At 41.4% G+C, this 72089-nt stretch overlaps 3 long non-coding RNA genes across 3 annotated transcripts; 1 reads left to right on the top strand and 2 right to left on the bottom strand.

Moving 5' to 3' along the window:
• The first annotated feature begins 20757 nt into the window (after window positions 1-20757).
• Window positions 20758-24649, top strand: LOC140116699 (uncharacterized). Its single transcript, XR_011852921.1, has 3 exons — window positions 20758-20799; window positions 22613-22693; window positions 24490-24649. It is a non-coding gene; the product is annotated as an uncharacterized lncRNA (long non-coding RNA).
• A 14590-nt stretch (window positions 24650-39239) lies between these two features.
• Window positions 39240-45277, bottom strand: LOC140116697 (uncharacterized). Its single transcript, XR_011852919.1, has 3 exons — window positions 45225-45277; window positions 40889-40969; window positions 39240-39463 (listed from the first exon to the last, which is right to left on the bottom strand). It is a non-coding gene; the product is annotated as an uncharacterized lncRNA (long non-coding RNA).
• Window positions 45278-54996: 9719 nt separating this feature from the next.
• Window positions 54997-61778, bottom strand: LOC140116695 (uncharacterized). The gene is made up of 3 exons (XR_011852917.1): window positions 61733-61778; window positions 59368-59448; window positions 54997-55189 (listed from the first exon to the last, which is right to left on the bottom strand). It is a non-coding gene; the product is annotated as an uncharacterized lncRNA (long non-coding RNA).
• Between the last annotated feature and the right edge of the window lie 10311 nt (window positions 61779-72089).

Raw genomic sequence — 72089 nt, 5'->3', positions numbered from 1 at the left:
TATCTATCTCATAGAGTGTCCATGTCAATAACAGTATATAGGGCGGACATATAGACCACTAAAAGAAAGAGTGTGGGAACACATCAGCAACTTTCACGGGTGCTCCCGCGATCCCTGTCACTAAGATTTAAAGCGCCAGCGTGCCAATAATTGGCGCTGTGACCTATGCCAGATCTTCAAGCCTTCCCCGGAAGAGAAAGCTCCCCTGTGATTCCTGCGTTCCTGTGATGCCTGCTTTCCTGTGATTCCTGCGTTCCTGTGTGCCAGTACGTTTCTGTGATTCCTGCATTCCTGTGTGCCAGTCCGTTTCTGGGATTCCTGTGTGCCTGTCCGTTCCTGTGTTCTTAATACGTGTGCCAGTCCATTCCTGTGGGCGAGTCCGTTCCTGTGTGTGTTCCTGATCCGTTTGCCAGCTCCTGCGATTCCTGACGTGAGTCTTAGCGTGCCGTCCTGTGCTATTCTCCTGCATTGGCAGCCACCGCAGGCTAGTCGCACCTGTGGAACGACCTGGGGGTATCCCGCCCCAGCAAGCCCATGCCACCTTGCGGCGGGCTCTGGTGAAGAACGGGTGCCACTTAGATACTGGTCCCAGGTGTCGGCTAGTACCATCTCCCGCGGTGGTCCAGAAGGTCCACAGACTCCCAGCCCTGACAGTAAGATCCTGCCATGGACCCCGCCAAGGAGCCACGTCAGATACTGGATGAACTTTCCGGTGTAGTCACCAGGCAGTCTCAGCAGATTGCTGCCCAAGGAGAACTTTTAGGCCAAGTCACTTCCAATCTCCAACAGTTGCTTGACTCTCAGCATCAGGCCCCTGTGACTACTCCTGCGGCAGTTCCAGCGACTACCTCTGCAATTTCTTCTGTCAGCACCTAGGCTGAGTCTATCTATGTCTAATAAATACGATGGCAATCCCAAACAGTGCAGAGGATTCATCACCCTGTGCTCGCTGCATATAGAGTTAATGTCATCTCAGTTGGTCAGCGAGCGTTCCAAGGTGGCGTTCATCATCAGCCTCCTCACCAGGAAGGCCCTGGCCTGGGCTACACTGTGAGACAGGAATGATCCAGTTACGGCCACCCTTACCAATTTGCTGGCAAAGTTCTTGTGGGTGTTTGAGGGACCTGCACGAGCCTCTTCAGCGGAAACAGCACTACTGAACCTATGCCAAGGAGACTCATATGTGGGTGCATACGCTGTCCAGTTCCACACCTTGGCGTCTGAACTCAGATGGAAGGAGGCGGCCTTATGTGCGACTTTTAAGAAAGGACTGTCCTCTCGGGTAAAAGAAGCATTGGCTGCCCGTGACCTGCCGACTACCCTGAGTGGTCTTATCACCTTGGACACCCGGATAGACCTGCGGTTCTTGGAATGAGCTGAAGAGTTGCAGCACAAGCAACCTCTAGTCCGGCTTCCACGTCTGCCTCGGTTGGCTTCGGTCTTCCAGAAGCCGTTCCAGCCTCCGGTCATACAGGCTGCAGGTGAACCTATGAAGGTTGATAGAGTCCGCCTTACGCCTGGGGAACGATCCAGATGTTTCCAAGAAAACCTCTGCTTGTATTGTGCCAGTCCCAAGCACCTCATCGGGACTTGTCCAGTCCGTCCCCAACGTCTTCGAAACGCCAGCACCTAGGGCTTCTGGGAGAAGCGTCCTTAGGTGTGAATTCAGCTTCACAACACCTGACTATTCCAGTGCTCCTCGGGGTCGGTACCGGCCCTCCTGTGCATGTCTCAGCATTCCTGGACTCGGGTTCCGCGGGGAACTTTGTGGATGCAGCTCTGGTCTCGCAGCTTCACATTCTGGCGGTTCCCCTCAAGTCACCCCGGTCATTTCCTCTGTGAGCGGGCAGCTTCTTTCCGATCTGGTCCGGTACTGCACGGAACCCATCCGCCTTCAAGTTGGAGTCCTACATCAACAAAGACTGGTCTTCTTCGTCCTGCCTTGCTCCACATCAGCTCTTCTTCTGGGTCTTCCTTGGCTTCAACTTCATGCTCCGGTCCTCAATTGGAAGACTGTTGAGATCCTGCATTGGGGTCCTGAATGCCACGCTTGATGCATGGTGACACCACTTCCGGTCCTGACCTCTTCTGTGTCTGGAGGGTCTACCAGCTTGTTACCAGGACTTTACAGATGTAAAGATTTCTCTTAGAAACAAGCAGAGACTTTGCCACCGCATCGTCCCTATGATTGCCCTATGGATCTCCTTCCGTGTGCCACTCTCCCCTGAGGTCGTTTCTATCTGCTTTCTGTTCCCAAGATGGCTGCCATGTCCGAATACATCAAGGATCACCTGCAGAGGGGTTTCATACGCAAGTCCTCCTCTCCGGCTGGTGCAGTTTTCTTCTTTGCCACCAAGAAGGACAGCTCCTTACGTCCCTGTATAGACTATCGTGGGCTGAACAAGATCGTGGTTAAAAACCACAACCCCTTTCCATTGATTACGGAAGGTGACAAGTGGAAGATGGCGTTTAATACTTGTGACGGACAATTTGCATTTAGTGATGCCCTTTGGAGTGTGTAATGCCCCTGCTGTCTTTCATGAATTTGTTAATTACATTTTCCAGGACCTTCTCTATACGTGTGTCATGGTCTACCTAGATGACATCTTTCCAGACCTTGAATCCCACCAGACACACGTACATCAAGTTCTTGATCGACTTTGTGCCAATCATCTCTACGCCAAGCTGGAGAAATGCCAGTTTCACCAACACAGCCTTCCATTCCTCAGTTATATAATTTCCGACAGAGGTCTCTGGATGGACCCCGCAAAACTGTCTACAGTTCTTCAGTGGCCCCGCCCAGGGATATACAGAGGTTCCTGGGTTTTGCAAACTATTACCGGCAGTTTTTTCACATTTCTCCATATTAGTGTCTCCCATCGTGGCTTTCACCAAGAAGGGTGCCAATCCACGTGCCTGGTCTCCTACAGCTGAAGAGGCCTTCTCAAAGTTGAAGTCTGCTTTTGTCTCGGCTCCAGTACTCACCAGGCCTGATACTAATAAGCCCTTTCATCTCGAGGTGGCTCATGAATATTTTAAAGGGGAGATGTGATTGGTTGCCATGGGCAACTGGAAATATACTGACTTTCAGACACTTGATAAATCTGCCCCATTGTGTCCAATCCTTATTAGTGTACTTTAAATTTATGCAACAAAGATCTTCATGCTTGCATAAAAAAATATACTTTTTGTTGTTTTCCTACATATATGGAGAAAGGATTTTCTATCTGTTTGGAAAAATCCTGAGTATTTTGTAACCACAACATAAAACACACGCTCATTGGATTGATCTTGTAAACTAAGATTATTATTTACAAATATAAAGATTACCAGATTTGCCGAATGTGGGATGTATTGGATAGATGGTGGCGGCAAGATCCGGTAACGGTTTTTCTTCATTCCACTTTTCCAAAAATCGAGTCTTTCCTTTTATCCAAAAATCCGGTCTTTCTTTTTTTCCAAGGAACAAGATATAAAGAAATAGACGGGCATTAGAGATCAGCTATTGTAAAAAGGAGAGAGCACCTCCAAAACGGTTTAAGCGACAAGCCCAATAATACATGTGAACAGTCCTCTATTACAAGGCTACCTGCTGCAAGTTGTCGCTGGCAGAACGTTTAAAAGGAATGAAAAACACCTAAAAACTTCCTCTGCAAATGGAGAAATCCACAAGAAAAAGACATCAACCACAAAGAATAACGGAGCTCCGTAATACACAATAAGCGCTTACTGGTTTAATGCATGCGCGGTGGGATCTGCAGAACGCCGAAGGAGAAACAAACGCGTGTACTGCCGAATGGTCTGTGAGTTAAACATGAGGTTAATGCCCCCCCTCCCCCTGTGGACATACTGTCCCCCCCCTCCCCCTGTGGACATACTGTCCCCCCTCCCCCTGTGGACATTCTGTCCCCCCTCCCCCTGTGGACATTCTGTCCCCCCTCCCCCTGTGGACATTCTGTCCCCCCTCCCCCTGTGGACACACTGCCCCCCCTCTCCTGTGGACACACTGCCCCCCCTCCCTCTGTGGACACACTGCCCCCCTCCCTCTGTGGACACACTGCCCACCTCCTCCTCTCAGCGCACAAGCGTATATCTGTACACGCATGCGCTCTTCTCTCCAATAAAATTACATAAAGTCCGCACCACTGTGCGTGCGCATCTCCACCCGCGCATGCGCACTACCTAACTTCGGTGTCCATTTAAGTCATTAGCGGAGCCGGCAGGGGCGCACAGCACAGCACCCACGCCGGCTCGCAATTTATCTCCTGTAAGTATTTTTACCTTTTACCCTTATATCTACCGCAAAATCCTATTCCCCATCCCACCCCATAATAATATGTCTTCCCTCAGATCCTCTACTATTTGTCTTTGGCCCGATCCCAATTCCGGTAAGATACCTACACTTCACCTACCATACTCTCCCTCTGTACAAAACATGATTACCCTCACCCTCATTTTTCACAGTTAACCTGCAGAACCGTATTGGGACCCTTTTCATCACATCTGGGACCAATCATCTAAGAGAGTACAATAGGGTAGGGATCCACTTATTATCACTATATTTTTATCATTAATTTTATGAAATATTCATTTATTTATTTATTAATATCTGAAGAACTGATATTCTTCATTATTGTTTACTTGGTTTTATCCTTTTCTCCTTTTTTAACCAACTACCAAATACTATTAATTATGTAAACATCTATAAATTTGTCCAATCAATTTTATTTATTCACTAAACAGTTTTATATACTTGTAACCTAATACATATGCCACTACATATGGCAATTGAAGTGCGAACTCTTAGATGCTCTTCTATCCTATGAACCTCACTCATATGCTTTTGTTTTTATAATATATACAGAATTATGACCTTCTATAATTGTATTTTTTATCTGTATTCATCATTTAGTAGAATATGTATACCTATTTATCTTTGTTATAGATATTTTGTGTTTGGACCTGATAAAGGAGGCATTCCGCTTCTGAAACGCGTTGTCCATTGTAATCCTGAATTAAAATATGAACATTGAGCAGCGCGGTTCCAGCCTGTTTTTTTCCCTTCTCTAAACCCTTCTACAACATCCACTATCACCAGCAATATTGGATTGTCAGGTTACCGCAGCAGCTCCTCTTCCCAGATGCAAGTCACCTTTATATTTATACTAAGAATTGTGGCTAATTTCTACTATTGTAGCTAATTTCTACTGTTTGTTTTTAGTGCCATACATCTTGCGCTGTGTTCCATTCCTTTTTCTTTATATTTATCACCTCCTCCTGTGTACACACTGCCCCCCCTCCCCCTGTTGACACACTGCCCCCCCCTCCCCCTGTGGACACACTGCCCCCCCTCCCCCTGTGGACACACTTCCCCTCCTCCCCCTGTAGACAGACTGTCACCCTCCCCCTGTATACAGACTGTTCTCCTTCCCCCTCCAGCTACACTGCCCCCCTTCCCCCTGTGAACACACTGCCCCCTCTGTAGACAGACATCCCCCTACAGCTACACTGCCCCCCCTCCAGCCACACTGTCCCCCCTCCCCCTCCAGCCACACTGCCCCCCCTCCAGCCACAATGCCCCCCCCCCTCTGGGAAAGAAAAAACTCACCTTTCCTCGTTCCCCTGGAGCCGTGCCTGCAGCCGCCTTCTTTCTTCAGTATGTGCCTGCCGTATGCGTCAGATCTGATGACATCATCATGTGCGCCGGCTTCGGGGGAATAAGGAAAAGTGAGTTTCGGATTCTATCTCTATGCAGTGCTCCCGACAAGATCGGCGAAATGTCTGTGGCGGGCGCTGACATTGCGTGATGGAAGAAGAGGCGACCATGCCGCAGGACGGGGAGTGGGAAAGGTAAGTAAAGTTGTATTTTTTTATTATTGCTGCAATTAAGCCCTACTGAATAAATTAGCCTGGAGGCTACAGATGCTATATACTGGAGGCCCTTGAGATGCTATATACCTAGTGGTGGAGGGGGCTGGAAATTCTATATACTGGAGGGGCTGGAGATGCTATATACCAAGCGGGGGCTGGAGATGCTATATACCAAGGGGGGGGCTGGAGATGCTATATACCAAGGGGGGGCTGGAGATGCTATATACCAAGGGGGGGCTGGAGATGCTATATACCAAGGGGGGGGGGGGGCTGGAGATGCTATATATCAGGGGGGTTGGATATGCTATACACCGGGTAGTGGGAGGGCTGGAGATGCTATATACTGGGGGCTGGAGATGCTATATACTGGAGGGGTTGGAGACACTAATATACTGGGGGGGGGGGGGGTCTGGGCTGGAGCCCACCAGGAGTTTTCCGGTTTTCCGTATTTTCAGAATTGACTATTTTGGGCATAATTACTGTTTTGAATGACATTTTGAATATTTAACATTTGAAAACCCCCTGTGTATCAACCCATTTTCAGATCTGCACCCCTCAAACTATCAGAAACAGCTTTTAAGAAGATTGCTAACCCCTTGAGATCTTCATAGTAATGAAATCAAAATGAAGGTGAAATTTAGAATCAACAAATTTTCACGGTTATACCTTCATTTAGCCATAGAATTTACACATTTCCAAAAGATAAAAAGAGACCCCCCACATGTGGCCGTTACTTGTTTTCTGGGCGCACAGCGCAGTGCAGAAGGGAAGGAGCGCCCTGCAGCTGCCAGGATTTTAGTTTTTTCATTGGCCCCTTTTGTAGGCTATAAAATTTTAGCTTTTTCGTTATTGGGGCCATGTGACGGCATTTTTTTTGTGGGATGAGATGCTTTTTCCAGTGTTACCATTTTGCGGTTGTTGTTTTTTTTTGGTGTTCACCGTAAAGCCTAATAATCATGTTATCTTTATTCTATGGGTCAATACGATTACGGTGTTACCACACTTGAATATGTTTTCTTATGTTTTACTAAATTTGCCAAATAAAAACCTAACGTGGTAAAAAAATCAATCATTTGTTCACTGCCGTCTTCCAAGTGGCATAACATTGTTACTTTTTTGGCTATGGAGCTGGTTGATGGCTTGTCTTTTGCAGGACTTGTTGTACTTTGCAAGAGTATCATTCAGGAATACATATTTTTTGATCACTTTTTATTGCATTTTTTTGTGAAATCATAATTTTAATTTTTTTTAACAGCGTTCATCATGTGGGTTCAATAATTATTTTGTTTTAACCCCTTCATTACAATGTAATGAATGAGGAGGAAAATCCCCATATACTGCCATACTGTAGTATGGCAGTATATGATAGAATCGAACAGACAACCTATGGTTAAAGTACCCAAGGGAGTCTGAAAAATAGTAAAAATAAAAAAAAATGAAAAAAAAATTATAATAAAAAAAGCCAAAATATTTCAAATCACCCCCCTTTCCCTAGAGCTGAAATAAATATAAATAAACAGTAAAAATCATAAACACGTTAGGTATCGACGCGTCTGAAAATGCCTGATCTATCAAAATATATTAACGGTTTTTCAATGCGTTTAACCCCGTAACGGAAAATAGCGCCCAAAGTCGAAAATGGCACTTTTTTGCCATTTGGAAAAATATTTAAAAAATCTATAAAAAATGATCAAAAGGTCGTACAGGCCTAAAATGATATCATTGAAAATATTTCTAAATATTTCTATTTCTAAATATTTCAAATGTCGCAAGAAAATGACACCACCCACAGCTCCATACAACAAAGTATAAAAAAGTTATTAGCGCCAGAATAAAAAAATAAATAAATAAAGGTTTTAAAATTAAAAAATAAGTAAAAAAAAAAAAAAAAGGTTCTAATTTTTGTAAATGTATGAAAACATTCTAAAACCTATACAAATTTGGTATCCCCGTAATCGTACCAACCCAAAGAATAAAGTAGACATGTCATTTGGGGCGCTCAGTGAAAGCCGTAATATCCAAGCCCACAAGAAAATGGCGCTAATGCATTTTTTCACCATTTTCACTGCATTTGGATTTTTTTTCCTGCTTCCCAGTACATGGCAGGGAATATTCAATACCATCACTATGAACAGCAATTTGTTATGCAGAAAACAAGCCATCACACAGCTCTTTATGTGTAAAAATAAAAAAGTTATAGATTTTTGAAGTTGGGGAGTAAAAAATGGAAATGAAAAAACAGGAAAGGGCCCGGTCCTTAACCGGTCAATGAGCTTTAAAATCACACCATTTTCAAGTCTGCACCCCTCAAACTATCAGAAACTGCTTTTAGGAAGATTGTAAAACCCTAAAGATCTTCATAGTATTTAAAACAAAATAGAAGTCTTCAAAATGATCTAATTTTGTTGATAATGCCTTCTTCTAGTCTGAAAATTTACACATTCACAATAGATAAAAATTGTTAAGAGTAAGGAGACAATTCTGAGCGTTACTTTTAGTAAGGGCGCACCAAGAGGAATAGAAGGGAAGGAGGCTAAGCAGTAAATCCTATGGTGGGTTTGTAGAAAAATGATCAATTCTAGATTTTTGACATTTTTTTTTTGGAGTGCACTCTATACCCTAAAATGTTTAGGTTTTATTCTACAAAATTAGTAGAAAAAACTTAAATGTGGGGGAAAAAAATCTATCATTTTTGTGCCGCCATTACCCAGGCGGTATAAAACCTTTCATTTTCAGTCTTTAGAGCTGGTTGAGAGGTTTTTAAAACATTTTTTATCTTGCAGGTTCAATGATGATTTTTTTCTATTGTATGGGTAATTGGGAATACGCAGATAATATATATGTGTTTGTATGGTGATTTTCACTTTATGTTTTATGTAAATCTTATAGTTATTGGGGCTTTGGAGGCATTTTTTATTAATTTATTACTTTATTTTTTAAAAATAAACATATTTTTTTAAATGTCTCAACATGGGACATCAACAAGCTGTCGTCCATTATAATACCCTGAAAAACTGATGTATTGCAGGGTATTATCACTGTCAGCCTATGCAATCACATAAGTAGTGGATGTGAGGTCCTGGTATTTACTATGGACAGCACTGGGGTCCTAGATCAGCACCCCCTGACCCCCGAGAACGCTATGGGGGTGCCAATTGTGGGGGGGAATCCACCTGCAGCCATTTAAATACTGCTCTTGTGTTGACTGCAGTATTTAACAGATTAACACCTGTGATCAAGGCTCACTCTAAATGCAGGTGTTACATAGAGATGTCAGCTGTAAGTTACAGCTGACAACCTGTGTTTCCAGATTTCACATTAGCTCCTGTTCTGAGCTGAACCGCCATTGACTCCATTGACATACTGTAACTGCATGGAGCACTAAGGCCCCTTCCACACTAGCGTTGCATTTCACGTCAGGGTGCAATGCGTGAAAAACTGATGTTTTTGGCAGCGTTTTTGTTCCATTTTTCCTTGGAGTCATTAGCGTTTTTGCGTTTTTCACGCGCGTGTGGTTCGCGTTTTTTTGCGTTTTCGGTGCGTTTTTTCACGCACGTTTTTTAAGTAAATGGGAGACTCGAGCATTTTTCAAAGGGACCATGGTTCAGGAATAAAATGTTTTATTTAATTAAAAAAGAATGTCTTCTTTTTCAAGGGGCCTTAGGCCCCTTCCACACTAGCGTTTTTCACGTGCGAGTTCTGCGCGTGCTTTTGACGCGCAGAACTTGCATTGCACTCTGTCCCATTGTTTCCAATGGGCCTTTCCTCATTTGCTTTTTTTTTCACGCGTGTGCTTGCGTTTGTTTTGACGCGCGTCAAAATCGCAGCATGCTCTACTTTTGCGTTTCATGGGCGTTTTTCCCGCCCCATTCAAGTCTATGGAGAAGCATCAAAAATGCATTGCACTCGCAAGCATTGCGAGTGCAATGTGTTTTAAACGGATGGGTTGCTAGGTGACATGAATAATTCCCCTGATCGAGATCGAGCATTTAATTAAAAAAACACAGTGAAGAACAGTGAAGAATAGAATAAAAACAGTGAACACAGGATCATTTGACGTGAAATGCAATGCTAGTGTGGAAGGGGCCTAAGTAGTTAAGTACAGAAAATGGAGCATACCTTCCATACAGTTAAGGTCATTTCTGCTAGTTTTATTCTTATCTGAAAACACAAAATTGGATGTGATATATGGAGCATGTGTAAAAAGTACAGACCATAAAATCAGTCAAATATACTTTAATATATATTCGACACAACTATGGTAATAATAATTACCATATTATTATTATCCTGAACCTTTTTTGCATATTCCTTTCAACTTTGAACCTTTTTTTCGTCTGCATTTTTTATTGCTTGCATCTTCTGTTTTTGGCACATTCGCTTCTTCTGGTTCTTCTGGTTCTTCTGGTTCTTGTTCATCATCTCTTTTCTCATTCTCCTTATATTCCTCTAACTCATTCTCCCGCTTTTCTTCTCTTTTCCTGTTAGTCAATGTAAATTTAATAACTAGTTATGGCAATTGGCTTTTATGTTCAATAAATGACACCATATATTATTGATCAAATTCCGATACTTATGTAGCCGGTATGTTGATCTATCAGAGTTTTTTTTCAAGCTGGACCCCTATTGCTTCCATTTCTATTTAGGTGGTTGTATGTTAATCAATGTATATGATGTCTTTGTATAGGCTGTAATAGGATATAAAAAACATAGTAAATCTGCATTGTCAAGTTGCACTAAAAATAGTCCGTATGTTTAATTCCTTTTTCTTAGTATGCTATTTGGGATTTTCAAAAAATCAATTTTTATTAATTCATAACAAAAAATAAATGACATATCCAAAGCCAGCAACCACTGTGTTCCAATGGGGCTATTTAACATTGTGAACTGTTTTCGATAAAAGTAATCTTAATACGAACTTAAAAGTAGTCTTAATCGGAATCTTTGGAATCTTATTAAAATTAATTTCTACAATTTTTGGACTGTATGTTTGATTTCCTAAAGAAAAGCATTTTGATTTCAGTTGTGGATTTTTGACTATATATTACTACGTAACCCCAGCCTAATGAAAATCAGCATTTTTTTGGGGCAATCTCAGGGACTGTGCTTAATGTGTTGGAGTCCATCCTATGCAACTCTAATAGTCTATGTAGTTTAGGGCTGCACAGTTTCCCATACAGCGGTACATCCAATAATTGGCTGTAGAGAGGATTGCAGCACTTCCACTTAAATGGGGCTGTTGTGCAACTCAGTGTTTAGACGGCAGCAGGGAAGATTGCTCTGCGCTAAACCCACAGTGTGATGACTGCATAAAGGAATAGCCCAGCTGTCAGGTTACTCACATTCACAATGTGATTGAATATGCTAGAAATATGACATGTCTTTATGAGATGCTATATGTGTGTATATGGTGTGTATATGCTGTACATATATATATATATATATATATATATATATATATAAGTGTAAAAATGTGTGTGATTGTAACTCATGTGTTTGAGTATTAAAGAATGTATATTTTTTTAAGGAGAAAGGGGGGATCCATTCAGAAGTCTGCTATGAGGCCTGCCTCTCCCCCGGATAGGTTCACTGTGTCATTTTACAGAATGAATACAGGCGGTCCCCTACTTAAGAACACTCGACTTACATACAACCCCTAGTTACAAACGGACCACTGGATATTGGTAATTTATTGTACTTTAGTCCTAGGCTACAATAAACAGCTATAACAGTTATCACAGGTGTCTGTAATGAAGCTTTATTGTTAATCCTGGTTCTTATGACAACCCAACATTTTTAAAATCCAATTGTCACGGAGACCAAAAAAGTTCTGGCTGGGATTACAATGATAAAATATACAGTTCCGACTTACATACAAATTCAACTTAAGAACAAACCTAAAGACCCTATCTTGTAAGTAACCCGGGGACTGCCTGTACTTACTCATTTTCGGAGATGGAAAGAGTCACCAATCCAAGGAATATTAAAAGGAACACTGATTCCTTCAAGAAAGCCATTTTATGTTTCTTTCTGAAAAAATATTTAAAATGATACTTAATTCTACTGTCTTATAGTAAAATATCACACACACAAACTATGATCTCTGGAGCTGCAGCTTCTGTTCTGCTGTTGTCAGGTAATGTCCCTGCAGCAAATTTCTGGTCACTCTGAACTACATTGGAGCAGATTCCTCAATTTTTTTATGTCATAATTGTGTTGTAATTTGCATCAAAAATATTTTAAAATGCCACAATCATCAAAGGACACTTTTATGATTAGAACGATAAAAGGGTCTTGGTCTTGAAAATGGGGAGTGGCTTTATGGGAAAAGAGGCGTGCACCAAAAATGATGCTCATGTGCCAGAATTTTGGTACAGTTTTCTGCCTTACAGTAAGCCAGCTAATAGAAGCTTCAAATATATTCAAGTCTTTTCATGAGGGAAATTCAGACTGTTTTGCCAGATCCTGCATTTATTTATTTTAATTTTTGTTGAGCAATGCTTAATAATCCTATAATTATTTAGTTAAATCAACAGAAAAATATTTTTATCTTACATTTTTTTCTAACATATTTGTCATATACAATTATCCTTTAAAATCACACTGTACATATTGGGGCAGATTTGTCAAGCTGTCTGAAAGTCAGAATATTCCTAGTTCCCCATGGCAACCAATCACAGCTCAGCTTTCATTTTACCAGTGCTCATGAATATTTTAAAGGGGACCTGTCATTGGTTGCCATGGGCAACTAGGAATATTCTGACTTTCAGACAGCTTGATAAATGTGTATTTTGAAAATTGTGCTGAAGATCCAACCCACGAAGGCAGCACCGATAATTTGCAGACAGCATTTAAATGGTTAACACTGGCGAATATATACATTCGCAAAAAAATTGCAGTCACACTCAATATAAAAAATGTATAAAACTCAGGTGCACTTCACAGAACCTGGACCAGAGTCCCTCCAAGGTATAAGCAAATAGAAAATGGCAGCACCATTTTCTTTTTGCTTATATTATCTAAGCGTTTCTATGTTCTCTCCGTGTTTGCGTGGGTTTCCTCTGGGTCCTCCGGTTTCCTCCCACACTCCAAAAACATACTGGTAGGTTGTTTAAATTGTGAGCCCCATGGGGACAGGGTTCAATTTGACATGCTTTGTGCAGCACTGCATAATCTGTGTGCGCTATATACGGTAAATAAAGAATTATTATTATATTATATAAAGGTCTGGTCAAACAAATCGCTTAATGCTTAACCCTTCAACATTTTGCTCTGATTATACCAAAATGTGTAGTATATATTGTTTATATACAAAATATGTTTTAAATGTCTGGTACTAAAAAGTACAAAATACATACCGTGTGTTCAGAATGTGCAGTACAGCAGGACTGTATACCAAAGAGTAGTTTACTTCTCGGGATGCACATGCATGTACATACCAGAGACTTGAGGCGTGGTTTACAAAATCATCATAAGTGACAAACTGGAGACCAGATCATTCTATTTACTGTTCTTATGTACATTGATGTGTTTTGGGTATCATAATATTTTAGAGAGTACAGATACAAATATTATTTCTTTTATGTTGACAGTTCCCAGATCATAAGCTCGTACATGTCTCCTAACTTGCTGGAAACATTAAAAGATTTTCTCAGTTTTTCTGTTAATGACTGGCCATCCCCACCTAGTCCTCCAACAAATCTGCTGCTCATAGTAGTAGATACATGCAACATGGAACAGAAAGCCGACAACTTCATTCTCCATTTTGAGAATAGGGCTGCCTCCTTTAGAACTGAATCTCACAGGTCATTTATTTTTTTCTGCTTTGGGGGGTGACAAAATTGGATACTTTTACTGTTCAGGCGAATATGAGGGGTCTGTTACTTTGGAAGCCCTGTTAGTGTTTAGGTTAATTTAGGGGGCTGTGGGGGCCCTGTTACAGTATTGCCACTGTGGAAGGGGTGCGGGGGGGGGGGGGGTTAAGACTATTACTATTTTGGCTATGATAAGAGCCCTGTTACTTTATTAGCTACTGTTGAGAGACTATTTTTATTTTGAGTAAGGTGGAGTCACCATTACTATATTGGCTAATGCGGAGGAACCTCTACTGCTTTGGCTACTGTGGTGTAGTTTGGACAAAGAGTTATATATATGTATATATATTGATGAGTACTCTCCATCATCATTGTTTCCCTGTAGCTATGTTACCGGCAGCTCATTGCATCTGCTGGCATCACAACACAGAAGAAGATGACAAAAGCTGCTGGGGAATGGGGATAAAATTAGGGGGAGATGAGAGGGGCCATAAAATGAGGGGAGATGAAGGGCCACAATATAAGGGGGTATGAGGGGATATAATACTAGGGAGTATAAGGGGCCACATGATGAGGAGTGGAAGAGGAGATGAGGGGACACAAGGATGAGGAGATAAGAGGCCACAATATGAGGAAGAGATGAGAGGGTCCACAATATCATGGGGAGATGAGAGAGGCCTCAATATCGGGGGAGGCGGGATGAGAAGAGCTACAACATGAGGGGAGATTAGAGGGTCACAATATGAGGGAGAGATGAGGGGATATGAGGGGCCACAATATAAGGGGGTGTGAGCGGCCACAATATGATGGGTAGATTAGGGGCCACACTATCAGGAAGAGATGAGAGAGGGCACAATATTAGGGGCCACAATTTAAGAGGGGCCACAATTGGAGGTGGCAGAGGCACAGATTGCTTTTAATAAGAGGTCCTACCTAATGCTGGACCCAAAGTCAATGATTTCAAGATTTAATTGTATTTTAAAATGTATTTTTTTTACTCTGGAGTCTCTACTCTCTGAACGGAGATATGTTTAGACCTAAATGCCTCTGTCTGGTAAACAAGTGTTTTTTTAACACTGCAAAACATGTTACTACTTACTGAACACAAGCATTCAGGTCTAAATCCATCAGTGTTTGGGGAGGAGTTACTCAAGATGCTTAAAATGCACTTTAAAATGCAATTCAGTCGCATCTTGTTAACAGGGCCATAGGCTGTACATAAACAATGGGGCTCATTTACTAAGGGTCCGAACGCGCACTTTCGTCGGGTTTCCCAAATATTTCCGTTTTGCGTCGAATTTCCCCGGGATTTTGGCGCACGCGATCGGATTTTGGTGCCATCGGCGCCGGCTTGCGTGTGACAGAAATAGGGGGGCGTGGTTGTCGGACGACCCGACGGAATCGCACAAACCTTGGATTTTTGTTCATTGATTACATCTGATCAGGGCCACATCCTCCTGTATAGTCTGCCGGGTGATAATACTCTGCCGAGAACCTGTATAGACCTTGGATCTGACCATTATATAGTCACCGTTTACCACACAATTGTTTACTCTTTGGGTTGCACATGTGGGTGAATCTATCAGAGACTTAGGGCTGAGTTTCCTAAATAAACATCACGGCTAAGCTTGTGACTGAATCATTCTGTTTATTGTTCTCATGCACATTGATTTGCTTTGGGTCTCATGATTTTTTTGTGGTTTGAGTACACATTCAAATGATGTTTCTTTTGTATTGACAAGTGACAGATCATGACTTTTTTCATGAGTAAGTTAATTTCTCCTAACTTGCTGGAGACATTAACTGTTAATATAAGGTCATCCGCACCTTGCACCCCACAATTCAGCTGTTCTTAGAAGTGGATACAGGAAGAATACACTCTGTGTAGTGAATTGAGTTATTTTAATGACTGATTTGTCCTCAACACATAATAGAGCTGCCTACTCCATATCTGAATCTCACAGGCATTTATTTTCTCTTTGCTTTTGGGAGCTAACATTATTATCTAAAATTGTAAAAAATTAGCACCTGAGTACTACCTAGCTCAGCCATGTTAAGTAATGGTATAGTAATGGATTTCACATTTCTTGAAAATGGCATTAAAATTGTACTCAGATTTATGGACAGCAACAATAACTTCTCCAATATCACTGCAGAATTTGTGCTTTTGTCCTCATAGTAACACTAGTTAATGATAAATTAACTATAAGACGCACTGGACCATAGGACTATAAGACGCACTGGACCATAGGACGCACCTAGGTTTTAGAGGAGGAAAAATAAGAAAAATGTTTTTTCCCCAAATAGTATGCCAAAGTATTTAATAAAGTAACAGTAAATAACTGGGCAGTGCAGCCATGTTCCTCTTTGGAGAGGGGCAGGGGCGAGCAGCCTATCTTTAGATAGAATTATGCTGGCACGTAGTCAGGGGTCTCAAGAGTTACCAGGGTTGTATAGGTATGAGTATATGTGACAATGGTCCCAAGAGCTTACAATCAATGAGGAGGAGGAGGACACAGGAGATGACAGTGCTTGTACAATGGCCACAAGAGCTTACAATCTATAAGGAGGAGGGGACACAGGAGATGACAGTGCTTGTACAATGGTCACAAGAGCTTACAATCAATGAGGAGGAGGGGGACAGAGGAGATGACAGTGCTTGTACAATGGCCACAAGAGCTTACAATCTATAAGGAGGAGGGGACACAGGAGATGACAGTGCTTGTACAATGGTCACAAGAGCTTACAATCAATGAGGAGGAGGGGGACAGAGGAGGTGACAGTGCTTGTACAATGGCCACAAGAGCTTACAATCTATGAGGAGGAGGACACAGGAGATGACAGTGCTTGTACAAAGGTCCCAAGAGCTTACAATCTATGAGGAGGACACAGGAGATGACAGTGCTTGTACAATGGCCACAAGAGCTTACAATCTATAAGGAGGAGGACACAGGAGATGACAGTGCTTGTACAATGGCCACAAGAGCTTACAATCTATGAGGAGGGGGACACAGGAGATGACAGTGCTTGTACAACGCTCAAAAGAGCTTACGATCTACCAGGGGGACAGCCGCCACTACATACCAGGCAACAAGTGGTTAAGAGTGTGAGAGCAGAGACCCGGGGGAAGGGAGCACTAATCACTTATCTGATTCTGTGCTGGGAGAGAAGTTACAGGTCAGACACAGTGCTGTACAGGCTCGGCTCCTCTTGGGCTGCTTACAAGGGGATTGTCAGTGATTTTCTCCTCCCCCTCTCTCTCTCCACTGCTGCCATAATTATCATGTATATCAGTGCCCTGATATACATGATATACATCAGAGCTGGCAGAGCGCAGGGGTGCAGCACTCCATTCCCTCCAGCAGTGGAGGGCTGAGAAGAGGAGAGGAGCGCAGCGGCACTCAGCACAGCCGCTGCGCTTCACTGTGAAGGGCTGCGCTTACTGCCAGCATTAGCTGGCAGAGCGCAGCCAGATACCCTCCATTCCCTACATCTGGACTATAAGACGCACCACTGTTTTTTCCCCATTTTCTGGGGAAAAAAAGTGCGTCTTATAGTCCAGAAAATACGGTATATCAAGAACATGTTTCATGTTTTATATTACAGGCTGGGTTGTGTACAAGATAGGTTCTATAAGGTTGTTCTTAAGTTAAAGTTGTATGTAAGTCAGAACAGGTACACTACCACTAAAAAGTTTATGGTCACATAGAACTTTTCTTATTTTGGAAGAAAATCACATTCTTTCAATGAAGCTAACAAATTTTGGGTTGTTATGGAAACAAGAATTAACCATAAAGCTTTGGGCTCATTCACATGGCTGTCTGCGGGGACATACATGCGGCCGCAAATTTGCCCATAGACGGCAATAGCGGCGTGGCACAGATACGGTGTCCCGCTATTCTCTATGGAGGGAGGAGGGGCCACCTCCTCCTCCTCTCCAGCACACGGCGGTATGCCCGCATGGTGGGCATACTGCGTGTGAATGTACCCTTAATTTCAGACACCTTTGATAATACCTACTGTATGTTGACCATGGAAGTCTGATCCTTAAGTTCCATAAATAACTGCTATTACTACTACTGCTATCCAGAGAAATACAAAACAAAAAGTTTTCTCACCGCATCAACGTCTTTTCCAACTATACTTTAAAAACGTCACAAGATATGGCAAAAGGCTCTGCCTGAACAACAAGGAAGGGGTTATGAATGTAAGAAACATACTACCATAAATCACCCGTCCTCTTGTCATACACTATTAATTTAATCTAGTCTGACCGAAAAATAATTTTTAGATAATATAGAAACTGTGAGTGAAATTGAGACCCCTGAGGAGGTGATACCCGCCGAAACGCGTAGGGTCGTTATCAGGGTCTATAGACTAGAATTGTCTTTATAAATACTATTGGCCATTGTTGTCAGTTGTTAATACCAGTTAGCCTACCCTATAGGCGTACTGGATATTATAAATACAACTTAAAAGGAGAGGCCAATAGAAAGCAAGTGTATGGGTCTCATTGAAGGGCCAATTGTTCACTTGATCCATTTATAAGGCTATTTTAGCATTTTTTAACAATACTAATAAAAGTTATTTTTTAGCATCCTTAATATATTCACTGAAAATAATTCACTTCAGGAGAGACATAAACTTTATCAGCTTAGGATAATCAGTGCTACAGTTATATATGTAGTCCATGCTCAGACAGTTTGTGTAAACCCCAATTTCCCAAAAGGGATCAATAAAGTTACAGTACATTTACACGGCTATATACCCGCCCGGCTACCGCTGTGCGCTGGAGAGGAGGTGACCTCTCCCCCTTCCATAGAGAAAAGTGGTGCACGGCCGCACACACAGGAAAAGATAGAACATGTTCTATCTTTTCTCCATTTACTGTGTGGAACATACCGCCGCCTGACAGCCATTGCCGTCTATGTTGACGGATATGCGCAGCATATACATCCCCACAGAAGGCCGTCTGAATGTACCATTGTATTGTATTATATATTTTAGGCTTGGTATATCATCTCCTTGAACTTCACTGACATCAAGTGGTGTTTTGTGGTAATACCAGTCTAATACATTAGGAACAGCTTGTTGTGGCATGGACATCGGTCACCTGCTGTAAGTTACACTCCTCTTGTTGTTCCTTTTTGTGACACAGTTGAATAATTTTAGAAGTCTATTTCCTATCATCTTAAAAAGGTACTTAATATAAGTTACGTTTTACTTGCCTATGAATCCCCACAGCCAATGATCCTTTATCAACCAATAGTGATTACATACACAGCTAAATATGATATACTTATGAATGGATGTTTTCCATCTGGAAAATATGACTGTTGGACTATATCATTTGAGATGTATATTAGGGCAATATAAACATTTAGTTCATACACTATTGAAATAACATTCAAAGTAAAACCTTATAATAAAAGAAAAGTAAAACCTTGTGTCAATGCATCTATGTACAAGCATATAATTAAATTCAGTTATAACTTACTTTACATTGATATCTATGAACTGTAAATTCATAAAAGTATTGAATGTTATTTTGTAATTATTTCATCAAGTATATATATTTGTGTGCCATATCACCAGATTGTTTATTAGAGTGAGGATAGTGCCATACAAAAAAAAAAAAAATATATATATATATTATACTTGAAGAAAAGTCCAAGCAGCACACAGGTGTGTGTGGGTGCACACTGATGTGTCCGGGCTGAAGGTTCTCCAACAAATACAAAAGAGAAAATCAGCAGTACTCCAGAAAAACTTCATAGAAACGATCATCTTTGTTCCATAACCAGTTGTGCCAGCGACATTTTTGCTTTGAAAAAAAATTCTCAAGCATTGAGAAAGCTTGAGCTTGAGAAAGGCTTTGTTCAAAGCCGAAACGTCGCTGTCACAACTGATTATGGAACAAAGATGATCGTTTCTATGAAGTTTTTCTGGAAGTGGGGTAAACAAACCAACACTAATGTCTAAACTGTTTCTTTTTTCTCATGCACATAGAAATATTTTGGACCTCATAATATTGTCAGGCAGGCGGTAAGAAGGTAGATCCTTAATTGAAACTCAAATACTCTCTGACATTCACTTTTCTATCCATGTGATCAATTGAATATTATGTGAGAGTTACAGATGCAGATGGGAATTTAATTTATTTAGTCTCTGTCAAGAGTCTGCTAATAGGAAGTTTCATATGTAATTAAAATATTTAACCATATTAGGGTCAATTTTACAAATTTTACAGTCTAAGAGTTAGTAAAAATGTATACTGACCAGTCATAAACTGTACAGTGCTAGGACAAGAGTTAGCTGAGATTAGGTGTCTGCCTAGGCTGCCAAATTGGCACTCAAACTAGGAGGGGGATATTACAAGAATAAACACATTGGCCAAAATATATTAAATGTGATGCAAACTGCCTTAATGCAGTCTGCCTCACATATGCAGAGTACTGCTGCACGGTCTTCAACTATCCACATTGATCAAGCAGATTCAACCTTCTATTATGTGCAATGCTAAACAACTGATGCAGCCAGTTTAATATATCTGGGCCAATGAAATGAATCTGCTCTAGCTGGTATTCCCTGTGGCTAACGGAACGCTACTACTACCAGATACTTGTGGACATTTGGTTGGGCTACGGAGGGATTTAGCATCTGAGAGGTTAAATAACTACTTGATATCAGGTATTTGACTCATGAATATGCTCAAAGGCCACCAGTTATGTTTATATTAAAAATAATGGCTTGGAGCTAAAGGAGGAAACTGTAGCCTGTAGGGTGTTGGCTGACTGGTTAGGAAGTCTGTGTCATGCTGTTCTTCCATCCTGGTTACCAAATCTAAGTCATATTAACATATTATCATGAACTTAATCTACTAAAATATGTAGTGAATTCCAAATCATAAGACCCAAAATAAACATACTTGCATGAAAACAATAAACAGTATGATCAGCTTCACTGTTTACATCATTAATGTGGATGTGTGAATCCCCTCCCCCCCCCCCCCAAAAAAAAAAATTCTGATATATAAACCCACATGTGCATCCCAAGAAGTAATCTGCTCTCTGGTATTCAGTCCTCCTGCATTCAGCACTTTCTGAAACACATGGTATGTACTGCTATCTGTTTTACCCGCTTCTTACTTTTACATATGTTATGCTTCATTTTACATACATACATACAAGTTGTAAAACCCGTAGAACATTATTTTAAAGGGGTTTTAAACTAATAATGGCCTACATACCCTACTGATTCATAGGGGCGCATTTACTTACTCGGCCACAGGAGTTCCCTAAATACGGGACTATCATGCACTCCGGTGTGATTCACAAAGATTGTGCGCCTGATTTCCTGCATGTGTCGCTTCCCCGCTCAGGGAAGTTCACCTTCTCCTTCCCAGTGTATGTAAGTGCATTGGAAGTGACACAATTGTAAAATTAAATCCCACACTCAGAATCAGTCAGATCGGCACGCCCACCGATTTCTGTCGCATGAAAGCTGGCGCCGTTATGCCAAAATCCGACACAATCCCCTTCTAAATAGCTGTCACAGTGGCGCAAATCCCAAAAGTGTCTAAAATCCAACGAAAGTGCGATCCGCTGGACCCTTAGTAAATAAGCCCCATAGTGTATAGGTTGTGCTGCCACATTGCAGGTACAGCTCTCATTAAAGTGAATTAGGCAGGCAGCTAATAGAGTATGGAGAGAGCAATCTGCTTCCTGCTCGGACCATAGTAAAACAACAGCAGCACTCACATCTCCAACATACTATAATTGTTTTCATTTAGAAAATCCATTTACATACCCTACAAACATATTGGCCCACATTTATCAAAGACAGTGCAAACTGCAGATGTTGGTTTGTTTAAGCCACTTCCAAATCAGCTAAAAAATAACATGTGAAAAGATAGTAGATTCCTCATGGTAGGTTTCCTTTAATACACGTGGGCCATTGTGTAATACAAAAATGTTAAAATATTATTCCATATATAGAGTCATTGTTGCTACTATCTTTATTATAGAATCCTTTCTTCGACTGCAGATGCTGGATGATAAATATGATGCATTTTTAGACAAGTCTAGTCCAACTTTAAGGTACACACAGTCATATGGAACAATAGGAGTGAGGCCCTGCTCCCAAGAGCTTACAGTCTATAAGGATGAGGGGATGAAAAAAGAGATATAAGAGCTTGTATAATGGTCCAGCCATTGTTCATAAGGGAACAATATAAAATAATTGAATAAATAAAGATGCTTCCGATTTAACCAGCCATCAGCCACCATCTTATATACATTGTCCCAAGTCAAAGTGACTGCAGAGAAGCCTGGAACTTGGTATATATCTGGTGTTTGCCGGATAACAGACAGGAGGAGGACATAGGATGGATTAGTAAAGAGAGAGCTGAAATTTCATCCAGTTAGTGATTGTGATAGGCTTGACTCAAGATATGGGTTTTAAGAGCACGTTTTTATATAGTGCTATAAATAGCCACAGATTGGCTAAAAACACTTCTGCAACATAAGGGCACAATTGCAACATTGTGCAGGTGGCCTGAGGGTTAATTCTTCTTCTAAATTGCTGTTGGCTTTTTGACATGTGGGGTCTCCTTGCATTATATATCACTATGATACAAGTCCCATCATTGGCACTGTGGGTGGTCAATGAAATCCATCCAGTGCATGTTTTTCACGGACCTACCATGGACATGTGCAGCTGACCTACAGCAAGCTGTTGGCAAAGAGTAACAGATAACATGGATCTTATTGCATGGAAACTACACACAGATATGTATCAATATGTACAAAAATTTCACATGTTGAGTACAAATGTAGTAGAATGTCACCAAATTTGAAGCATAATAAACAAATAAATCAGTGTACATAGTAATTTTTTTCACTTTCTAAAATCAATATTTTTGACAGACCAAAGATGGCCTTCTCAAAGAAATCTCTGTTCCTTGTACTTTTCCTTGGAATGGTTTCCCTTTCCATTTGTGAAAATGAGTAAGTATTCATATTATATGTTAAAGTGATATAATACTGGAAAAATGTCACCAGAAAATCATCTATCCAAGCATTTTTTGTGTTAAAAATATATTTTTATATGCAAATGTTTAATGATTTCAATAGGTTTTCCATGTCACCGTCTCTATGGCATTTTTTAGGGCAGGTTGGGGAAACTAAACCACCCACTGGTCCATCATATATGGCACCACGCTGGAAATCATGGGATAATAAAAACAGCCTGACTTTATAGAGATCTTTTATTCTATACTTATTATACTATAACTATAGGACTCAAGTGTCGCCTCCTGTCTTCCCACAGTTAGCCACCACTTCCTCATTAACATAATCTGCAAGTTGGCCGAATTCTCGCACCTGCGCACTCTGCTCCTGTCATGCGCAGTGAGTATCGGAGTGGCTTCATGTCCTCTGTCTGTCCACTGCTCTTGTGCGGCTTCCTGCGCATGGTAGAAGGACACAGAGCTGCTCCAATGCTCACTGCGAATGACAGATAACAGCATCGGAGTGCGCCTGTGCGTCAAACTGTGTATGAGGTTTTGTTGGTTACGTCACTTATCAAACATCTATATGATTAAGTGGTGTGTCACGTTCCACTTGTAATGTCCAAAGCCAGCACTAGATGTCAGCAGCAGGTTGGATAATGATAACTGCCACTAAATCAGAAAAAGGGCAAATGTTGGAAATGTTTTTGAGGTACAGGTGGCAAGAGCGTCTGACTAATTCAACGTACAGTAAAAATGAGACATAGTCCAGTCCAATATATTTACTCAATTTGCATTTCTGCAAGCAAAAGGTCTTTGGACCAAATTGGGGAGAAGGGAAAAAAAAATTATATAAAAATTAACTTTTATTTTATTCGTATGGGTCTGTCACTTATCAGGAGTGTGTTTGCTGGGCCGAACTAATTTAAAAGTTTTTGTGGTGGTAGTGGGTCATTTGGTAATGCGTGTTATGACACCTTGTAAGGGGAACGTTCGATTCTGTAACGAGGGGTGTATGTGAGTGGCAACTCTTTTACCTCTACCAGGGAAGGGAGAAGCCTCTCCGACTCTGGTTGCGGATACTGCTGAACTGGTGTGGACCTCTGTAGGTATCTCAATGGTCACCAGTGTCCACAAGGGGGATCCACTAGTTGGTGATATATTGCTTAACCTCTCTTTAATTCACAGTCACACATACTCATTAGTTGGAGGTTTGTTAAGAGTCCACACACATACACTTGTATCTTTGCTAACGTGTAGCTAACTCAATCCTACTACTGTCATTATCCCTAATTGGTCAGGGAAAAAGTTCTTGGTGCCTATCGAAACGTCTCCTAAGGTGTTCAACTAAACTGTGTAACTTCTAGGTATAATCCTACAATATGTCGCTGCAGTCCGACACATATGGACTATAAGGAGTCCCACTACTTTTCAACACAATTTTAAAATATAAGCCGCTCAATCAGCCCCCCCCCCCCCGACATGTTTTGCCATAGACTGGCGTCCTCAGGGGGTATCAGGGCTGAACTGAGTCCAGTCCAAACACAAGGCTGGGCGCCTGTTGTCTCAGAGCTATGCCTCCAGAGATGGAAATGGAGATGTCAGGGTTAGCACTCCTTACCCTACATTATGATAGAACAGAACACATGGTTGAAACATTATATAATTTACAAATAAAGTGGCATACCTTAGTCCACAATCCTACACAGATGAAGGTTTCTATATCTTTGCAGTACATTAGTAAATGTATAATATAATGTCTGTTCATGTTTAATGTGTTACTTTTTAATGCAGGAAAAGAGAGGAAAACGATGAAGGTGAAGAGGAAAAAGAGGGAAGTGAAGAAAAGAGACTCTTTTACGAACCTGTAGGGCCACTTGCAAACAAGCAGACAAAATTGCAGTAACAGCAGCAACCACAATAACAGATGCTAATAAAATACAATGTTTCAGAACGCATTATTTTTCTGTTATGCCATACATATCTCAAAACGTATTTAACTGACAAGTTGGATTTTCATTTTTCCTAAATTCAAAATACCAAATACAAACATATAGGAAACTAGAATTCTTAGAAATAGAAATCTTGCACATTTACCCTTAAAAAAATCTATTCCAAAGTCATGTTTAAGCTGGGGTAGTTACCCAAGTGTGGTGGAGTTATCCTGCTGGCAAGGTCCCCAGGATGGGTTTTGAAGTCGGTGGTGTCATCAGGTTTGGTGACCAATGGCTGATGGCAAGTTGAGATTCGTTACTTATCGGGAATAAAAGCTGATCTGAGTGATAGGGTGAATACTGCCTTTGAGGACCCCTCAGTTTTGGTTACTTTGTGGTGTACACTACTCCTCAATAGTTTAGGGACAAATGTAAGTTTTAGGTGTTTGGATCACACAGAAGAACTTCCGTGAGATGTAGGACAACTGAAAAGATGCTGGAAGACGCCTGACGCCATCTATCACATGGTGGAGATAATGTCTGGGATGGCTTTGCTGCTGGTAAAGTGGGAAATTTGTCCAAGGTCAAAGGGATTTTGAACAAGAAAGGCTATCACTCCATTTTTCAGCGTCGTCCCATATCCTGTGGACGATGCTTGATTGCTTTAATCACCTCCAAATTATGCATGAACTATTTAGGGAAGATAAAAATGTTTGTGCAGCACTCTTCACGGAGCAGGAGCTACAAAAGCGGCCACAGGACCGATCCAGAAAAATAAATAGTCCCACAAAAAACACTTGTGAAAGAGAAAAAAATTATCTCTGACCGAAGCTCCAAATTGTTTAACTGTTCTTCCTTTTTGAGGTATCTCTCTGCTTTCCACTCTGACGGGAAGGCAAGTTTTGTCCAAGGTTTGTACAGCACTCGGACCTCCAACAGGACTAGACCACCGTTCAGAACTTCCTTCTTGCGGTTTTTCTTTCTTTAGCTCCGCCACTGTCTGTAGCAGGCTACTGCAGGAAGAAAATATTTGCACGGATAGCGTAGCACATTCTTTAAAATGGGGTATTCTTTATTTAAAATATACTCACAATAATTGCTTAAAAATGCGCATTTCAAATTTCCAGAGGATGCCAGCTACACATTTTTAAACATTTAAACATTTTTAAGCATTTTTAAGTCTGCAGGAGTTCACCTACTTCTTCCCGGTGCTTGTAAGTGCGTGTCTTGCGACACAATTTGAAATGTTAAATCCAGCACATAGTCCGAATCCATCGGGTTGTCAGCTGGCCCTGCCCCCAATTTGTATTGCATGCAAGCCGGCACTGATGCGCCAAAATCTGATTGTGTACGCCAAAATCCCTTGTTTTCACATATTCAGATACCACATATCATTAATTAAGCGGAAGGCCATGGGCACACGAGTAGCTCCCTGATTTGTTAATCTACTCATGGGGTTTTTTTCAAGTACAAAACCAACATAGTAAGCTACAGAAGATATATAGATGACCTGTTCCTGGTATGGAAGGGTGAAGAAAAAACCCTAAAAAATTTAAATTGAAAACTGAACAAAAATTAATGGGGAATACAATTCACCCTTAAAGGGGTTATCCGGGTATAAAAATTTTTTTATGGCCGGGCTGGGGAGGGCTAGTTAAACATAATAAACATGGACTTACCTCTTCCGGTGCTGCCGATGTCCCGCACCGCGGCCCGTCTTCTCCGTGCGCCGGTTTCATTACAGGGGCGCACAGGGAGCTTCCGGTCGGCCGGATGCTCCCATGCGCACCATCTCCCAGCGCTTACAACGCTGAGAGATAGGGACGGATGGGAGGAGCCGTCCACATCGCGGACCGGAAGCTCCCTGTGCGCGGCTTCCGTGCCCCTGTAAACAAACAGGGGCACGGATCGAAGGGACCGCGGCGCGGGACATCGGCGGCGCCGGAGGAGGTAAGTACATGTTTATTATGTTTAACTAGCCCTCCCCAGCCCGGCCATAAAAAATTTTTTAAACCCGGATAACCCCTTTAACTAAACAAAAAAGAACTACAAAAAAATTCTACACTAAAGCACATTTTAAAATGGTGGACGCCAAAAGTAACCATTACCACAAATGGTTAAAAAGATCCTGTATAGACAATACCATAGGATCAGGAAGATAAGAAAGATTATACGAAACAAGCAAAGATATTACAGAAAAGGTTTAGGGAGAAAATTACCCAAAAGAACTTCTAAGGGATGCCTACACAAAAAAATCTAATAAAAGAACAAAAAAAATGTCTAAGGAAAAAACAGACAAAACAAAAACTGACATTAACCCCTTAATGACCTTGCCCTTTTTTGTTTCCATTTTTCACTCCCCACCTACAAAAATCTATACATTTTTTTTTTTTAACACAAAGAGCTGTGTGAGGGATTGTTTTCTGCGTAACAAATTGCACTTCATAGTAATGGTACTGAGTATTCCATGGCATGTACAGGCGGTCCCCTACTTAAGAACACTCGACTTACATACGACCCCTAGTTACAAACGGACCACTGGATATTGGTAATTTATTGTGCTTTAGTTCTAGGCTAAAATAAACAGATAAAACAGTTAGCAAATGTGTCTGTAATGAAGCTTTAGTGTAAATCCTGGTTCTTATGACAACCCAACATTTTTAAAATCCAATTGTCACACAGACCAAAAAAGTTCTGGCTGGGATTACAATGATAAAATATACAGTTCCGACTTACATACAAATTCAACTTAAGAACAAACCTACAGACCCTATCTTGTATGTAACCCGGGGTCTGCCTGTATTGGGAAGCGGAAAAAAAATGCAGTGAAAATGGTGAAAAAAAACGCATTTGCGCAGTTTTTGGATAGGTTTTACATACATTTACAAAAATTCAAACCTCCTGTACAAAAATGTTTTTTTTTATTTTGCCATCTTCTGGCGCTAATAACCTTTTCTTACTTTGGTATATAGAGCGGTTTTATATTTTATATTTTTCAAAATGGCAAAAAAGTGCCATTTTTTACTTTGAGCGCTATTTTCCGTTACGGTTTTAAACACAGTTAAAAAACATTATTATATTTGGATAGATCAGCCGTTTTCTGACACAGCAATACTTAATGTGTTTATGATTTTTACTGTTTATTTATATTTATATCAGTTCTAGGGAAAGGGGGGTGATTTGAATTTTTATGTTTTTTTATTAGAATTTTTTAAAACTTTTCTTATTTTTACTTTCACTATTTTTCAGACCTCCTAGGGTATAATCGCACATTGTAATGAATGGGTTAAAACGAGACAGGAGCGAAGATGGTCACCAAGATGGACGTCATCTTTTCGAAGCTGCCTGCACTGATCATGGGTGTTAACAGTATGTACGGAGAACAGTGCAGAACCTACAGAGTAGAATGAATCAGCATAAGCACAACATAAAACATAAAAAAATTAATCACGGTCTGTCTTGACATTATGTCCTACAACAGGATCCAAAGGACCGCAAAATAAAGTCAAAATAAAATCCTGCTGGTTCTGCTGGTTCTGCTGATAAAACAGATATAACATTATGATAATTAAGCTCTGTGGCTTTCCCACTTCTCATAGCAGGAGAGTTTCTCACTGATTGCATCATCATCTCCTGCTGTTCTCTTACTGCCAGACAGAATAATCAATTGCTGCACCATCCCCCAGCTGCTGTGTATAAATGACAGGGCTCAGGTTGATTAGTGCTTGACTAGTCATGCTTTACTTAGCAGCCATTTGTAAACCAGTCTGTCCCAGCTTTCCCAAGGTCCTGAATGGTATAATTGTTTTTTCAGCAAAACCACTCAGCTCAGGGATTAAACAAAATATGATCCTACATCAGTGTAGCTACAGCATTCTCAAGGTATGTTTGCTTCATAATGCATCAAATCAAATGGTAGGTTTCCTTAAAATGTGCTGGCCGAAACTATACTCCACTAATTCATAACAAGAGGCAACATCTTCCTCGCTGCTATATCACAGAAAGAACACAATTCTTACCTAATTTGTAGTGACAACACATCAAGAACGGTCCCAGCCGTGACGGAACTCCAGACAAAAAAAGTTGCGATCCTTGTTCGATCCTTCCAGGCTTCCATAGATCTCTGAATAAAAAGAATAAAAAGAAAAAATGCCATCTTGTGGCATTACAACTACATAGACATGCACACAACCGCATCACAACTACATACACACAGTAGGAAAACTTTGAACACCGAGGACATCTAGCGGTGGAATAGAAATAAAACTCCTTATCTACAAGAAAATAGAACACTAAACCAATCTAGCAGGAAAAATACACAGACGCCCTTTATTGAGACTGTAGGAAAATAACACTCTCCCAATGAGAAAATATATACAGGCAGTCCCGGATTATGTACAAGATGGGTTCCATAGGTTTGTTCTTAAGTTGAATTTGTATGTAAGTCGAAACCCTATATTTTATCATTGTAGCTCCAGACACAAAAAATAATTTGCCCCAGTGACAATTGTAGTTTCAAAATTTTGTGCTGTCATGGGACCAAGAAATATCAATAAAGCTTCATTACAGACACCTCACAGCTGATCATTGCAGTCTGGGACTATAGTAAAGCATCCAGAGAGCTTCAACAGAGGTCACAGGGGGCTGAGGGGTCCATCTTTAACTAGGGGTCCTCTGTAAGTCGGGTGTCCTTAAGTAGGGGACCGCCTTTGTATTAGATAGAATTTTGAATATACTGTATTATGGTAAAAATATGGTAAAAATAATTGAAATATTGCATATAAGCCCAACAAACAAACAGAAGAACATGGACTCATGACTTACCCGGTTCGGGTACGAAATGCGTCTCCCCACAACTATTTTATTGTAATTTTATCACAGTTTATTTTAAGTGTTTTGAACACTATAAATAAAAAAAATGTAAAAATATCCAGAAATGGGCGCTGAACAGGATTTTTTTTTAAACTTGAGTTATACACTTGGAAGCCTTTATTTGGCTTTAAGATATGATAGGATATCATTAAATGCTGGTATCAAAAGCCAATCTACATATTGTGACAAGGGTTCGGTGACTGACCGAATGTCTTCCACAATTGGGTGGCCAGGTAGCTTCCCCTTACTTTTATGTACTTTAGGTACAAAGCACCATTCAGTTTTTTGGGGGAATGGGGGAAATAATTTCTCAGCTGTTCATTTCAATAGAACTCCCCTTTCTACTTGCGACCTAAAGAAAGTTTTTAACTGATCTACATACAATAGTCCCCCCAATAGTCTCTGTGCCTCAACCTTATAATATTCTTTCTCCATTACCACAACATTTCCCCCTTTGTCGGCTTAATTTCGATTTTTTTTGTTAGATTAAGAAGATCCCTTTTGTATATTAGGGCCTCTATTTCCAGCAACATCGGCCTTCTTAAGATATCGTATTGGAGACACAACAAAAATCAAGGAAGCGGACATTTTAAGAAGAGACAAACAAGTATGAAAATAAAAAGATTACTGGACAACCGAAACGGATTCTAGCAGCAGAAAGGAAAGACAGGAGGCACGATTAACAGCAATAAAGTGATCCCTTTAAAAAACCTTTTATGAAAGCCAACAAGAAGAGGGAGGAAAAAAAAAACAAACAAAGAAGAAAACCTAATAGGAAGTGTGATAATATTGCACCAACTGTACTTTTTTTTTTTCTTTATTGTGTCTTGTCAATTTTATTAATGACTGAAGTGGCAAATGTTAATTATGATTACAACTGGCCAGGAAATTATTTGGAGCCTGACACCCCAGGAGATCCCATTATGACCACAGAGAAAATTTAAAAGTCCACACCTCTGCTAGCTCATCTCTGGGGACCTAGAGAATCTAGAGAATAGCTAGACTGTGTTACTTTCCCTCCAAAATCACACAATGGAATAGTGGACCTGTGTGTTACTTTACTTTCAAAAACACAAAGGAATGTGATAGCTGCCCATAACTGGGACATAATTCATAATTATGAAGAACTAGATACCCTCATGGCCCGAGTACCAAAAGCCTAGCTGCAGGGGAACCCAGCCAATTGCAGAACACCCCTAATGTTAGACCTAGACCCCCCAAGTTTGGTATGAGGTGAAAGGTAGCAAGGTACCCTGGTGACTGGAAGTCTCTGCTGGTCGCCTTAAAGTATCTAAGTTTCTCAAGGAATTACGTTACCAGGTCATATGACATAGTACAGTCATGGCCATAAGTTTTGAGAATGAAACAAGTCTACAGCATCAGGTTTTATAATGGCAATTTGCATATACTCCGGAATGTTATAAAGAGTAATCAGGGATCGGGCTACCATCAGTGCAGAGCTTGCCCAGGAATGGCAGCAAGCAGGTGTGAGTGCATCTGCAAGCACTGTGAGGCGGAGACACTTGGAGCAAGGCCTGGTGTCAAGGAGGGCAGCAAAGTAGCCACTTCTCTTCAGAAAAAACATCAGGGACAGACTGATATTGGGCAAAAGGTACAGGGAGTGGACTGCTTAGGACTGGGGTAAAGTCATTTTCTCTGATGAATCCCCTTTCCGATTGTCTTGAACATCTGGAAAACAGCTTTTTCAGAGAAGACAAGGTTAGCGATACCACCAGTCTTGTCTCATGCCAACTGTAAAGCATCCTGCAATCATTCATGTGTGGGGTTGCTTCTCAGCCAAGGGAATCGGCTTTCACAGTCTTGCCTAAAAACACATCCATGAATAAAGAATGGTACCAGAATGGCCTCCAAGAGCAACTTCTCCCAACCGTCCAAGAGCAGTTTGATGGAGCACCTTGCCATAAAGCAAAGGTGATAATTAAATGGCTCAGGGAAGAAAACATAGAGATTTTCGGGCACATTTATCAGGCCCTGAAATAATCGCAAATGCTAGCTTATTGCTAGCACTTGTGATTATTTGCCCCAATCCGCCACCTTCACGCCAGTGGGGCATGAAGGGACGTGAGGGGAGGGCACGGCCGGCCCGGAATGGGCCGGTGCAGGGCGTTGCTGTCCCCTCGCCTGCACACCTACTGCCGCCGGTGACTTTTCATATGTGAATAGTCGCCGGCCGCACTCTTTTTCTAGGCCAGGCCCTGCCTGACGTAGGATACACGCCTCGCAGCCGCCCGCCCCGATACATCAAGAGGCCGAAGCCTCTTGATGTATCCCTTTGTAAATATGCAGCTGTGGAGCTATGCCTTTTTGGGTCCATGGCCTGGAAACTCCCCAGATCTTAATTCCATTGAGAACCTGTGGTCAATCATCAAGAGACGGGTAGACAAACAAAAATCAACAAATTGTGACAAAATGCAAGCATTGATTGTGCAAGAATGAACTGCTATCAATCAGGATTTGGTCCAGAAGTTGATTGAGAGCTGCCAGGGAGAATTGCAGAGGTCCTGAAGAAGAAGGGTCAACACTGCAAATGTTGACTTGCTGCAGTAACTCATTCTAACTGTCAATAAAAGCTTTAGTTACTCATATGATTGCACTTGTATTTCTGTATGTGAAAAAAACGTCCGACAAACCAGAGGGCAACAGATCATGTGAAAATATAACATTTGTGTCATTCTCAAAACTTATGTCCATGACTGTATATGTAGTGATTGCATGTTCTGTGTGAATCATCAGTGTGCATTTTCTGTATGTTTGAAGTGCTTATGGCCTTCTTAGTACAAGTAACTTGCGGGTAGTGGCAGTGATTGGATCGGCTGGGTGCAGAATGCATGGAGTTAATTTAGCTTTAGAACACCCACTGGAAGTGGGAGGAGCTTAAGGTCTAAATTCTGGGACTCCATAGAGTAGGTGCACCCCGTATGTGGACTCCGGTGTGCAGGGTTCCTGACAGATTCGTGGTGTGTTTGGTTTAAGCAATTAACCGTTTCACTTAAGGGCCTCCACCTCCAGCCTCAGAGAAACTGATAGGAACAACCGGCTGCATGTATGGACGGACCATTCTTTTTTTCTAATTTTCCAGCAGATCGGTGACTATGATACTAGCCATAGGATGCAGCTGTATATGCAAGAGCGCCAGCCACAGTTGGAAGTTGCCTGAGCAAAAAGGGCAGCTACCAAGCGCAAAGCATAGTGAGAGGCAGCCCCAGAAGCTGCCCAAGCAGAGATTTTAGGCCCTATCTGTACCCTGGTGAATTATGGGGACCTGGATGTCTTTTTGCAACGATTTGAGAGGGTCTGCAGGCGATTTCAACTGCCATCTGCTGAATGGGCCGCATATGTTACCCCTGGACTTAAAGGCAAAGAACTGGAGGTGTTTGTAGCCTTACCCGCCTCTGTGGAGCATGATTATGAGGCTATAAAAAAGGCTTTGATAGAGCGGTTTAACCCCACGCCAGAGGTGTACAAAGAGTGTTTCTGGACTGAAAAACTGATTAAAATGGATCAGTTCATCCACACCTCTCCCACGATCAAACTAAAAGCATAGCCATTTTTGAAAATATACGTCAGCATCTCCTTGCCATTGTTTGCTTACAGGAGACCCACTTGGATAAAGATAGGGCCCCTGCTATACATAGAGTTTGGATCAGCCACACCTTCCATTCTACATTCTCTAGCTGTGCACATTGGGTCAGTATATTGGTTCATAAATCAATCCTTTTTGAAGTAGCGTATATTCCGGCGTATAAGACGACTTTTGAAGACAGAAAAATCTTCTGTCTTCTCTTATACGCGCTGCATGGAGAGGGCTCACGGGCTGAGCCCTCTCCATAGCCGGTAAGTCTTTGCTGCATATTGCAGCAAAGGCTTACCGGTAACACCCGCGATCGGTGCTAGGGTGTTTTGACAGCGATGGCTGCCGGCAGCTTCTCAAAAAGATAGCGGCGCATGGGCGCCGCCATCTTACCTGGGATCGCCGCTCCCCGTGACATCATCCGTCTCCATGGTAGCCTCGGGTCTTCCGAAGATCCGAGGCTATTTCGTTTTAACCCCTTCATTAAAATGTGCTGATAGCACATTGTAATGAATGAGGAGAAAAATCCCCCTATATATTAGGGAGTCTGAAAAATAGTATAAATAAAAATTTAAAAAAGTTAAAAAAAAAAAATTACAATAAAAAAACCTAAAATTTCAAATCACCCCCCTTTCCCTAGAACTGACATAAATATAAATAAACAGTAAAAATCATAAACACTATAAAGCTACTGAGGAAGAAGCATCACGCTTCGAAACGCGTCTAGCTACCAGTTACAAGACTCATACGGAATTGCACATTCCTTCCCACAAAAGGAAAGAAGAGACACTCACCTGAAAAAGTTTGAAAAAGTTTGAAGAAGCTTGCAAACCCAAACATACCACCTGGAGCCTTGACTTGCATGTTCGCATTCAGTGACGAGCACGATTACATTCATTTGATGAGTACGGCACCACCTGCGATACATCTGAGTCGCATTATCTGCGACACATTATAGTCGCCCGGTCTGAATTAGGAGGACGAGAAGCTATGCGGTACAACGGATGTGTGTGAACTGACATCCCGCAACGCTTTGTGACCACGCTTCAGAACGGCGTCCACAAACTCCATCACATGTGGATAGCCGCGGACTACAACATACGCAGACTTTTGGACTTCCACTACTCCAATATATCGAGAATAGCAACATAATTCTAGGGACGCCTAGAACCACTGTTGCCAACCAACCGTGAGTGCATACATTTCCGTTTAATTTTATACAAAGGCAAAAGTGTATATGAGTCTTCACAGGTGTAGGGCCCTGCATCCTGACTAAACAATAAAACCTCCTGGATATCAATCTACTATAGAAAGTTAAATTTTGGATTTTTGACTTTTAGGACTTTAAATTTTGGACTTTTTTGTTTTTTAGGACTATAATTTTTGGATTTTTTACTTTTTATTCTTATTTTAAATTTTTTGTACTTACATTTTATGCATGCAATTTCTATTTGTCTTCTGTTTGTAACTTTGTTATATGCCTAATAGAAGCAGGTAAAAATACACAAACTGATTTATACTTTTACACTATAGAAGTGTGGACATACTCCACCTTTATTACACATTTAGAAATTAGACCGCCCTTGTATACATGGTGTGATAGATATCCATCTGTAAGAATTCTACAGTGTTTTTACCCAATAAGATTGAGCATTTGCTATCATATTAAGGATTATTGTTATTGTTCTATCTATTTTATCTATGTTTGCTAGAAAGTGTTATTAAAATTGTGATTCACTTCCGAAACCGACTTTTGAGCGTGCCCACACACACAAAAAATATTTGCCAAACTTTTTCATTGGGCCTTTTTGGTGTTAAGACCCATTGTGGCTGCACCCAAAACCGGTTAAACAGAGACCAATAAGTGCCACTAAACCCACTGTATAAAAAATCATAAACACATCAGGTATCGACGCGTCCGAAAATGCCCGATCTATCAAAATATGATAACGGTTTTTCAATGCGTTTAACCCTGTAACGGAAAATAGCGCCCAAAGTCGAAAATGGCACTTTTTTGCCATTTTGAAAAATATAAAAAAATCTATAAAAAGTGATCAAAAGGTCCTACAGTCCTAAAAATGATATCATTGAAAATATTATCAAATTTCTCAAAAAATTACACCACCCACAGCTCCGTACACCAAAGTATAAAAAAGTTATTAGCGCCAGAAGTTGGCAAAATCAAAAAAATAATTTTTGTACAGGAGGTTTTCATTTTTGTAAATGTATGAAAACATTATAAAACCTATACAAATTTGGTATCCCCTTAATCGTACTGACCCAAAGAATAAAGTAGACATGTCATTTGGGGCGCTCAGTGAAAGACGTAATATCCAAGTCCACAAGAAAATGGCGCAAATGCGTTTTTTCACCATTTTCATTGCATTTGGAATTTTTGGCATGGCATGGAATATTTAATAAAATAAAAATTTAAGGTACAGTATGGTAACATTTACAGTAAAATGGACGATGGTAATGTTGTTGTTGTATGCCTTATGTTTATGAGCAACAGTTTTCCTGCTATATACCTGCATGTCATAAGAATTTAAATTAAAAAAAGGACCATGTTAAATTCAAATCTGTTTTTTTTAAATTTTTACCGGTGTTTTGTATGCGTTGGAAAAGGGGTAGTCTTATACGGCGAATATATCTTAAACTCTATATTTTAAACAGGAAAGTAGGGGGGTCGTCTTATACACCAGGTCGTCTTATACGCCGGAATATACGCTATTTAATTCTAAGTTAGATCCTGATGGCCAGTATGAATGCCTCCACTGCCGAATACAAGGGAACATATATTTATTAGTCTCTGTCTACGTTCCACCTCCTTGTAACAACACTGTTTTAAGGGAGGTAATGGCCTTTATTAAGTGCACTAGAAGTCCCCATTTCAATGGTAGTGGACTTTAACCCCATAGCGCAATAAGACGTACCCTTACGTCTTACTGCGCATGGGGGAGTATGAAGAGGGCTCACAGGCTGAGCCCTCTTCATACTCACCGGGCATTTGCTTCATAATGAAGCAAACGCCCGTCGCTAACACCCGCGATCGGTGCTTGCACCGATCGCGGGTGTTAACCCTTTGATTGCCGCCGGCAAAGCTGCCGGCGGCATTAAAGAGCCGGCGGCGCGTGGGCGCCGCCATCTTGGCTCCGATCGTCACTCCCCGTGACGTCACCGGGGAGCGGCGATCCGTTGCCATGACAGCCTGGGATCACACAAAGATCTCAGGCTGTCATGATCGAGGCTATCTATTATAATGTGCGATCTGCACATTATAATAGATAGTATGCAAAATCCCCATATACTGCCATACTGTAGTATGGCAGTATATGGTAGGATCAATCAGACAACCTAGGGTTAAAGTACCCTAGGGAGTCTGTAAAATAGTAAAAAAAATAAATAAAAAACAGTAAAAAAAAAAAAATTATATTAAAAAAACATAAAAATTCAAATCACCCCCCTTTCCCTAGAACTGATATAAATATAAATAAACAGTAAAAATCATAAACACAATAGGTATCGCCGTGTCCGAAAATGCCCGATCTATCAAAATATAATAACCGTTCTTCACTGTGTTAAACCCCGTAGCGGAAAATAGCGCCCGAAGTCGCAAATGGCATTTTTTTGCCATTTTGAAAAATAGAAAAAATTCTATAAAAAGTGATCAAAATGTCAAACAGTCCTAAAAATAGAAGCATTGAAAACGTCATCAGAAGTCGCAAAAAATGACACCACCCACAGCTCCATACACCAAAGTATGAAAAAGTTATTAGCCCAAGAACACGGCAAAATGAAGAATTTTTTTTCTGTACAGGAGGTTTTAATTTTTGTAAATGTATGAAAACATTATAAAACCTATACAAATTTGGTATCCCCGTGATCGTATTGACCCAATGAATGAAATAAACATGTCATTTGGGGTGCACAGTGAAAGCTGTAAAAACCAAGCCCACAAGAAATGGCGCAAATGTGTTTTTTCATCATTTTCACTGCATTTAGAATTTTTTTCCCGCTTCCCAGTGCACGGCATGGAATATTTAATACCATCACTACGAAGTGCAATTTGTTACGCAGAAAATAAGCCATCACACAGCTCTGTACATGGAAAAATAAAAAAGTTATAGATTTTTGAAGGTGGGGAGTGAAAAATAAAAACGCAAAAACGAAAAAGGGCCTGGTCCTTAAGGGGTTAATAACTTATTACAGAGCAGTTGGGACCACCTGGGGAAGGCGACTGGGGACACATGCCTATCCACAGTTGCTATTTTACTTAGGGAATTGTCCCTCTCACATATTCGCCATCCTGGGGTTAGACAATTCCCCTGACCTTGGGTAAAGACGGAGTGGTCCACCAACTCGACTATATTAAATATATCCCCATAGTTCAAGCTGATCACTGCCCCCTGCTCAGGAAACAAAATTTACTGCATCAGGGGACAAAGCCTCAATATTGGAATCAGGGGAAGCACAAAAAGCGGTCATTTCAACCCCTTAGATATTATGATGAAAGGGAGAAGTCAGACTTATGGTGAGTCTTATAGCATGAGCCCAGGAAAGTTCTGCTTGTCTTTCTTCTTTAAATATTGGGGAGGGAACAGTTGTTTAGGACACTACTAGTATTTTACATATATCTCATTGTTTTTATGCTAACCTTTATCAATCACGCTTTTTGTACTGGGGAACAGATTACTCACTATCTCTGGGAGATACCTCTTACCTGCCTTTCATTTGCTGACAGGGAATATGTAAATGGCGCTAGGAGGAAGCTGTGGCAGCTATGCCCAATAATAAAACCCCAGGGGCGGATCACCTACCCTTGGAGATTTATAAAAAAAATTGGTGACATACTTCTAAAAATCTGTAAGGAAATGATACAGAAAGTGTATTGGAAAATTGTATAATTTTTCCTTATACAAACCATATCAATTATTTGCTGAAACTGACCAACCCCTTTAACTTTTTAGAACCCTGATCAAAATACATAGGAAATAGATGGGTTGTGTGGAAATCAATAAAGACATCCAGGAAAGTAAGAGTAAACCAGTGTTTAGACTAGTAAGGACAGAATGTAACAAAGCAATACTTTACGAAGTGAGGATGGCGCTAAAGCCCAAAAGCATCCAGGCATTTTAATATGTCACCAGTAGAACACATTTTTCTACTAAATGATTCACTTACAAAACAGTACAGAGGTAATTTTGGTATTCCTAAACTGTGTTACTGTTTTTGTGTTTCTGCTTTTTACTGACCGTCTTCCAAAAGTCATAACTTTTTAGCAGTATGAGGTCTTGATATCTGTGGCACAGATTGTACTTCCTAGAGGTATCATTTAATTTCCCAAGTATTGTACTCGGAAGATGGTAAAAAAAATTCAAAGGAGATAAAATTGACAGAAAAAGAATGACACTTTCTATTATTTGGTCAGTACAATCACAGAGATACTTAATGTGTCATTTAAGTGGTAAAGAAACGGCGATCATTGTGATAATGATTCCATTTCAGAGTTGAAATAATTGCATAATATTTGCAAAATTTTATATTTTGAAAATTTTGGGTTGCGGATATATGTAATGTATAGTAAAGAGAGGACCCGAACTGCAGGTCCGTGGCAATTATAATGGGTTCAGGTGCATCCACACAGACTTAAACCCATCCACAAACATCCAGGAAAGTAAGAGTAAACCAGTGTTCAGATTAGTAAGGACAGAATGTAACAAAGCCATACTTTACGAAAAGAGGATGGTTCTAAAGCCCAAAAGGGTACAGACATTATAATATGTCACCAGTAGTTCACATTTTTTATGATTTATTCTATATACACATTATTTTTTTTTAGTTTGCAGTGTAGTAAGACTTTGATTGAATGAAATTATTCACTTACAGAACAGTATGGAGGTAATTTTGGTATTCCAATCCTGGACACAGACTTAAATCCACGTTTGCCGTAAGAGAAACATGTAAATGGGTGAGATCTCACATAAAAGGAAATTTCATACACTACCTGAGGTAGCAGCTAGTTTAGTGGGGTAAAAACTAGTTTTAAATTGTGATCCCTTGCATTTTTTAATAGCCAAGACTGAAATAAAACTCTCTTTTCTATACATTTCCTATATGTTCTATATAAAAAAAGACAGACCATCATGTCAGTTAAATATGCTTTAATATATTTATGTCATAATTTAGTATAATTATGCTTTCTGGAACATTGTATTTTGGTAACATCTGTTATTGTGGTGCAGGGTTTAGTTTATCAGATATTACTTGTGCTATTTTTGCTCCTATCTTTTTTAAAATGTCTTTCGCGTCAGCTTTCCAGTCTCTCTTTTCTAGACTTTCCTCTTCATCTTCCTCTTCTTCCTCTCTTTTCCTGTGTTAGAAGGAAACATACATTCAAATAAAGATTATTTTGATTTGTTTCATCCCTAATATATAATAATTATCGTATTGCTATTATTTAGTTGCTGATTCTGGGTCTGAAAATTCGTAAAAATAAATAAATAAAAAAGTTTAAAATAATTAAATAAAATAAGCTAAAAATACAAATCCCTTTCCCTAGAACTAATATAAATATAAATAAACAGTAAAAATCATTAAGATGTTAAACCTGTCATCCCCAAAAAGACCCCCACCAAACATGCCCCCCATAATCCTGTCCCCAGCCCCTTTCTATATATGCTAAATTAATTCTAATTTATGTTGGGAAAGTTGTTCCTTCAACCAAAATACCATTTGGGGGACAGAACGCATGGGGAGCCCTCCACCTCCTTCACACCAACTAAAGCACCCCAAGGCTATCTGACATGGGATGCCGACTGAGACTTTCCTGACGTACACTTGGACATGTAATGTATTGAGACCAGTTCACACTTAGGACTTACCTTTGTTGACCTTCTATTATCTCTACATCAAGTTCTGTGTATTGTTCAGGTTTCCACTCAGCATTGACTTTGGTTACTAGGGATTATGGGTGCTTCTGGAATACTGTTATAGTGCAGGAGTTGTTTTGCCAGTTATCCTCACAGGGAATTCTGGCCAATGAATTTACTTATGTTCTCGATACAATTTTAATTGTTTTTAATCTGTCTTTCTTGTCTGTGTCGGGATACAAATGAATACTTATGTATGCCTTTTTGTTACTTCAATAAAGTGATTTTGTATATTGTCAGATGACAAATCTCTTGCTCCTTTGTATATATTGAAGCCAGACCATACAGAGAAGTGCCGGCCCCCTCATGAATAAACCTGACTGCCAGCGCAGGGGATACCAGGATCCGACCTCTTATTTGGTAAGAGGTCAGATCTTTTAGGAAAAACTTTTCCAACATAAATTAAAATAAATTTAGCATATATAGAAAGGGCCTAGGGAGCGGATTATGGGGGATGTCCCAAAACGTCCAATCTATCAAAATATAATAACAGTTATTCCCGTTATTAATATAAAAAAAAATTCTCCTCTTCTTGCTTCCAGTGCTCCGGCTCGACCTGAAGTTTACCTGAATAATCCATTTGAATATGAAATATGCTTATTCCTGGAATACCCCTTTAAGTTGAATTTGTATGTAAGTCAGAACTGTATATTTTATAATTGCAATAAAGATAAAAAAAATTTTCAAAGTGATTTTCAAAATTATTTGCTGTTATGGGAACAAGGAATATAAAAAAAAAAACTTCATTACAGACACCTCACAGCTGATCATTGCAGCCTGGAAAGTAAAGCATCTAGAAAGCTTCACCAGGGATCACAGTGGGCATAGAGGTCCGTATCTTGGGGTCATATAATATGAATACTTACTCATTTTCACAAATGGAAAGGGAAACCATTCCAAGGAAAAGTACAAGGAACAGGGATTTCTTAGTGAAGGCCATCTTTAGTCTATGAAAAATATTGTTATTGAAAAGTCAAAAATATTACTACTTGCACCAATTTATCTATTTTTCTGTTTTAATATGAATGGAAGTTTTAAAGTTTATTGAACTTTCAACTTCTTATTCATCAAGTTAGCTAATGACTTTAATGAAATTTCCCTAGAGTTGTGCACAGAATATCAGCACCAACATGTGAAATATTTTTTGCAACTGCTTATGGAGTAAATATTGTAAATTCTATAGAAGATTTTGGGTCAGATTAAATACAAAAACAAATACAAAAACAAAAGAAGCGGCATCCCATATATTCCTAGCAGAATCTGATTGGATTCCACTCAAATCTTCGCCATGCAAGACAAAATCCATGTCAGAAAGTCCAAAAGCAAAAATAAATTTAACCTCACGCCATCTGCACATGTCCAGAGATGTAATTCTTGCTGTAGATTTTGGATACAAAACTAAACATTTATAATGCAAAGGTTATGTCCCACCCCAATGCAGCTTTGAAAAACCAGATTTACCCTTTCAAGACCAGGATTTTTCATGTTTTTGCATTTCAATTTTTCCCTCTCCTTCCACAAGCCAAATCATTTTATTTTTTTATTTACAAATTTAAGGGCTTGTTATCTCTGAGACAAATTGTACTTTCTAGTGGCGCCATTTAATATTCTGTTCCACTTAATGGGAAGCTGAAAAAAAAATGTTGTGGAATTGGCAATATTAAAGAGAACCTACCACCACGAATCTACCTATAAAGGTAGATCGGGTGGTAGGTGGATGTAAGGGACGTGAGGAGAGCTCTTTTTAGAGCTAATCCTCACGTCCCCGCTAACTTTTGGGAAACTTTATTGACCGAATATGTAAATTTAGTTATGCGGCTACTGGGGCGTGGAGTAGCCGGCACGAGGCTACAAAGCGCGGCTACTCCACGCCCCAGTAGCCACATTACTCCTCCTACCCTGTTGTGTGCGGCGCGCAGCTCCTCGTAGCTGCGCGCCCTCATCCGATATGATGGCGTTCTGCGCATGTGCAGAACGCCAGCTGAGCAGTCCCAGCTCCGAGGCCGGAGCTACTGCGCATGCGCAGTAGCCGGCTTGTCAGACGAGGGCGCGCAGCTACGAGGAGCTGCGCGCCGCACACAACAGGGTAGGAGGAGTAATGTGGCTACTGGGGCGTGGAGTAGCCGCGCTGTGTAGCCTTGTGCCGGCTACTCCACGCCCCAGTAGCCGCATAACTAAATTTACATATTCGGTCAATAAAGTTTCCCAAAAGTTAGCGGGGACGTGAGGATTAGCTCTAAAAAGTGCTCTCCTCACGTCCCTTACATCCACCTACCACCCGATCTACCTTTATAGGTAGATTCGTGGTGGTAGGTTCCCTTTAAATTAAAAATGGTCTCTATTTTTAAGTCTTTAAAATGATTTGCATTAACATATTCTGAGACCATAACTTTTTTTTATATTTCAGTGTAAGGAGCTGTGTAAAGATGTCATTGTTTGTGAGATGTGAGGGCTTTCCCATTGATACCATTTAGACAGATGTATGACCTTTGGGTCACTTTTTATTAAAATTTTTATTGGAGGCAAAATGGTGAAAAGTGTTGATTTGAATATATAGGTGATATTGTCCACTACTGGGTTAATCTCCAGGAATAATCATTTTTTATACTTTAGGGACAAGGCGATACCTAATATGCTTATAATTTAACTACTTTATAAATTGTTACATATGTTCTAAGGAAAGAGGGTGATTTTAATTTTTTTTTTCATATTTCTAAAAGATTTTTTTATTTGGTTTTGAGTATTATTTCAGTTATTTAAACTGTAGGGTGTTTGATCACTTGTATAATATATTGCAATACAACTGTATTGTATTATATTCTAGATTTACAGCTTTTATATTACAGTCTGTGTCTGCCAGACTGAAATATAGACTGACTAATGATAACTCTGGGAGTATTGAACACGTTCCCAGCTTTCATTATTCCACCAATGACATTGGGGGAAAGGGGAGTAGGGAGTTTACCAGACTTTAAAGAAAGCTACACCCACTAGCGGTCAGGGGCTATTGGGTTGGACCAATGCACCTAACAAATTATCTACAATTAATTAATTAACAATTGCTTACCGACAGACTGCTGTTTACCATATGGAGAAGGCGCTCTCTGTGAGCCCTCTCTGTACACCCCTTCACAACTGTATGGTATATATTCACATTTGTAGCAAGTGAAGCGGTTAAATGATTAAATGGGTGCCCAGGGAACAATTTTCTATTTTCTATCTCTGTTATTATACAGTGTCTCGGCAGAAACCCCTCGTCAACAGCACAACCCAGTGGAGGAAACTGGGGGGGGGGGAGAGGCAGGGCACCTGCAGCTGTACCTATATACTTGGGGGGGCTACATTGTGCTAGCTAAGCTGCAGGGTGCTGGCTTCCTATATACTGGGGAGAGCTGCAGTGTGCTGTTTACCTATAAACTGGGGAGCTACAGTGTCCTGGCTACCTTTATATTGGAGGGCTACAGTGTGCTGGCTACCTATAAGGGGGAGAGAGCAAGCTACAGTATGCCGAAGAACTTCATATTGGGAGGCGGGCAATGTGTCTGATATTAATATTCTGGGGGCAGTGCGCTGGATACCTATATACTTGAGGAGGGGGATTTTATCATGTTTTTAAGCTACTGTGAATATTCATTGTTTGCTCCAGTGCAAAGTTTTGACGTGCAGGGGTGATGCCTTGGTGCTATACAGCGTGTGATCATTAATATGTATACAGAAGCATCAAATATATATATATATATATATATATATATATATATATATATATATATATATAAAACAAAGGGAGGGTGGCATTTAATTGGAGGGGGCACAGTATATAGGTATATAGGTAATACAGAGGGTACATTATCCATCTATATTCAATACAGTATGAATTAAAAGGGAGAACTGCATGTATTCATTCATTATGGGGTTACTGTATACATGTAATTTAGATGGCTCTGTAAATCATTAAAAAATCATTTGGGATACTGTACATATGTATACAGAGACCGGAAATTGGTCCTGCTGCTGTGTTTCTGTATGAGCAGTTCTGTTCTAGTACTGTACTATTGAACTCCATACTGGAATATAATAATTCATAACAGGTGCAATATTATAATTTGAAAGACACACTGGGGCTCATTTACTAAGGGTCCTCCGGACCCGAATCCTCGGCGGACAACAAACCGCGGAATTGCGACAGGACCTGGTAAGTAAATCTGCCCCAATATGTTAGAACTAATTCAGGGGGAGAAATTTTTCAGCTAAAGTAGTAGGATAGTGCTGCTACACTGTAATCCTTACATTAATGCTATATTTTTAATGTGTAGTTGGCTGTTTATGCTAAAAATCAGGGTTATTAAAATATATATTTTATTAACCTTTTTTGAGATTCGATCTTTACAACAAACTACCTAGAAACTGCCCTGCCTTTCTATGACATTCTGCAAGTGACGGAGCGCTGTTCTGGACCAGGACACTAGAGAGTAATAGGTAATTTATTATTTTCACAGTACCTGGGAACAACAAAAAAAAACTCATCGCAATGGACAACCAATTTAAATCCATAACAGAAATCAGCGAGCAACAAGCAGGATCACTTGTAACTTCTCTTCCTCCATCTTCACTAACTTTTGTATAAAAAAAAATTACTTTGCCAAAAAAAAGGTAAAATAGTCCTTTCTCTAAATGGTCCTTAACTCCTATTTTATCAAGTGTCTTGAGGAACCTATTTCTAATTTATAGTTGCTCTGTTGTTCACAACATCACATGTGACTTTGTGACTTGGTGCTGTTATATTATAACATATAACATATGTAACATTGGTGTAGTCTCCTATATGCATGCATGACAATTAGTTTTAACTTTTACAGGGGAAGCGGAATGGCTTTCAGGAGTGGAAATCCTCTGTTTGAATAACATGTGCCCAAACTCAAGATAGTTTTCATTCCAATTTCCAGGAATAAATATTACCAACTATTAGAAGGTGTAAAGTTAGATTAACCCCTGTTAATTCACTTTAGTGAGTGATGTACCTGCAATGTGGCAATTACAGATGTAGCTATGTTGTTTAAGCTATGTTAGTAGTGTATATAGGTCATTAATAGTTCTGTGCTTTCAAATCCGATACAGAATTGTGTTAAGTCTTATGAAAGTAGGTAAAATAAAGCATAAAATATGTAAAAGTAAGAATCAGGTAAAACAGATAGCCAAACATACCGTGTGTTTCAGAAAGTGCTGAATGCAGGAGGACTGAATACCAGAGAGCAGATTACTTCTTGGGATGCACATGTGGGTTTATATATCAGAATTTTGGGGTGGGGGGGGGATTCACAAATCAATATTGGTGATTAAACAGTAAACTGGATCATTCTGTTTATTGTTCTCATGCAAATATATTTATTTTTTGTTTTATGATTTGGAATTCACTACATATTTTTGTAGATTGAGTACACACACAAATATTTCTTATGAATTGACATTTGCAGATCTTATGACATTTGTCAGTTCATGAAATTAAGATAATATAATTTAGATTCAATGGCCAAGGTGGAAGAGAAGCCTGCGTTTTTTGGAAATTTCACCCTTTAGCTTTCATCCACCGCGACTATTCAGTTGCAGATCTGCCAGACATTACCCTGAAGGCACAGGATGACACCTTTATCTCTAGCCCATTCCCCTAAAATGTAAAAAACTGGATGTCTTTGATGCATATTTAGTAGCTGATGTTGAGTAATTTGTCATACCCTCGGACTCCAGTGTCTGTAGCCCAACTACAAGTCCCCATGTAGCTGGCAGTAGTAGGGAGACATTTATATAGACTACTGGAGCTGAGGGCTTGGATCCTGTATATGGAGGGCAGGAGCTGAATGCCCTCATAATGAAGTCTTTTATATCGACTTATGCCGCATCTTTCTCACTTCTTGTAACACAGCATGTTACTCTCCACTCTTTCTTTTTTCTTATGTTTCATTGTGGATCAACAGAACTTTTGATGATAACGGGTTAATCACATGGTCCTAACTTCACAACCAGTCCCATAGCCCATTAGTTAATTGCATCTATATATAAAAGCTATGTTCCCCTAATATGAAAGACCTTTGAAGATATAATCAAGCCACAAAATCTTGCATGGACCTATGGGGTTCAGGTCCTCTGATCACTAGTAGTAATTTTGCAGGTTCAGGTACCTGAGCTTGAAGCTGAACTAAATTGTGAGTTATAACTGCATCTTGCTGTGTCCGTGTTAACTCCATCTACATACTAAGTGCAGTCTGCAGAACTGCAGATGTTTAAATAATAGGAAAGTAGGAATTAAGAGACAAATCTGCGGATGAGAAGATGGAGCTGGTGCAGCTAGGAAAGGCCATGTTCCATTTTCTACAACAATAGACCAAACAAGTTGAGGCATTGATCAGACGGTGCCTCAATGTCCAACTTAGTGGGGGTCATTTACTAAGGGCCCGATTCGCGGTTTCCCGACGTGTTACCCGAATATTTCCGATTTTTGCCGATTGTACCTGAATTGCCCTGGGATTTTGGCGCACGCGATCGGATTGTGGTGCATCGGCACCGGCATGCACGCGACGGAAATCGGGGGGCGTGGCCGAACGAAAACCTGACGGAGTTCGAAAAACCGCTGCATTTAAAAAAGGAAATTGTGTCGCGGAGCTTGCACTCACCTTCATCCAGGATAGGATTGTGAACTTCAGTGCATTTCAGGGAACTTCAGCGCAGCAGCGCCACCTGGTGGACGTCAGAGGAACTACCTTGATGAATCCTGGCCGGACCCGAATCCAGCGCAGAGAACGCACCGCTGGATCGCGAACGGACCGGGTAAGTAAATCTGCCCCATTATCTTTATCATGCTTAAACTGTTGAAAGTGCAGACCCATCTACCTCACCATCCATGAAAACATTAAAGCCATCTCAGCCACAAGTCATGTTGGCCCATCCACCAACCCCTGCCCCAGTTGCAGACATTGGCCAATATTTATTAACTGGTCTGCACCAGTTTTCTTGTGCTGTTTACACGTAAATACATGTGCAAACTGCTTGCACAAGTATTTATGTAGAATTTGTGCCAGTAGTGTGTCGGGCCGGCAATATGTGCACCACAACACAATACTCTGCACCTGAAGTGCTGTTTCAGTGCACATTCACAGCAGCCGCCACATTTATGCCAACAAGTCTGACATAATTGTGGTGCATGCCCCTTAGGCAGAAAAAAAATGGTTCACTCTGTTTATGCATGTTTTGCGTGTGCAGTCTGCTCCAAATTAATGAAGCACTTGCGCCGTGCTTCATTAATCTGGTGCACTCTGGACATTAGTAAGGCAACTGCACGTAATGCATTTTTTGGAGGACCATGTCTCCTTCTGCGGAGAAAATAGTGTCTTCTACCAGAGTAGAAGTAGCTGAAATTAAACTGTTTTCCCCTAGCTGTATTTTTTTTAATTTCAACTTGTAAAAAACTATGTAAAAGTACGGATAGTTATAATAGGATCACACAGACCACAAGCCTTGTCAATAGTGATATATGCACACGGAGCAGCCATCATAGGGGGTCTAGTGGGACTGTGTTCAAGGGCCCTCCCTTTTTCCAATCAAAAGGGCGGGCCGTGGGGATCACAGTACCCACTAACCAGCCCCGGGCCCTATCATTTTGAAAAAAAAGAAAATCTATGCTACTTTTTAGCTTCTTCTCCCCAGCGGCGCAGCTCCATCTTCTCCTCTTCCAGCCAGGACTCATCACTATGATGTGGCGCCGAAGGTGAGTATATATTCTTTTTTTCAAGAGGGCCTGGCTGTGGACATTAAATTCATGATGGGGGAGGGTTATGTAAAGGGGGCATCTGGGGTGGACATTTCATTAAAAGGGAGCATTTGGAGTGGACATTTCATGAAAGGGGGAATCTGGGGTGGACATTTCATTAAAAGGGAGCATCTGGGGTGGACATTTCCTTAAAGAGGGCTTCGGAGGTGGACATTTCATTAAAGAGGGCATCAGGGCTGGACATTTCATTAAAGAGGGGCATCTAGGGTGGACATTTCATTAAAGGAGTGAGGATGGGGAAGTGAGGATGTCGCTAAAGCCCAAAAGGGTACAGACGTTATAATTAGAGATGGGCGAATCGATTCTAATAAAGTGGAATTCGTTTATGGAATTTCAGGAAAACTTTGGTTCTGCACAAATCTGTTCCCCAAATTTCAAGAATGTCAAGAAATCTGTGTCAAATCCACATAGTTGGTGGAGTGATTTTTTCCCAAAGTCTAGGGTGTCAGTTTTTGGGGTTCTATATTCCCCAAATTTCAATTATTTTTGTTGCTAAAGTTGATATCAAGAAATCTGTGTCAAATCAACATAGTTGACTAGCCATTATGTCAGACATAGAGGTGGCAGGTGGAGGAGGCACAGGTCGCAGCACAGTAAGGGGATATCGCAGCAGGGGTGACTCTGAGGCCAGAACTGCCGGTGTCATCTAGCGGCTTTGTGTTGATGAACATCCCAAAAGGTTCTCGATTGGTTGACTAGGTCATAAACTTCCTCCCGAATGACATCTGACAACCCCAGCCAAGAGTCTGTGGGTTCATCAGATGCAACCCTTACTTGGCATGGCCCAGGAGAAGGTCAGCGGCCCTCACCTGTCCTCAACCAGCCTCTGTCCTGTGAATTTCCCTCAACCAGAGATCTACTAGGTGGTCTGGGCTCAGCGCCACTATATAGTGAGGACGAACTCTTTGTGGTCAGTCAGCAGCTGCTTTACAGTGAAGAGGTGGGGCAGACATCCACTGCTTAGTGCAGTAGGTGGGAAAGTAGAGATGTGGAGAATGGCATAGGAGGTTATGTTGCACTCGCAAGTAGTCAGGCAGTGAAACAGACAGCAAGTTGCTACTGTGGCCATGAGTCAGCAGGGTGGCACCAATGTGAGGATGGGAGCCAAATGGTTGCTGGGTACAAGTAAGCAGCGGCACAGGGGCTCAGCAAGGCAGCGGCATTAGTAGTCGCTCAGTGCAGATTGTTGGCGGTAAAATCACCAACTCGGCGGTGTGGCAGTTTTTTGTTAAGACACCAGAGGAGAGTGTGTATACGTACCAGGGAGCTAATGTTGGTACCACGGCCCTGCGTCAACACATGCAGTGTCACCATCCAATGGCCTGGGAGAAACATGTCTCAGATGTGGTGGTCCATCCTGTTGGCACAGCGACAGCATCAGCACCTAGTGGCACACATGCCATTTTAGCCAGTTATTTTTTCATGATGCAAGCGGACAGGAGTACTCCACTGTGTAACTTTGATGTCAGCCACTGGCAGCCCGTTTGCTCAGGGCCTTTGAAGAGGCCAAATTATTTGTCGCAGGACTACGGGATGAATAACGTCATTCCACTGCTTCATGTCCTGGAACAGATGCTGCATAAACTGTCTGGTCAGGGCATTGTAGAAGTGGCGACTACATCTCATGGCCACATGAGTCCAGTGGGGGCAGAGCCGGAGGAGGACATTGGAGGACAAGAAGAGTCTGGTGAAATTAGTGGTTTTTCTACTCAGGTGACAGGAGAGGAAGAGCAGGAGCATCCGGAGGAGGTAGAAAACGAGAAAGATGACCCAGAAGCACCTTGGCAGTATACAGTGGAGATGGAGGCGGGGAGTCACTTACGCAGATGGCCAGCAGCATGCTGCTTTGCCTAATTAGTGACAGCCAAATAGTCAACTTCCGGCATAGGGATAACTTTTGGCTTTCCACCCTCTTCGACACTCGCTACCATTCCAAACTTGGTGCCTATTTTCCAGCTGCCGAGAGGGAGGAACAACTGGTGTACTCTAGAGAAATATTTTGCAGACAGTTGGCCACCGGCTATGTGCGCCATTGTCCATCCTCTGTCAGGTCTGAACAGGGGGTTCCTGGCAGTCTTCGCTCACGTACTACTGCCAAGGCTGCTGTGGAGAGATGGGGGATAGGAGCAGTAGCAGCTCCATCAGCAGCAGCTTAAGTCTGGAGTCCTTAATGAGCAGCTTCCTTTACCCGCCTAGTGAGGAGGGTAGCTGCCACCAGCAGCAGCAAGACATGGAGCAGACCCTGCACGAGCAGGTGGTGGCCTACTTGGACTACTGGGCAGCCAAACTTGATGTTTGGCTGCAACTTGCTAAGTTTGCAGTAGAGAAGCTGTCCTGCCCAGTAGTGTGGCATCAGAGTGGGTGTTCTGTGAGGGGGGGGGGCCATCGTTACCCCAAAGAGAACCCACTTGGCCACCTGTAATGTGGAGAGACTGACCTTTGTCAAGATTAATCAGACGTGGATCGGCCAGGATTTTAATACACCAATGCCTTATGCATCAGATTAGATCAGCCATAACACCTCCCCTAAACGTTAAGAAATGAGTGTGGATTTTAACTACCTGCCTCAGCCACTATTCTGATGCTGCCACCCCCTGATGCCAAACATCTGCTGCCAGATACTCCATCTGCCTCCCAAAATCTTTACCAGGGACTGGAATTGTCACCCACCTCCCCACTCAGTGCCATTGTACCACTTTCTGACCTCCTTTTGATGCTGCTGGCACCTCCACACTCTGTCATTGTGCCATATTGTGGCCTACCATGTTGCTGCCACGACCAGAATTTGTCATTGTTCCACTCTCTGGCCTCATGCTGCTGCTACTGCTGCTGCCCACCTACACACACTGTGCTTGTGTCACTCTCTGACCTCCTGCTGCTGCAGCCACATCCACGCTTTGTCATTGTGCCACTCTCTGGCCTACCTTGTTGCTGCCACCTCCAGGATTTGTCATTGTCCACACTCTGACCTCCTGCTGCTGCTTCCATCTCCACACTCTGGCATTACCTTGGCCTACCATGTTGCAGCCATCACCAAATTCTGTCATTGTGCCACTCTCTGACCTCATGCTGCTGCTGCCACCTCCACACTCTGTCATTGTGCCACTCTGTGGCCTACCATGTTGCTGCCAGCTCCAGAATTTGTCATTGTGCCACTCTCTGACCTCATGGTGCTGCTGCCGCCACCTCCGCACTCTACGGCCTACTCATGCTGCTGCCAACTGACCGCTGTCTCCCTGGAACACCCTGTGATTTCCATAATGCTGTTTTCACCCTCACCAACTCTATGACGTTCCCACTATGTTTGGATTTCCCCCTTCATTTCATCTGTCAGAAAGAATGAAAAGCTTCAGGATTGATAGCCAAAAGCAGGATTGGACACAGAACACAGAGGACATGCAAGTATCCCAATTACTGGTCATCTCTGTTTTGGATCAAGTCCTGTTTGTTTTTGGCTTAAGAAATACTGATGATGGATTATTGACCGATTGAAAGCGGACACTGACAGAAGCAAAGAAGGGCAAAATGATCAGTGATGTCAATGCAAAATTACTGCAGACAGCCTCTTCACTCTTTTAGGGGGTTTCTATATGTATCCACGTTTAACAGAACAGGTTCTGTCGTAATTTATGGAATCATCTGAAGTCAGTGTAAAAAGAGTGTACTCTTTGATGTTATAGTGGGATCTTGGCCCTCAGCTCAGTCCTTTCGAGCTGGCACAGACGTTACCTTGTCAGGCTGTGTTCCCACAAGACATGGAGCAGACCCTGCACGAGCAGGTGTTGGCCTACTTGGACTACTGGCAGCCAAACTTGATGTGTGGCCGCAACTTGCTAAGTTTGCAGTAGAGAAGCTGTGCTGCCCGGCTAGTAGTGTGGCATCAGAGCGGGTGTTCTGTGAGGTGGGGGCCATCGTTACCCCAAGGAGAACCCACTTGGCCACCTGCCTCTATTCTGATGCTGCCATCCCCCTGATGCCAAACATCTGCTGTCAGATACACCATCTGCCTCCCACCATCTTTACCAGGGACTGGAATTGTCACCCACCTCCCCACTCTGCCATTGTGCCACTTTCTGACCTCCTTCTGCTGCTGCCGGCACCTCCACACTCAACACCACATTGTGGCCTACCATGTTGCTGCCACCACCAGAATTTGTCATTGTGCTACTCTCTGGCCTCACGCTGCTGCTACTGGCCTACCATGCCTTTAACAGGGCCAGTGTTTATAGGGAAAGGTTCCAGTCGGGGTGGCAGCCATTTAGGGCTGCGGCTCCGAGGTTAGGAAACTTAGGGATTAACAGTCATCTGTCTGGTTAGGGGTTAATAGGGTAAGTACTTTTACCCAATCCCCCGTTTTTTCTGACAGTTTGACCATATCCTGTTGGACACACGCCTCCACACACCGCCCCTATTGTGTACGCACTATCCGCAGAACGGTTTTCTGAGACACAGGATCCAGTTTCCTCATCAGAATCCAGGTACACATCAAGACGGGTGAACAGGAGACGCTGCTTCCTATATATATTTTTTCAACCATAGATCATCTCAGTGGTGAGTCCTTTTATATCATTTTTAGTTTGTGGAACATTGAACTATACACAAATATGGCATATCTTTGAAGGACTCCTTTGCCTATGGTAGAACTAGACATTTGGTCTATTCCTTTTAGACAGTCTAATTGCTTATGAGTGCTCTCATTTTCTCAACATTTTATTATTTTTTATCAATAATTTTAATTATTAATATTAAAAGTTACATTTTATTCACTCTTTATACTGTTCCCATACTTTAAGTGAATTCAAGCATCATTATCAGCTACTATAGTCTTTTCATACTGGCCTACCATGTTGCTGCCACCTCCAGAATTTGTCATTGTGCCACTCTCTGACCTCCTACTGCCGATGGTGCCACACTGTGGCCTATCATGCTTCTTCCACCAGCAGAATTTGTCATTTTGCCACTCTCTGGCCTCATGCTGCTGCTACTGCTGCTGCCCACCTACACACACTGTGATTGTGCCACTCTCTGACCTCCTGCTGCTGCCGCCACATCCACGCTTTGTCATTGTGCCACTCTCTGGCCTACCATGTTGCTGCCTTCTCCAGAATTTGTCATTGTCCACACTCTGACCTCCTGCTGCTGCCACCTCCACACTCTGTCATTCTGCCACACTGTAGCCTACCATGTTGCAGCCACCACCAAAATTTGTCATTGTGCCACTCTTTGACCTCATGCTGCTGCTGCCACCTCCACACTCTGTCATTGTGCCACTTTGTTGCCTACCATGTTGCTGCCAGCTCTAGAATTTGTCATTGTGCCACTCTCTGACCTCATGATGCTGCTGCCGCTACCTCCGCACTCTATCATTGTGCCACTCTACGGCCTACTCATGCTGCTGCCAACTGACCGCTGTCTCCCTGGAACACCCTGTGATTTCCATAATGCTGTTTTCACCCTCCACCACCCTTTCACCCTTCGCCACTATGTTTGGTTTTCCCCTTTCACTGCATCTGTCAGAAGGAATGAAAAGTTTCAGGATTGATAGCCAAAAGCAGGTGTGGACACAGAACACAGAGATGCAAATATCCCATTTACTGGTCATCTCTCTTTTGGATCAAGTCCTGTTTGTTTTTGGCTTAGGCAATACTGATGATGGATTATTGACCGATTGAAAGCGGATACTGACGGATGCAAAGAGGGGCAAAATGATTAGTGACGTCAATGCAAAATTACTGCAGACACCCTCTCCACTCTTTTGGGGAGTTTCTACATATATGGAATCATCTAAAGTCAGTGTAAAAAGAGTGCACTCTTTGATGTTATAGTTGGATCTTGGCCCTCCGCTCAGTCCTTTTGAGCTGGCACAGATGTTACCTTCTCAGGCTTCTGTAAGTGCACATGGAATAGAAAAGTTAAGTGATTCTAAGAGTGGCGGCTGTCATGTGCATGTCATACTAAAACACAACATTGTTTGAAGACCAAACCACTCCTATGCACTCCTGTGCCTATGCATATTTAAGCATGGCACAATGTTCTACAACACCCTACAGGCTCTCTGCAGACAGGAAATACCTGTTTTTTAACATGATTTGCCATGATTCGATTCGGGTCAAAACTAATTTTGTCGCCCATCTCTAGTTATAATATGTCCAGTAGTTCACATTTTTTATGATTTATTCTATGTGACAGTGTACACAGTTTCAGTGACAATTTTTTTTTTTTAGTTTGCAGTGTAGTAAGACTTTGGATTGAATAATAATTATTTATATAGCGCACACAGATTACGCAGCGCTGCACAGAGCATGTCAAATTGATCCTTGTCCTCATGGGACTCACAATCTAAACAACCTAACACTATGTTTTTAGATTGTGGGAGGAAACCGGAGTACCCGGAGGAAACCCACACAAACATGGAGAGAACTTACAAACTCTTTGCGGATGTTGATCCTGGGTGGGATTTGAACCCAGGACTCCAGCGATGCAAGGCAGAAGTGCTAACCACTCAGCCACCGTGCCACCCTCACAGAACAGTATGGAGGTAACTTTGGTATTCCAAATCCAAACACAGACTTAAATCCGTGTTCGCCGTAAGAGATACATGTAAATGGGTGAGATCTAGGGCAGTGATGGCAAACCTTTTAGAGGCCGAGTGCCCAAACTACAACAAAGACCTACTTATTTATCGCAAAGTGCCAACACAGAAATTTAATTTGTGATTTATACTCCCTTCTCTGTCACAGTTTTCATTGATACCAGCACCTGAGGACACCAATAAAGCAGAACATAGTCCCAGGTTGAGCTGTCACTTTAAAATAGCTCTGTGCACAGCAAGTCCTGGGCTGTCTGGGACTGCAGGAAGATGCCTGGAGTCCTCTCTGGTGAAGGCCTGAGTGCCCATAGAAAGGGCTCTGAGTGCCACCTCTGGCACCAGTGCCATAGGTTAGCCATCACTGATCTAGGGTAATTTTATAAAGTAAATTTCATATTCTACCTGAGGAAGCTGCTAGTTTAGTGGAATAAAAACTAGTTTTAAATTCTGAAGGGATTATATCCCAATGTCGCTGGCCTTGCATTTTTTAATAGCCAAGACTGAAATAAATCTCTCTTTTCTATACGTCTCATATATATTTTTTATAAAAAAAACAGACCATCATGTCAGTTAAATATGCTTTAATATATTTATGGCATAACTTTTGGTAACATCTGTTATTGTGGTGCAGGGTTTAGTTTATCAGATATTATTTTTGCTACTTTTGCTCCTATCTTTTTAAAAATGTCTTTTGCAGTTTCTTTCCAGTCTCTCTTTTCTAGACTTTCCTCTTCATCTTCCTCTTCTTCCTCTCTTTTCCTGTGTTAGAAGGAAACATACATTCAATTAAAGATTATTTTGATTTGTTTCATCCCTAGTATATAATAATTACCTTAGTGCTATTATTTAGTTGCTGGTGGTTTTAAGTACAAAGATCTGACAAACATAATATTATACATAAATATTAGTTACTGGGGATATTTACTAATGTGCTGCAGAAAATCTTGTAGAAACCTCCCCCTGTGTAGGATTGCGGCCTGATAAATGTGTAATATAAATTACCATTGTGGGAAAAAGGTCATTACACTTATAGAACTCTTTACCCATGTGTTCTGTTCTACCATAATGTAATGTTAGTAACGCTAACCCTGACATCTCCATTTCCATGGTCTTACCATAGCTCAGTCTTGGGGTTGGGCTGGACTTTTTGCATTGTATTCAGTCACATTCAATCAGTCACACTCGCACTGCATGCACCATTTTTATAATTCACCTTTTTTCTGAAACCGTCATGAAAACCTGCAAAACCCTAATTGTTGAATCTTCTACTTACTAATTGTTTCCATTACAATCTATCTTTTTTATAATCTTAAGTCTAAAAATAAATTGGTTTAGAAACAAAGCAACAATTTTTCAATGATGAAAGAAGTAATGAGAGAGTGAGTAATGACAGAGTGTAAACCCTCCTACATTCATAGTGGAATAATCCTTCTTTCATTAATGCACTTTCAGTATATGTCCAACACCGCACTAGTTACTCATCAACATCAACTTCCACCGGCAGGGCAGGGCACCACCTGGTGATGGAAATGGATGGACGCAGGCAACCGGAGTTGCCTCTGCCCGCACTACTGCTGAAGAAAGACAAGAGGAGCTGCAGGGTGCACCAGAAGGTGAGTATTTTTTATGAACTGGGTGCAATGTGCTGTATCTGGGGGGCAGTGTGCTGTATAGTGGGAAAAATGTATTCTGTATACTGAGGGTGCAATGTTCTATATTCTGGGGGAGCAGTGTACTGTATACCTATATACATGGGGGTAGTGTGCTGTATACCTATGTACTGGAGGGACAGTGTGCTTAATGCCTATATACTGGGGGGAGGGGGGAAGGCAATATACCTATACACCGGGGGGAAGTGTACTGGATACATACATATTGAGGGGGAAGTGTGCTGTATATATATATATTTGTGTAGGCAGCTTGCTGGATACCTATATACTGGGGGCAGTGTGCTGAATACATATATATTGGGAAGTGAGTGTGCTAGATAGATGTGTACTGGGAGCGACGATTTATTGCTATCATAGCCTCGGGTCACACAAAGACCCAAGGTTGTCTCGTTTAGCACCATTTAATAAAATGTGCAATTTGCACATTGTAATAGAAGACGTGGAAAATCCCCATCTACTGCGGATGCACATGCAATGCAGTATCCATTCAAGGACCCGAAGACGGAGCAGGACCATGATAATTTTTTTTTAAATTGCTTAAAAATAGATAATTTTTTAATATTTTATATTTCTATATAATATAATACAGGCAGTGCCCGGGTTACATACAAGATTGGTTCTTTAGATCTTAAAGGGGTATTGCATAAATATGAACTTCTGATACAAAAAACCATGATGCTATAAATAAATTAAGACAACAAAACTCAAAGTCATTAACCACAAAAAGGAGCTTAAATAGTTTGCCTTTATGATTCATAAAATATTATGGCCCATTATATATATATATATATATATATATATATATATATATATATATTTTATATATATATATATATATATATATATGTATATATATATATATATATATATATTATAGTAGGTAGTATGTCCACACAATTTTAAATAACAACTCATTAAATATTAGCTTATATTTTAATAATTCATTTGAATATGAAATATGCTTATTCCTGGAAAACCCCTCTAAGTTGAATTTGTATGTAAGTCAGACTATATATTTTATAATTGTAATAAAGACAAAAACATTTTTGTCCAAGTGAGTTTCAAAATTATTTGCAGATATGGGAACAAGGAATATCAAAACAACTTTATTACAGACTCCTTACAGCTGATCATTGCAGCCTGGGACCAAAGTAAAGCATCCAGAGAGCTTCACCAGAGGTCACAGTGGGCAGAGATATCTGTATGTATCTTGGAGTCGGGTGTCCTTAGGTCAGGGACTGCCTGTAAATATAGCTATTAAAGTAAAAAAGTTGGGGGATTTCTTGAGCCAGGCGCCAAAGGATATTTGCACAAACAGGGGGGGGGGGGGAGCCACGGTGGAGATGCAGCGTCAAACCCCGGAGCTGAATGGTGGTCCAGAAGAAGTGTAAAGTCACGGAAGGAAAAAATGCATTCATTCATTTATTCATTTATTCATTTATTTATTCATTCATTCATTCATTCATACCTGCATGACTATTTTTTTTTTTATCCATTTATTTATTATACCATTATACCGTCATCCACCTCTCATTATTTATCATTTACTATTTGTATCTCCATCCCTAAATCATCTGCACACACCTTGTCATATAATTGATTAACAACCAACTAATCTACTTTATCCCGAACATTGTCTATTCTTCACTATGTTCTATTAAATCGTTACCATTCCTCCTCTCTGCTCCCGGATCGACGATCTTTCATCCCTCCGCATCCACTATCTCTAATGACAGCGCCTGCGCACTGTCCCCCGCACACCCACTCCCAGCCGATGAGGCTGTCAATAAAAACCACGTGTCTGGCTGGAGCGCGTCCTGTTCAAAGCGTGCCAGTGCCAGCACGCAGCCACCTCTCTGCGGTATTTGGACATCACGGTGAGCTCTTCCCTCCCTCAGACATCTCCTCCCGACTTTCCCACATCCTCATCTAACTCCCCCTATATTCTCCTTCCTCCCTCCAAGGTTTGGGCATCAGCCAGAGAATCATCTCTGCCACTCACCCGGCAGGATCCCCTTGCAGGTACTTTTCTCATGAGAACCATACTCTCACACTTTCCCAATGGTCCCCCTCAATATGATTATTTCACAATCTATTTCCCTTCATTTTTTTTACATACATCTAATTATTCATTTACTTATAGACTTATTTACTTATTTATTTATCTCATCTAATTTTATTAAACTCTACGTACCCTCTATATATATTTAGTCCTATTCATCCAATTCCATCACACATATATTCTTAGCCATCATACACCCATCACTGTTCCCAGCCCACATACACATGCACACCATAGGTCAGTGATGGCGAACCTATGGCACGGGTGCCAGAGGTGGCACTCAGAGCCCTCTTTTTGGGCACCCAAGCCATCAACTTAGAACTCAAAGAATCATCCTGCAGTCCCAGGAGACTCTAGAAATGATGCTCTCAGTTCTATCCTGTACTGGGGAGATGCTATAACATTAGTCAAAATTTGCCCTTCTTCTTTCAACTGTTTTGTTGTCTTCAAGAGGCCAATATGATTGAAAGTTGTGGTAGAACAGGTAGCAAAAAGTTACTACTTAAATCGCCATGCTGGCACTTTGCAATAAATAAGTGTGCTTTGGTTGTAGTTTGGGTACCCGGTCTCTAAAAGTTTCGCCATCACTGCCATAGGTCATACATTTTATTTTATTTTCATTTATATATATTGTATTTCATATATATATATATATATATATATATATATATATATATATATATATATATATATTGTATATTATTTATTTATTGTATTTTCTTGCCTTTTTTTAGATCTAATAGATCTGCTTTTCATGCGTGAATTTATTTATTTATTTATATTTTATATTACATATTTCATATTTACTCATGTATATTTACCCTTATCTACTTGCATATCATCTCCATGTATACTCATAATGATTTTATTTTACTTTAGCCATTTGATATGACTAGCTTTCACCATTTACCAAAAAATGCGGGGTTGAATTGATATTTTGACAACGCGTTTCAAATAACATAACACAAAACATAACATAATTAGTAAACATAACATAGTTAATGTTATTATACTCTACTAATGACTAATTATGTTATGTTATGTTTTGTGTTATGTTATTTGAAACGCGTCAAAATCTCAATAAAATTCTCATCACCTTATTCTGGATGTAGTGCGTCTATCAATTCAACCCCGCATTTTTTCCTTCCGTGCCTTTATATATAGCTATATAATATATATTTGTAGCACATAACATGAATACTTACTCATTTTCACAAATGGAAAGGGAAACCATTCCAAGGAAAAGTACAAGGAACAGAGATTTCTTTGTGAAGGCCATGTTTGGTCTATGAAAAATATTGATTTTGAAAAGTCAAAAATGTCACTACTTGCACCAATTTATCTATTTTACTGTTTTAATATGAGTGGAAGTTTGAAAGTTTGTGCACAGAATATCAGCAACAACATGTGAAATATTTTTTGCATATATATTTTGAGGCAGAACTTCATGTAGTTTGCATACAAAGATATCCATGTCCTCTTCCATACTTTGCCCTCAGCTTGTTGTAGGCCAGAGGCACACGACTGTGGTGGGTCAGTGAAAAATGTACTGTGTACTGGAAAGATGCCATGGAAAGACCACAGTGCTGGGGACAGTATTCTGAAAAGTGATATTTGATGCAAGGAGTCCCTTCTCACAACCTGTTCAGGAGTGTTGAGTATAATAAAGAAACATTGATCCTTCCCAGGTGAACAGACTTAGATTATATAACCATCACAGACACATATTTTAGCCTCTTCTACAGGATGAAGTGTTATTGTAGCAACTGCTTGTAGAGCAGTTCGTGCAAAGGTTATGTCCCACCCCAATGCAGTTTTGAAAAAGATTTACCCTTTTAGGACCGGGATTTTTCATGTTTTTGCATTTCCATTTTTCCCTCTCCTTCCACAAGCCAAATCATTTTATTTTTTCATTTACAAATTTAAGGGCTTGTTATCTGTGGGACAAGTGGTACTTTCTTGTGGTACCATTTAATATTCTGTGCCACGTAATGGGAAGCTGAAAAAAAATGTTGCGGAATTGGCAAAAACATATTCTAATGGGCTTTATTTTCAAGTCTTTAAAACGCTTTGCATTAACATATTCTGGGACCATAACTTTTTTATACTTCAGTGTAAGGAGCTGTGTAAGGTGTCATTGTTTGTAAAATGTGAGGACTTTTACATTGATACGATTTAGACATTTGATTATTTTTTTTCATATTATTGAAAGATTATTTTGGCTTTGACTATTCTTTCAGTTATTTAAACTGTAGGTTGTTTGATCACTTGTACAATATATTGCAAAACAACTGCATTGCATTATATTGTAGATTTCAAGGGAGGATGGCATTTTAAGGAGGGGGCACAGTATATATCTAGTACATATTCTAGTTCATATGGTCCTGTGGCTGTGTTTCTGTATTAGCAGTTCTGTTCTAGTACTGTACTTATATATTGAACTCCATACTGGAATACAATGACTGGTGCAATATTATAATTTGAAAGACACATTATATTAGAATTAATTCAGGGGGAGCAATTTTTCAGCTAAAATAGCGGGATAGTGCTGCTACACTGTAATCCATACATGAATGCATGTCTCTAATATTTTTAATCTGTGGTGGGCTGTTTATGCAAAAAAAATCTGGGCAAATTGTATATATTTTAATAACCTTTTTTGAGATTCGATCTTTACAACAAACTACCTAGAAACTGCCCTGCCTTTCTATGATAAGAAATTCTGGAAGTGACAGAGGCGCTGTGCTGGACCAGGACACTAGAGTGTAATAGGTAAGTTTGTTATTTTCACAGCACCTGGGAACAACACCATCTTCACTAACTTTCGTATAAAAAAATGACTTTGCCAAAAAAAAGTAAAATAGTCCTTTCTCTAAATGGTCCTTAACTCCCATTTTATCAAGTGTCTTGAGGAACCTATCTCTAATTTACAGCTGCTCTGTTGTTCACAACATCACATGTGACTTGGTGCTGTTATATTATAACATACAGTATAACATATGTAACATAGGTGGAGCCTCCCATATGCCTACATGACAAACAGTTTTAACTTTTACAGGGAAAGCGGCATAGCTTTTAGGAGTGGAAATCCTCTGTTTGAATAACATGTGCCAAAACTCAAGGTAGTTTTCATTCCAATTTCCAGGAATAAATATTACCAACTATTAGGAGGTGTAAAGTTAGATTAGACCCTCTAATAACGCACCAACATTGGCTCCTGTAACTAGGTTTAAGTATACATTTTCTAATACTAATATAAAATGTAAATTTTTTTAACATGTTTTAAAGGGGTTTTTCTGGTCGAAAAAAAAAAATTATCGGATGGGGTGATCCATGTGATGCTACCCCTGTTATTTCACTTTAGTGAGTGATGTACCTGCAATGTGGCAATTACAGATGTAGCTATGTTGTTTAAGCTATGTTAGTAGTGTATATAGGTCATTAATAGTTCTGTGCTACCAAAACCCCTTTAGAATTGTTTGTACAGAATTTATGTGTTATGAAAGTAGGTAAAATAAAGCATAAAACATGTAAAAGTAAGAATCAGGTAAAACAGATAGCAGTACATACCGTGTGTTTCAGAAAGTGCTGAATGCAGGAGGACTGAATACCACAGAGCAGATTACTTCTTGGGATACACATGTGGGTTTATATAACAGAATCTTAGGGGGGGGGGGATTCACAAATCAATATTGGTGATTAAACAGTAAACTGGATCATTCTGTTTATTGTTCTCATGCAAATATATTTATTTTCTGTTTTATGATTTGGAATTTACTACATATTTTAGTAGATTGAGTACACACACAAATAATTCTTATGAATTGACATTTGCAGATCTTATGACATTTGTCAGTTCATGAAATTAAGATAATATAATTTAGATTCAGTGGCCAAGGTGGAAGAGAAGCCTGTGTTACCCTTAAGCTTTCATCCACAGCCACTATTCAGTTGCCAGATATTACCCTGAAGGCACAGGATCACACCTTTATCTCTAGCCCATTCCCCTAAAATGAAAAACATTGGGTGTCTTTGTTGCATATTTAGTAGCTGTTGTTGAGTAGTTAGTCAAACCCGCAGACACTTGTAGCCCAACCACAAGTTCCCATGTAGCTGCCAGTATTAGTGTCACAATCTCGGGGGATAAACACTGGACTCCTTGGACCACCGCGGGAGATAACAACCTTAGCTGCACCCAGAGCTGCGGAGCCACTGGAACAGCTGCGGGGAGCTGCGGAGCCACTGAAACAGCTGCGGGGAGCTGCGGAGCTACTGGAGCAGCTCTGGGAAGCTGCGAAAGCTTGGGAGCAGCTGCGGGAAGCTGCGGAGACACTGGAGCAGCTGCGGGAAGCTGCAGAGACACTGGAGCAGCTGCGGGAAGCTTCGGAGACACCGGAGCAGCTGCGGGAGGCTGCGGAGACACTGGAGCAGCTGCGGGAGGCTGCGGAGACACTGGAGCAGCTGTGGGAAGCTGCGGAGACACTGGAGCAGCTCTGGGAAGCTGAGAAGGCTTGGGCACCGCTGGAGCAGCTCTGGGATGCTGCAGAGATACTAGAGCTGCTGCAGGAAGCTGCGGAGACACTGGAGCAGCTCTGGGAAGCTGCGGAGGCCTGGGCGTCGCTGGAGCAGCTCTGGGAAGCTGCGAAGGCTTGGGCGCTGCTGGAGCAGCTGCGGGAAGCTGCGGAGTCACTGGAGCAGCCCTGGGAGCCAATGGAGACACTGGGGACCCCGGGACCAAGCTGGACAGGCGAGGTAGCCAAACTTGAGATGGTTAAAACCTGGACCGGATTTTTGCCAGGAATCTGGTATGGAGACCATGTCCGGGTCACCACTATCCAATAGAGGGGTATCCCAGGCCAGAGCCTCTCCAGAGAGGAGACAGTAGATGAATGCCACCTTAGAGCATTCGGTATGGTACTGGGAGGATAACAGTTCAAGGTGCTGCGAGCACTGGGAAATAAATCTCCAGCACAATTTGGGGTTGTCATCAAATTTGTCTGGCAAAAAATTTTCGGGTCCAGTCTTCTCTACTGCCAAAAAATATTGCCAGGTGACTGAAGCAAAGGGAGGAGTCGTGGAAGCCTGCTGCAGGCAATCATCCGAAGAGTGGCAGCAAGTTTGTCCAAGAGTTCCTTTTGGACAGCAATCTCTTGGGACTGCCGGGCGATGGTGCTAGGGAGGTCACCCAGTAGCAGGTACGGATCCTCGACACAGTCCATGGCTTTTGCAGGATACAAGACCTTGGCAGAGTCCATGGCCGGATCTTACTGTCACAATCTCGGGGGATAAACAGTGGACTCCTTGGACCACCGCGGGAGATAACAACTTTAGCCGCACCCGGGAGCGGAGTCTAAGTGATCTTGCTGTGGCAGGAGTCACCAGGTCGCTCCACGGGTGCGACTAGGCCTGTGGTGGCAGCCAAGGTAGGGACACGGGGACCACGGATGGCAGGCAGGACCACGGATGGCTGGCAGGACCACGGATGGCTGGCAGGACCACGGATGACTGGCAGGACCTCGGATGGCTGGCAGGACCACAGATGGCTGCTGGATTACCGGAGCGCCACAGGATAACAGGACCGCCACAGGATACCACGTAACAAGGGAACACAGGAAACCAGGAACATGGGAACTTGGAGGTGTCTGGAAACGCTCAGGAAAGCTTTCTCCTCAGAAGAATGAGCTGAAGATCCGGCAGGGGATGCTGGGAGTCGCCAGGCTATATAGCCGAGCCAGGAATGCCAGAGCCAATAAGGAGGACACTGGCCCTTTAAGGCTGGGAGAAGTCTGCGCGCGCCCCCTGTAGTGGCAGGAGCACGCGACTGCATGGAAGAAGCATGTGGCCTACTTGCTGGGAGCAAGAGTGCAGGCCTGAACCAGGAGAGATAAGTGAGAGCTTGGGGAGTGGGAACATGGCAGCAGGCACGGGTACACCCTCAATCCGTACCGAGGATCGTGGGTGTAACCGTAACAATTAGGGAGACATTTATATACATTTATATAGACTACTGGAGCTGAGTGCTTGGATCCAGTATATGGAGGGCAGGAGTTGAATGCCATCATAATGAAGTCCTTTATATGGACTTATGCCGCATCTTTCTCACTTCTTGTAACACAGCATGTTACTCTCCTCTCTTTCTATTTTCTTATGTTTCATTGTGGCCCAACAGAACTTTTGATGATAAAGGGGTGATCACATGGTCCTGACTTCATAACCAGTCCCATAGCCCATTTGTTAATTACACCCAAATTTAAAAGCTATGTTCCCCTAATATGAAGGACCTTTGAAAATATAATCAAAAGTCCTTTACCCACAGGATAAAACTCTCATGTGTCTCCAGCTGTTAAGTTTTAATATGTTTATACTTTGAATAGCTGGGAATATATTTTATAAAGCTTTACCCTTCTTGAGTGCCATGGTTGTGGACTGTTAGAGGCTACAGGCTGGTTGATCGGCAGCACATCAATCAGATTTTCTAAATTTGCACAAACCCCAAACCCAAACCTAACTTCTTGATAAGGTCTGGTTTCAGGTTATGGGACCCAAAGCCACAAAATCTTGCATGGACCTATGGGGTTCTGGTTTTGCAGGTTTCAGGTACCTGAGCCTGAAGCTGAACATCACTCAGTTGTGAGTTATAACTGCATCCATGCCTTCCTAACTTGCTGTGTTCATGTTAACTCCATCTATATACTAAGTGCAGTCTGCAGAACTGCACTTTCCAAAAATTAGGAAAGTAGAAATGAAGAGACAAATATGCTGCTGAGAAGATGGAGCTGGTGCAGCAAGGAAAGGTCATGTTCCATCTTCTACAATAATAGGCCAAACAAGTTAAGGAATTGATCATTTACAAGTCAGACGGTGTCTCAACGCCCAACTTATTGGGGGTCATTTACTAAGGGCCCGATTCTCGTTTTCCCGACGTGTTACCCGAATATTTCCGATTTGCGTCGATTTTCCCTGAATTGCCCCAGGTTTTTGCCGCATGCGATCGGATTGTGGCGTATCGGCGCTGGCATGCACGCGACGGAAATCGGGGGGCGTGGGCGAACGAAAACCCGATGGATTCGGAAAACCCGCCGCATTTAAAACAAAAAATTGGTCGCACAGGCCATACTCACATGCACCAGGAAGAGATCAGTGAACTCAGATGCAACTCGGCGGACCTCGGCGCAGCAGCGACACCTGGTGGACATTGGGCGCAGGACCTTCATGAATCGCCGGAAGATCCGAGAAGCCGCCGCTGGAACGCGAATGGACCGGGTAAGTAAATGTGCCCCATTATCTTTATCATGCTTAAAATGTAGAAAGTGCAGAGCCATCTACCTCACCATCCATGAAAACATTAAAGCCATCTCAGCCACAAGTCATGGAGCAGTCACTACTGCTGTATGAGGATTCTCCTAGCTGAGATTACTTGGCCCATCCACCAAACCCTTCCCCAGTTGCAGACATTATTTATTAATTGGTCTGCTGTTAACACATAAATACATGTGGTAACTGCTTGCACATGTATTTATGTAGCATTTACACCAGTATTCTGTCGGGCCGGCAATATGTGCAAAACGACACAATACTCTGCACCTGAAGTGCTGTTTCAGTTGCATTCACAGCGGCCGACACATTTATGCCAACAAGTCTGATATAATTGCGGTGCACGCCCCTTAGGCAGAAAAAAACTGGTGCACTCTATATATGCATGTTTTGTGTGTACAGGGTGCGCCAAATTAATGAAGATCTTGCGCCACTGCACATAATGCATTTTTTGCAGAACTTGACTTGCGGAGAAGATAACTGCGTCTGGATACCCAGCCATAGGGGGTCATTTACTAAGGGCCCGATTCTCGTTTTCCCGACATGTTACCCGAATATTTCTGATTTGCGCCGATTTTCCCTGAATTGCCCCAGGATTTTGGCGCACGTGATCAGATTGTGGGGCATCGGCGCTGGCATGCACGCGACGGAAATCGGGGCGCGTGGCCGAGCGGAAACCCGGCTGATTCGGAAAAACCGCCGCATTTAAAACAATAAAAGTGTCGCTTGGGACGCGCTTACATTCACTTGGTCCGGCTCGGTGAATTTCAGGGCATTCGGATGCTTTTCAGCGCAGCAGCGCCACCTGGTGGACGGTGGAGGAACTACCTTGATGAATCCCAGCCGGACCCGAATCCACCACAGAGAACACGCCGCTGGATCGCGAACGGACCGGGTAAGTAAATCTGCCCCATAGTGTTTTCTATCAGAGAAGTAGCTGTAATGAAACTGTTTTCCCCTTGCTGTATTTTTTCTATTTCAACCTATATTTCATTTAAATACAATTTTATAGTAAACATTAACAAAAATTCCATAGCAAATGTAAAAGTACAGATAGTTACAATAGGATCACACAGGACCTTTTCAGACCACAAGCCTTCTCAATAGATGATATATGCACACCGGGCAGACATCATAGGGGGTCTAGTGGGACTGTGTTCAAGGGCCCCCCTGTTTTCCAATCAAAAGGGGGCCCCATGGGGCTAACAGTACCCACTAACCAACACCTCTCCCGGGCCCTATCAGTCTGAAAAAAAAGAAAATCTATTCTCACCTTTCGGCTTCTTCTCGCCATTGCCGCAGCTCCATCTTCTACTCTTCCGGCTTGGACTCATACCGTATCTCTATTCTGTGTGGGCACATGCTGGGGCTGTTTATATACTGAGTGGACATGTGCTGGGGCTGTTTATATACTGAGTGGGCACATGGTGGGTCTATATATATCCAGGTGGACGCATGCAGGTGATATCTATATACTGAGTGGGCACATGCAGGGGCTATCTATTTACTAAGTGCGCATGTGCAGGGGTTATCTATATACTGAGTAAGCACATGCAGTAGAGTAGGGTCCTGTCAAAAGTCCTATCCTGTCTAGATTGTTATGACTTAAAAAATGCTATGTTCAAACCAAAAATTGTGTATACAATGTTATGTATCAATGTGGGAATGGATACCGGTGGGGAGGATACAAAAATCTTCCAGTCAGAGGCCTCAAAATTCCTAGTGGCAACCCTGTATGCACATGGAAGACCATGCGCATAATTGATAGTAAATACTAAAGGATGAAAAGATAACATAGTCTAGGAGGAAAGGAATATTATTGAAGTTAGATATAGTGATGGTTAGGTTGATGTTATACATAGGTTTTGGTCAAGTAACAAAGAAATAAAAATATGTTCGTACTGTCTACTAGCCCGGTACATTAACCCCTTAAGGACGCAGGGTTTTTTGGCTCATTTCTCGCCCTCCAACTTCAAAAATCCATAACTTTTTCATTTTTCCGTGTACAGACCTGTGTGAGGGCTTATTTTGTGCGTAACAAATTTTACTTTCCCGTAATGTTATTTATTTTAACATGCTGTGTACTGCGAAGCTGAAAAAAAATTACAAATTTGGAAAAATTGAAAAAAAACCGCATGTGGCGTCACGTTCTTGTGGGCTCAGTTTTTACGACTTTCACTCTTCGCTCCAAATAGCACACCTACTTTATTCTTTGGTTCGGTGCGATCGTGGTGATACCAAATTTATATAGGTTTTATTGTGTTTTAACCCCTTCACGCTCCGTGGCGGATATATCCGCCACGGAGCGCAGTGACTTAGCGCTCAGTGGCGGATATATCCGCCACGGCGCTTATATCCGCCACGGCGCTTATGCCGGCTTCGGCTCTGGATCAGAGCCGAACCGGCATCGGGAAACACGGGGTGCCGGCTGTAACTAATAGCCGGCACCCCAGTGTAACACCCGCGGTCGGAGTGGGCTCCGATCGCGGGTGTGTAACCCGTTAAATGCCGCGGTCAGCACGACTGCGGCATCTAACATGCCTCTGGGGGTCTTTCCACCACGATCGGCCCCCCCGAATCGTTTTCGGGGGACGCCGATCGCTGCTATGGAAGTGCTGGGGTCCGATCTGGTCCCCAGCACTGCCTGCAGGCACTGCCAGTAAGATGGCGTCTGTGACGTCATCTTACTGGCATAGTGCCAGCCTATGCAAGCGCATAGGCTAACACTGATAATACCCTGCAATACATGATTATTGCAGAGTATTATCATGATGATTGCTTGGTCATTTCCCATGGTGGAAAAAGTGAAAAAGTAAAAAAAAAAATGTTATTCAATAAAAAATAAAGTAATAAATCAATAAAAATGCCCATAAGCCCCATAACATATAAAGAGACATATAACCCCAAAAAAGTCTAAATCATAACAAAAACCCCACATATATAGTATCACCGCGTCCGTAACAACCCGTAGAATACAAGTAAATCATTATTGAACCCGTACGATGAACGCCGTTAAAAAAAACTATTGAAAACCCACCAAAAATTAACATTTTTACCTATTCAATCTTACAAAAAATGCCATCAAAAGTGATCAAAAAATATATGTACTCCATAATGATACTGCTGCGAAGTACAGCATGTCCCGCAAAAAACAAGCCATCAACCAGCTCCCAAGTCAAAAAAGTAAAAATGTTATGCCACTTGGAAGACGGCAATGCAAAAATGATAGATTTTTTCCCACATTACGGTTTTATTTGACAAATTTAGTAAAATGTAAGAAAATATATTCAAGTCTGCTATCCCCGTAATCGTATCGTCCCATAGAATAAAGCTAACATGATTATTAGGCTAAACGGTGAACACAAAAAAAAAAAGTCAAAAATCCAGTACAGAATTGATGCTTTTCAACTCATACCCTCAAAAACGAGTTCCTAAATTTTCAACAATAGGTGATACCAACCCCAAAATGGCAACACTGGAAAAAGCATCTCATCCCGCAAAAAAAAATGCCAGCACATGGCCCCAATAACGAAAAAGCGAAAATTTATAGCCTACAAAAGGGACCAAAGAGGAAACTAAAATCCTGGCAGCTGCAGGTCCCTCCTTCCATTCTGCGCCTCGCTGTGTACCCATAAAACAAGTAACGTCCACATGTGGGGGGTCTCTGCACTCGGGAGAAATTGCAGAACAAATTGTATGGTGGGTTTTCTATTTTTATCTTTTGGAAATGTGTAAATTTTAGGGCTAAATGAGCATATAACCGGAACAATTTGACCAATTTAAATTTCACCTCCATTTTGATTCAATTACTATGAAGATCTCAAGGGGTTAACAATCTTCCTAAAAGCTGTTTCTGATAGTTTGAGGGGTGCAGATTTGAAAATGGGTTAATTATATACTGGGGTTTTGATACTAAATATGTAACATTTCATTCAAAACTGTATTTATCCGCAAAAGAGTAAATTCTGAAAATACGGAAAATCGCTATTCGATTTGTAAGCCGAGCGACATCAAAATATATTATCCAGACATTTCAAAAATTATGAAAATGTAAAGTAGACACATGGGAAATGTTATGCAGCAACTTATTTAGGTGGTAAATCTATCTACCTGAAAATGTAATGATTTTGAATTTCAAAAAAGTGAGATTTTTCAAAAAATTCATCATTTTTTCTTTTTTTGGAAAATAAACACAAAACTTATCAGCCAACATTTACCACTAAAATGAAGTACAACATGTGGGAAAAAACAATCTCAGAATCGCTTTGATAAGTAACAGTGTTCAAAAGTTATAACCATATAAAGTGACGCAAGTCAGAATCCAAAAAATGGGGCTGAACCTTAAGCTGTAAAATGGCTGCGTCCTTAAGGGGTTAATACATTTTCAAAAATTAAACGAATGTGTACAAAAAAGAAAAAAATTTTTGCCATCTTCTGACGCTAATAACTTTTTCATACTTTGGCGCACAAAGCTGTTTGAGGTGTCATTTTTTGAGAAATGATGCAAAATTTTCATTGCTACCATTTTGAGGTCTGTGCGACATTTTGATAATTTTTTATTTCATTTTTTATGTTATGTAAAAAGGTGTAAAAGTCGCATTTCGGACATTTGGGCGCCATTTCCCGCCTCGGAGGTCACCGCCACCCGTAACCGTTTTTATATTTTGATAGATCGGGCATTTTGGGACGCGGCGATACCTAATATGTTTGTGATTTTTACTGTTTATTATGTTTTATATCCGTTCTAGGGAAAGGGGGGTGATTTGAATTTTTTATATTTTATTAATTTTTTTTTTTTAAACTTTTTTTTTCTTTTTTTTTCCACTATTTTTTAGACCATCTAGGGTACATTAACCCTAGATGGTCAGATCGCTCCTACCATATACTGCAATACTTCTGTATTGCAATATATGGCATTTTTCAAAAGAAGACCCGAGGCTACCATGGTAACCGATCGCCGCCCCCCGATGACGTTCGGGGGCGCGGCGATCGTAAAAAAGATGGCGACTTTGCCGGCGGCGTTGAGAGGGTTAATAGCCGCGATCGGTCCAAGCACCGACCGCGGTTATTAGCGGTGGGGGTTTTCTGCAAAATGCAAAAACCCCCACCTTTGTATGAAGAGGACTCAGCCCGTGAGCCCTCTTCACACATCCCTTATACCTCTGCGCCGTAGAGCTACGGCGCAGAGCGTTAAGGGGTTAACAGCATTTTATTATGTTTTATTTTTTTGAACCATTTCTTTGTTTATTTCAATTTTTATCTTCTTCTTTCTCTAGCCCAATTGTGGCAAGCAATTGCCCTGTTATTGGCTCATTTTGCATCCCTCTACCACTTGCTACCCCCATTTCACAGCCATTTTGAGTGTTAATATGTGTTTCCCAAAGGATTTCAATGGGATTCTGGTTTGGGGACAAGAGCGGTCAAGTCCAAGTTCACGAATTAAAGTTTTTCCTCAAGTTCATCTGAACTTGACGAACCTGAACCCTGACAGATTCTCTTATCACTAATCACAAGTCATAAGATTTGGTAAATGTCAAACCAAAAGATATTAAATTTGGATGTGTACTCAAACTACTGAAATATGAAGTGAATTCTTAATTATGAGGTCCATAATATTTCTATGTGCATGAGAAAAAAATAAACAGTTTAGGTATTAGTGTTGGTTTATTTACCCCACTTTCAAATCAGCTGCTAAATCACATGTGAACTATTCCTTGGTACAGAATGTAGTTATCTTACATTGTAATTGAGAAATTGCCATATATACTCTAGCAGGGGCGTTGCTAGTGTCATAAAATATCCAGGGCACAGACCCCAGTGCATATGTACAAAATTTTCATTAGTGTCCACTCCTGTACATAACCCACCTCACATGTGCTTGCACCATAAATAACTGTACATTTTCAGCTACAGAGAACACAGGTGAAATAATGTTCCCCAAATGAGGCCAAACATACAATAATAGAAACCTACACTTCATACTTGTGGCCTCTACTAATTCCACTTCAATGTCACCTATGCTGAATAATGCCACTTCTACACCCCTATACTTAATGGCCCCTTTCTAATACCCAGTTAAAGAAGCCCCCACCTAATTCCCAGAACTAAAATAACCCCACACTGAATAGTCCCCCTGCACTAAATAAGTAACTTCCCCACAGTCCTCAGTAAATAATATCCCCCAAGTAATGTCCCCCACAGCAAGTAATGTCCTCACAGTCCCCCGTAAGTTAGGATATCCACATTCCAGTGATCCCCCCTGGTAAATTATGTCATCCTTGCCCCTCTAATGTACCCACAGCCTCACAGTAATTCCTCCGTAACCCCTCCAATAATGTTCTCACCGCCCCCCCCCCCCCTGTAATGTCCTCACAACCCCTCCTAATAATATCCTCACAGCTCCCCAGTAATGTCCTCACATCCACCAAGCAATGTCCTCATAGCCACCAGCAATGTTCTCATAGCCCCCAGTAATGTCCTCACAGCCCCCCAGTAATGTCCTCACAGCCCCCTAGTAATGTCCCCACAGCCAGCCAGCAATGTCCTCATAACCCCCAGTAATATCCTCACAGCACCACAGTAATGTCCTCACAGTCCTCCAGCAATGTTCTCA

This window comes from Engystomops pustulosus, chromosome 2 (genome assembly GCF_040894005.1).
Source record: "Engystomops pustulosus chromosome 2, aEngPut4.maternal, whole genome shotgun sequence".
In the NCBI taxonomy this organism is placed as follows: Eukaryota; Metazoa; Chordata; class Amphibia; order Anura; family Leptodactylidae; genus Engystomops; species Engystomops pustulosus.
This window is presented reverse-complemented; position numbering and strand designations above follow the sequence as displayed.